This window comes from Sphaeramia orbicularis, chromosome 22, assembly GCF_902148855.1.
Source record: "Sphaeramia orbicularis chromosome 22, fSphaOr1.1, whole genome shotgun sequence".
Classification (NCBI taxonomy): domain Eukaryota; kingdom Metazoa; phylum Chordata; class Actinopteri; order Kurtiformes; family Apogonidae; genus Sphaeramia; species Sphaeramia orbicularis.
In genome coordinates, this window is record NC_043978.1 from 26,089,843 (window position 1) to 26,161,931 (window position 72,089).

Here is a 72,089-nt window from a genome sequence, read left to right on the forward strand (position 1 = left end):
CTGGTTATTTTATAGGAAGAGATTTACTGTAAATAAACAAGAATACAAACTGCATGCATATATCATATAGTTTGTTGTAAATGCTTGCAATTGCACACTAAAAGGGGATTTATGACTGATTGAGATTACCTTTAAATTATCAAAATACACTAATGTGAGTAAATTCACTCACTTTCTCTCAGATTTTATAATTTCCTCCTCTAATCCCTCCTCCTTTCAGTAGTTTTGACCACAACTCATTTGCATCTGTAATCCTCAGAAAATAAAGAAATCAAAACTCATTCATGGGATTAAAAACACAGGAGGACAAAAAAACAAAACAAAAAAAAAGATACTAAATTAATTAACATGTTAAAGCCAGGGTCGTTCACACCTCTCAGGTCTCCAGTCTCAGTCTTTTCTCCTCAGACCATAATGCAACTGAAAGCCGCCTGTTTTAGATTGTCTTGCAAAGGGCACACACTCATACGCATGGGAGCTAAGTTTCTCTCCAGAGTGGGAAGGGTTAAAGATCCTACACCTGTCCTGTCAGACACCTGTTTCACACCTCTCAGCCAATCAGAGCCGAGAGGGGAAACTTGTCTGATGGCATGAAATAAATCTGGGCCCCGGTTCAGGAGGAATCACAACACCTGACTCATCCTGTGTGTCACTACTCTTCTTCTCTGCAAAGACTGACACACATACGGAGAAAAAAACACAACGTACAAACAAGAAAATTAAAGGAACGTACTCCGACTGACTGAGACTGTGGAGACATGACCAAAGAGACTGAGTAAGTGCTGGAACAGTTGATTTTAATACCTGTTTTATTACGATTTTACCGTGAGAAACATGCTTAAATTTGTCATTCTGTAATTATTTTTCATTCACCTTAGATGATAGTTTGCGGTTACAAAAACCACCCCCTTCTTTTTTTCTATCTGCAATGAGACCCCCATGTGAAACATCCCTGCTTTAAGGCTTAAAAGAGGGGTGTTTTTCACGGGGAAACTGATACGGACGGTTTTACACACATACACAAAGTTTAGTCTGGGTTTTTTTTCGTTTTTTTTTTAACGGGTCTGTTTCGGGTTTGTGTTGTCACTAACCTAGGGGCCACGGAGCACAAAAGGAAAAGGGGAAATAAGAATCTCCTCTTGAGGTGTTGGAGAGAGACAGAAGGCAATGACAGCATGTAATGCATTGAATTACATAATGGCGAAACATTAGACACGAGCCCCCCTTTCTGTCCTCTCATCTGCACTCAGTTTGCTTTAGAGGGTAATGGAGAGTAACTAATGGATATAGATTGTGTGGCGTTGAGGTTTTTTTTTTTTTGTGAGGCCGATGAACAGGTGCATCTTAAGGTAGTTTCATGAGGTGTAATTTAGGTGTTTTTCTTTATAAACTAAAGAAAAAGTGACAAAATCTAGCGTTAAATTTGCAGTAATTGATGCTCAAATACTGCAGTGTGTTGTATTAATAATCCCTGTGTGAAACCTGCGGTCTTTCCCTCCTGTCAGCACATTTTATTAGCTGTTTATCCAGAGTAAACTGTAGCTATTTGTTCATTAGCTACTTCAGATCCAACTCCAAAGAGAGGCTTATCTCTGCGGGGTAGGTAGGATATTTACAATCCGATGTCACTGCAAGTCTCGCCAAACAAATCCTTTTAGAATCCCTGGAAAGTGATATGGAAAACCACCTCTGTGTGACGGTTGTGGGTTTCTGTTTACATAGTAGGGAACAAAAAAAAAAGTTTTGTCATTTCCTCTGAGATTTATGCAAATAACAGGCTTTATGCTGGATTTAAGAGTAGTGTTTTCTCTCTCGCAGCATTAGAAACCGCAGAGTATAATATGTGTTTGTATGTGGGTGGGAGTGGGGGTGTTTTACTGGGTGGCCTTTGGCTTTTTAAACCTTTCTTGACACTGCGGGATGTTACTCAGTTTTGTGGTTTTGCAATCGAAACCCTCCACGCTCTGGGGCAAGTATGTGCAGTTCCCCCGGGGTGGATTGACGCTCGTAGTGTCCAACCAAGTGTTAAATTCCACAACAGTTCCACTCATTTTTATCTCGGAGCCACATTTTGGACCAAATATGCCTCATCTGTTATCTGTGTCTTCGTCTCTACAGGACTCTGGGACTGGTCTGTCAGAGTGAGAATTTTAACTATAACCGTTATTCTAACTACATCATGGACTCCTGGTCTTTCCTGGAGAACCCTGTCCTGGATCCAAACCACTCCAAACCCAGACTCCTCCCAGGAGATGACCTGACAGCCATCACCATGTTGTACGAGCAGTGCAAGGTACATGATAGAAAAGGAAAAGCACGCAAATTTAACCGAATTATGATTCATTTTCACTTGTTTAATGAGTCAACGATTTGGCGCTAATGTTTATGTGTCCTTATGGTTTGGTTGAGTCTAAAATATGAGGTTTTAATCAGATCTGGGAGAATAATTCTGTAATTAAAGCTGCTTAAACTTAATCTGACAATGTTTTACTTTAAAATAATTTCACAGTAAATAAATCTCAAGCCAAATCAGCTAAATAATTTGACATTTTCCAATGCATTCAGTCATACTTTGGATTGAAAATGGTGCAAATATCAAATTAAATAACATGAATCTACATTTTGACAAACCTTATGCATTCTTAAAAATTCTCATATGACTTGTTTTAAACCTTTTTTTCATTGTATGTATTTTTACAGAACCAGAAAGATCAGAAGATGACTACATCGAACCGCGGAAGCAGCGTTTGCAAATCGACAGACAGGTAAGGCTGCAGATCGGAGCTGATTTAATATTCAGTTTCGCTTTTCTTAAGTCTTTCAGTTTGGTTGTGATTTCAGTTTAATACACATGCATGCACATTGACAGAATTTTATTTTTTTTTTTTACAACTTTATTTATCATTTTATAAGCATATTTTACAATGGACCAAAATGCATTAATTACACAGGTCATTATCTCCCCATTCCACTCCCCCACCCCCTTCCTCCTCCAGGTGGTACTCACATAAATACAAAGAACATCTGACAAACAAAGCAATAATAATACTAATAGTAACAACAGTAGTGATCAAAAACAAAGAAAAAGAAGAAGAACAAAAGAAAAGATATTCAGTTTTGCTTTTCTTAAGTCTTTCAGTTTGGTTTTAATTTCAGTTTAATATACATGCATGCACGTTGGCAGAAATGGGCTTTTATTTTATTTTATTTTATTTACATTTATTTTTTTTTTACAGCTTTATCTATCATTTTATGAGTATATTTTACAATGGACCAAAATGCATTAACTACACAGGTCATTACCACCCCCTGTCCCACCCCCCCACCCCCTCTTCCTCCAGGTTGTACTGACATAAATACAAAGAACATCTGACAAACAAAGCAACAATAATAATAATAATAATAATAATAATAATAATAATAACAATAATAATAGTAACAACAGTAGTGATCAAAAACAAAGAAGACAAAAAAAAGATATTCAGTTTCGCATTATTTTATTTTATTTTTTTTTTAAACTTTACCTATCATTTATAAGCATATTTTACAATGGACCGAAATGCATTAATTACACAGGTCATTACCCCCCCCCCCCTTCCAGGTGGTACTCACATAAATACAAAGAACATCTGACAAACAAAGCAACAATAATAATAATAATAATAATGATAATAATAATAATAGTAACAGTAGTGATCAAAAACAAAGATGAAGAAAAAAAAAGATATTCAGTTTCACTTTCAGGTTGGTTTTGATTTCATTTTAATTCATATGCATGCACATCGGCACAAATTGGCTTTTTTTTTTTTTTTTTTTTTTTACCTCTAGAAAACCTGAAAGTGTATTCTATTCAGTTTAATTTTAGTTTGCGTTGACATTGTTTATTATCCTTTTTATTTACTGCTGTAACTGAGTCTCCTATTCCTTTCCTGTTCCCTGTTATCATTCAGTCTAATTTGTCAGAAGGTGTTAATATAGAAAAAGAAAGACTGGGTTTGAGTAGGTCATAAGGAGGTGAGTGGGTAATCCTCTAGTCAAATAAACTCAGAGGGATTATTGTCTCCCCTCTCCAGCCTCTCCATCCATCTATCCTCTCCTCTGTTTTGCTTAAGGAGTTTCACAACAAGTGGACAGACGGTTGTTTTTCCTCCCTGTGTCCACACTGATCTGCCTTTTCCTGCCATTGTTGGGGCGCAGTGTTGTCCCCACAAATATTTCTAACACCCCTTGATGAAACTCAAACACAGAAGGAAAAAAAGGTGGATTATGGAGACAAATAGTACCCACCCAGGCTCAAACCCTTTCTTTCTGTGAGTTCACGGTGCAGTAGCAGTAAAGAGTATGTGCAATTACTGAATTGTTGTATGTTTGCATAAGCTAATAGTCCACAAGCTTCTGTACAGTCAGTCTTAAAGGTTGTGTGTTTTCTTGTCTGGTTAATGCCTTTGTGCACAATCCACAAGTCATGCTGATCTGTCATTAATCAGCCTTTACGTCTCTGCCAGGATTCTAACCAACACGAACGAGCTGGTTTCACTGGAATCGTCAGCCAACGTCATGAAGATCCTCTCAGAGAACATTCCCTCTGGGTACCCCCAGGAGGTTTTAGGGTCCAAGCAGAACCCCTCCCTGCCTGTCTCCATCCCCACCACCTCGGAGACCTACGCCACGTTGACCAGCGTCATGGCCGACAACTACGACAAACAGGAGCTCAACATCATCTTTGACACTCTGCTCGCTCAGAAGTGGCCTGAGACGGGGGCTTTTCCTGACCCCAGCAACGAGGTACGCACTGAAAAAACAAAATTATAACATGATACTTAAAAGGAAATAGAAGTTTGTTTGTTTTTTTGCAATTATTAGTTTGGAAGAAATCTTCAGTTGCTCATATGCCAAGATAATGTAAATTTTTTTTCCTTAACAAGATTATTTTAGGGAGTGACCCTATTATAGTTACCCAATTTTAATTATAATGCCAAACACAGTATCACTAAAAACAGAAAACACACGTTTTTACCAAATTATGCAATTTAATATCTGAATTTATATGGTCTGTATAAGACATACTGAGCTCTTGAGTGAAAAAAGTAAATAAATGTAGTTTTAAGCGACAAAACAAGCCATTCAAGTAGTTAATTTAAAAAAAAAAATTAATTAAAAAAAGGGGAGCTCAACATCATCTTTGACTCTCTGCTGGCTCAGAAGTGGCCTTAGACGGGGGCTTTTCCTGACCCTAGCAATGAGGTGCGCACTGAAAAAAACAAACTATAACACGGTACTCAAAATAAAATAGAACATTTTTTTTTTACAATTATTAGTTTGGAAAGAATCTTCAGTTGTTCAGTTGCATTTTTTCCTTAACAAGATTATTTTAGTGAGTGACCCTAACCATTTTTAATTTTAATGCCAAACACAGTATCACTAAAAATAGAAAACACACATATTTTTTTACCAAATAATGCTATTTACGCTCTGTATAAGAAATACTGAGCTCTTGAGTAAAAAAGTGAGTAAATGTAGCTTTAAAGCGACAAAACACTTCATTCAGGAAGTTAATATATCACTCAGTAGATACCACTTGATTATATTACAGCCATCATTGCTAAAAAACAAACATTTTATCAAAAGTCAGTAAATTCCTATCTAAATTTATATAGTCACTGCAAGAAATACTGAATTTCTGACTAAAAACGTAAGTAAATGTCATTTTAAAGTGACAAAGCCCTCCATTCATGTAGATAATATGGAGATTCAGTTAAAAATGTACTTTTGAAACACAAAATATGCAATGTTCAGATGCAAAAACTAACTTTCTTTAAGCAGGAAGTTTTGACCAGTGAATGCTTGTAAATGCACATCATTTTCTGAAATATGAGCTTTGTTCCCTGTTGCTTGCTGTCTATTTCCTTCTCCCTTTTGTTTTTCTTAATGCATGTCCTTGTGTTTTGTGTGGATGCAGAACCTCCCCTACAGTAACCCTTTCCCTGAGGAGCAGTCCAGCCCGGTCTACTCTGGGTCCTACACCAGATCCCCATCGGAGAGGTACAGGAGTGAGTTTCAGTTTTCGCTGGGAGCTCCTCCTGCAGCTCCTTATAAGTCCAGTGAACTGCCCATGGTTTATCTGAACAAGGGCCAGTTCTACCCCATCACCCTCCATGGAGTGGACAGCAGCGCCAGCTTCACCAGCACCAAAGTCAAGGTGGGTTTTAGTCAAACATTATCAGGACAGAAAGCAGATTTTTAAGTCTGCACCAACTCACCTCAGTGTGACAGTTTTGAAGACTTTTTCAGAATCATTTCATTAGAGTAAAGTTTAAGGTAACCTGACGTCATTAGTGAGCAAAGACTGAAGGTGGACTTTGAGGGAAGCAGTAAACAAACAAACATTAGACATGAAAAATATGTGCATATTTAAAAATACAGGCAGAGAAGATGGACATTTTATATATATATATATATATATATATATATATATATATATATATATATATATATATATATATATATATATATATATATATATATATATATACACATATATACATATATATACATATATATATATATATATATATATATATATTTTTTTTTTTTTTTTTTTTTTTTTTTTACAAGATTTCAGAAATGATAGTTATAACTTTAGGTTTTTAAGCACCAATATGTAAAATCCTTAAAAATCAAAATCTTACAAGTGTATTTTTCTCATTTCTAGCCAAAATATCTCAATCACACTTAAAATAACACATAATCACCTAAAGGGTAACTTTTCAGTGAGATATAAGAACTTATTTTTAGACAATAGTTATTTCAAGAAATCTAACCAAGATAATTTTCACTTGTTTCAATTTGATTCTGATTTGAATTGATAAAGCACTTTGTGACTCTGTCTGTGAAAAGTGCTCTATAAATAAAATTGACTTTACTTTACTTTACTTTCATTGGCTGATTTTTTTTTTTTTTTTTTTTTTTTTGCTTAATTCAAGATTTTTTTTGCTTAATTCAAGCAAAAAAAAATCTGCCAACGGAACAAGTGAAAATGATCTTGGTAAGATTTCATGAAATAAGATTTTCAAGATCTATTGTCTAAAAATAACTTCTTATATCTCACTGAAAAGTTACTCTTATGTCTTATTTTAAGTGTGATGAGATATTTTGACTAGAAATGAGAAAAATACACTTGGTAAGATTTTGATTTTTGCAGTGTGTTGGAGTTTATATTTTATTTGCTGATTTTAGCTAACTGTTGCTTAGCTTATGGCAACAAAATACAATCTGACATTTACATAAGATTTGTATGTGAATTCATGAAGTTTGTGTTGAAGTCTGTATTTTGTACTATTAACCAGCCAGACCTTGACATTATTTAAAAATTCTAAGCTAAACAATGGTTTCTTTTACCTGTATTCATGATAACAGCCTTTCTCCTGACTTCTATGTGCAGGTTTTCAGTGTGTCTTCTCAGCTTTTCAGCAACCGTTAACTTCGACATGCATATTACACATTGAAACTTTAATAATGTCTTTGCATAAGTATATAATTATTGCAGTATGAATTTTAAAAGTATTTTGTAATTACTGTCGGTAATGTTTGTTTTCTGTGCAGCCGAGCGTACGAGGCTAATAACTGGTAAATAACTGGTGCCTATTGTTCTATGTGGCATGCTTCCCTACAGGCTTTTTCATGGGCTGATGAATACATAAATTCTTTGCGTGCCACCAAACCAACCCTTCCCAAAAACTCTGTCCCTCCCTTAAAACTAGTGACTAATTCCCTGCTGACACCTGGCATCACTGGGCTGGTACCATTAAAATGACAGTGTCCTGCCCAGCATTTATTCATACGATGGTGTAAATGAGGCCAGAGTGCAGCCATCTGTCTGACATAAGCAGATTAAAAAAAAGGAGAAGAAGAATAGACAGGGTGAGTGGAAGGTGTGGTGTGATTTTAAAAACACAGGCGACAACTGACTTTTCTTTGACGAGTGAATCAGAGGATAAGAATATATGCAAACACTACAAAACAATGCGAGGAGAAAAGGCGGATTTGGAGTGATGAATGAAATATGGTGGCATTTAATGGAGAGTTCTTGGAAAAAAAATAAACCTAGATGGGTGTATAAGAAAAGTCTAATCTTTACCTTTCTTTAACCTTTTCTGTTCTTTCTCCTACCTTCTCAGACTGTGGTGATGGCTGTTTTTGAGAATGACAAGAGTCCAGAAGTGCAGCTTCGGTTTTGGAATCACTGGCATTCACGTCAGCCCACCATCAAACAGAGGGTCATTGACATCGGTATGTAAAAAATCACTGCAGTAGACACAAGAGCTCTGCAGTGTTAGGTCTTACATACAGTATCTTCCACTGTTCTTATATATATGAACTAAACAAGGTTCCATTAGTGCAGCTTTTTTTGTCTTTTTTTTTATATGAAAATGCTTAGTTTTAGCTGTTTTTATTATACATTTTCATGTTATGTTTTGTCGTTTTTTGGTAATATGTGGTTAGTAGTAGCGAAAAAAGATTAACCCCACAGTCTAGACTAATGGATTACCTCCTGAGTCCCAGAAAAGTAAAGGTTTTGGCTTTTTTACAACATGCAACAGTTTTTTTCTGATACATTTTCAAGGAATGTCCTTTGCAGTAGACTGTTTTTTTTTTTAAGTAAGGCTGTGAACCTCTTTTCCCCTATAGAGGACATTAATGCATTGTAGGGTCTCTGGAGGATAAAATAATGTGACAAAAACAAGAACATCAGTAATTTTAGTTTAAAGTACTTCTAAAAATTCCATTTATTAAAACTAAAAAAGGCATAGCATCAGAAATAACTAATAGTGGATAACCCAAAAATTGTACAGTGTAGAAAATGGTAGTCAGAGTTCTAATCATGTTGCATTATCCATGAGTTAATAAAGGGTTTTTAGTTTTATAATCAGTGCCTTTGACTTTTTTTCTGCTTGACATTCTCTCCATTGTACTTTTTTTTTTTTGGGATACCTGCTAGCGGCCATTTGCATTTCGTCCTTGATGAGCACCTGACTTTTCATTATTACTTTGTGCTCACTATTAACTTTTTTTTTAATAAGAATATACTTATTAAATTTTCATTTTTCAAAACAACACAAAACAAAACAGCTCAGCACCACAGTCAAAACAAAAAATAGAGATTTACGGTCAGCATAGAGACAGATTCCCATCACATTCATATCTATATAATATGTTATAAAAGTCTATTTAAGAGCAGATGAAAGCTCGAGACAAAATTGAGGACACATTTCCTTCAGTATAGTCCAGGACGGGTTTCCAGATGCGATTAAATATGTCAGTCTTTGAATATGTGACTATTAACTTTTTTTAACCTCTTACTATTTCAGTTATTCACACCTAATTTCCTTAAACTGCTCTTTGCATTAAAACAAATGCATTTTCTCTCTTACAGCGGACTACAAAGAAGTGTTCAGTGGCATTAGCAACATAGAGGAGGTGGCCTTCAACGCTCTCTCCTTTGTTTGGAACCCCAACGAAGAAGCCAAGGTAAACCGTCACAGATGCACATTTACGTACGTGGGATCACCATCTACGTAGAATGCATATGTTAGAATTAATTTGAGAGACCATTCCTTTGCCGAGAAAAATATCAAGAGGAAAATGGAGGAGCAAGGTGTATAGAGGAGTGGCAGGAGACGAGGGATCGCAGGAATCTCAGATATGTGTTTGGCCCCGAGGCTCCTGTCACCACAGAGCAGGCAGGTGCCACGACAGCTTATTTGAGCTACTTTGCGACCCAAAGGTGCTGGGGTGGGGCCACGAAAAAACCTACTGCAGGTATAAAAGTGCAGGAACAAAATGGTCAGGAGAAAATGGGAATAGAGGTGATTTTTTACTTGGGTGGTGATGATAAAGGATAAATGATGAAGAGTGAAAAATAGCCTGCAGAGGTCTCTTTCATGATAGGAGAGAGGTGTTGAAAAGCTACAATCATTATCTATTTTTACATCAAACTGTGGCTGAGACTCTTTATAAAAACATACTCTGAATGTCACCGGCCTCTTGATTTGTTTTCTCTGGCGCTGAATGCATCTCAGCATGTCCTCAAAACCTGTCATTAAGAATAATGACGGACTGACAATACGTATAGACTGCAAATGGTGAAAATGACGGTGTAATCAGGATACTCATGTCGACTATTTCTGCAGGTGTACATCGGCATCAACTCCCTGAGTACGGATTTTTCCTCCCAGAAAGGAGTGAAAGGCCAACCGCTGAACCTCCAGATCGACACTTACGATTTCAGCTCAGGAACCAATCAGCTCCTTCACAGAGCAGCCTGCCAGGTCAAGATTTTCTGCGATAAGGTACGGTGTCATTTAACGTCATCTACTTCTACCTAATGGAACTAAAATCCAGCATTTATGGCGTCAAAGTCATCCTTATAATCAGTGGGTTTGTGTGTGTGCTGTCTTCTACTTAGGGTGCCGAGAGGAAGATGCGTGACGAGGAAAGAAAGAGGACGAAGAGGAGGGGGAAGAATGCCACCGATGCTAACAGTGAGTGTTGAAAATAGACGTCATGTTCTGAAGATAATTACATGCTCTGATGAACATACAATGATGCAAATACAGTTGTCACAGAGTGTGCATTAACCCTTGTGGTGTACAGGTGTGTGAAACCCGTTTTTATAAGAACATAAGAACATATGATACAATGGCTTCAGCTCGCTTACTGTTGAAATGTTAAACAAAAACTAAACAAACACTGTATAACCTCCTGAGACCCAGCAATGCATTTTTGTCCTCTGTAGGGGACAAGAGTTTCACAGCTTTATAGAAAAAAACAAAACAAAACAAAAAAAACGCTATCTGCTGCAGAAGACATTCATAAAATGTTTATTAAATGCATCTGAAAAAACTGTTGCATCGTGCAGTTTCCAATAAAGGCAATTATTTAATGTAAAAAAGCCAAAACTTGTACTTTTCTGGGTCTCAGGAGGATAAACTCCTACACCTTTATATTATATTGATGATGTTGATAATAAAATTCTTTATTCAGTCATTACATAATACAACCACTGTCAACCCTACAAACATTACCAACAGGTTAGTGACTGAAAAGGCACAGGCAGAAGTATAATGCATATATTAATGCCTGTCCTACGTAACAAATTGACCCAGTGTTCAATATAGGAAAAAGAAAAAAACAAAAATACAAACAAGCAAAAACATCAACAAGTGAAATTAAACCAGGAAAACAGAAAACATAACAGACCAAATTAATGGTAATTTAATGTAGAGTCAAAAATAAATTATTTACTTACTTATTATTATTATTAATGGTAATAATAGTGGAGCTGAAAATAGCTGAACATAGTCAAAGCAGACAATATTATTCACAAGTATCTTAATATATGAATAAATACCCAGATAGATAATCAGATTATAGATTTCATTGAGCTCAACACAAAGTCTGTCTTGTAGTGCAAAGAGAGACATAGTTTTATGTCATACAGGTTTAAAAATTGTGTTTAACAATTAACTAAAACCTTTAATGTCTTATAAACAAACATGCTTTTTTTTCATGTTGTTTCTTAATCTCAAATATGTTAAAGGTTCAATGTGTAATATTTCCACATTCTTACTTATGTGAAGTTTGTGTTGGAGTCTGTGTTGTGCTAGCGTTAACCCTAACTACGCCTAAGCTAATAGTAGCTAGCATTGGACACTTACTGCTGTTGTGCTGAGTAGAATTCAGTGGACAGGCGGTAACCAAGAGAGTTGTTGGCTATATCCATTTTTAATAGTTAAAGGGTAGCTTTAACCTTATTAATCCCCGTGGAGAAAATTCAGTCTCTGCGTTTTACTAATCCTAATAGACATAGCACCTAGCATTAGCATTAGCATTTAACAGCTATCAAAGTTGCTCAGAAAGTGACTCCAGATCTTCATCTGTGCCATGTATAGTTATTTTTAATGGTGGGAGAACTAAGTAAACCTAGTTGAGTGCCGAGAACTAAAATGTTCCAGACGATTGGGAATTGAACCCAGAACCTTCCAGCTCTGAGGTGGAAGTGCTAACCATTACACCACCGTACCATTATCTTACAACTCTCTTGGTTGCATGTATTCATTGTTTATTTTCATGAATTTTGGAAACTGAGACAATCTTTACCTTATAAATGGAGTTAGCTAATGACAGTTGTAGTTATATTCAGTATGCAAATAGTTATGATAAGGTATTTAGGCAGCTGTTAGCACTGTTAGCTATAGGGGTGTTAGAAAATATCGGTTCTGCAATATATCATGATATTTCATTTCACAACACTGTATCAATATTAAAAAGTACTGTATCGATATATTTAGGTATTTATTTAAATGCAGACATGACCCGTTCATTTATCTTTTTTGGTTTTCTTTATTGTTTATATTTTATTTCTTATTATTTAACACTGTTTTATTAAATAAAGGTTATTTGAAGCATCCTAAAAGCACTGTTTATTGTCTGAGAGAGGCAGATGTTAGTTCCTTTGTTGGGATTGCACAAAAATAATCTTATCTGTTAGTTATGAACTAATAGAATATGAACATTTGAGCAGTAACAGTTTTTGTGATATAGCATTAGATCCTGTTGTGATCAAATAAAAATGTGTTTAGTATTTGTGCATGTTTCTGGTGTAATTCAATTCTTCCAGGAAATAATCATTTAAAGAAAAAAGAAACAAACAAAACAAATTGCCTTTTTAACAGTATCATGATATATCGTCATATATCGTATCATGTGATCCTAGTATTGGGATTTGTATTGCATCGCCAGATTCTTGTTAATTTCCCCCCCGTTAGCTAACGACCAACTAGCACAAAACACAAAGTTCACACAACCACACATCAAAATACATGTTCAATCTTTATTATCCTGCAAAAAAGTCAAATGGTACATGTGACCTAGTTGTCTAAATAGCTTCAGTTGAATGTTTCTGCTGGCACTTTCTGAAAAATGTGAAATATGAACACCACATAACGCAAGGTAAAGTAATATTGTGCACCTTTCTGCTTTATTTCCAGGCAAGTCTTTAGTGTCCAGCTCTATTGGCAGCGAGTGCACTTTTTTCCAAACCCTTGACGATCATGTCACCCAGCCAGTTCTGTTCATTCCAGAGACACATCTCTCCAGTTTACAGCGTTGCAATGTGGTAAGTCACCCCCCCCCCCAACAGTAGACCCGCAGGCTGTGGGACCAAGCATGAAACAGAGTCAGGATAAAAATTAAAAAAAAAAAATAGAAAAAAAAAAAAAAACCTGTGGGAAACTATGTGTTGGGAAACGGGGAGGGGATGTTGTCAGCGAAAGTGAGGTGAAACACCAACTTGAGATCAGATGAGCTAATTGGAGTCGAAACCAGGCACGAGTACAAGCCGCTACAGCTGCAGACACTGAAAATAAGCTATAGGGGCTTAAACAGAAACACCTGGTGCATCACACACACACACAGACACAAACCTGACATGTGCACCACCCTCACAGTCTCTCACTTACACATCTACTTGCACAAACACAGAAACAAGAGTTCTGTTCAGGCAGGTCAGTTTTCCCACAGTCAACAGATACGAATAAGTGTGCATCAGTTTTCCTCTAAAAACAAGTGAATAAAAATAGTCTATTCTTGCAACTAGAAAGTACATCCTTAGTCAGTGCTACACATCTTTGGCTAAAATAATCAAACATTTTCCGTCTTTCTATCTCATTATCTGTGTCTGTGTCTGGGGTTATGGGAAATGCAGTCTTATAATGATAACATTGTTTTTTTGAAGGTATTACACAGACACTGATGGAAAGAGGGTATTAAGCAATGCCTTTATCGGCGTCCCTAATCGGATTTCTGATCTGTTCTTTGTTTCTGTGTCTCTAGGCTGCTCCTCCAGATGATATCGAAAGGTAAGCGTAGGAATGGTAGCGCACACACAAACCAAGCATTAACAATCGAACACCGGTTGGCTTTGTCTAATAATACGCTCTGTTTTGTGTGTGCTTTCCTAGAAGTTCTCTGAAGAGGTTGTATCCAGACAGAGAGCAGAACACTTCTCCACCTGGAAAAGTAGCCCGGAAAGAAGACCCGCAGAGAGGTAAATGACATGATAATTATGCTCACAACAATAGAGGTAATGAGGTTTTTTGGTACTAATTCTTTGCTTTTGTTTTCTAAAAGTTCTGATGTACGTGAGAACAAGCGCAGAGGAGGTGTTTGATGCACTCATGCTGAGCACACCGACACTATCAGGCCTACGACAAGCTGTGAGTATGATGCAAACGCTTCAGACATGCTCATAAACTGTTGATTTATGCCGTGTTATGTTTTTTTTTGGTGGTTTACTAGTAGTACTTCCACCTTATCTCTCTTGTTACCGTCAAACACGTAGTCGCGTATGTCATCATATGTCATTGGTCTTTCGGCAGGAGATGGTGCTAACTGTCATCTCGTATTCCTTTCCTTCCTCAGATTTCAGAAAAGTACGGCATGCAAAAAGACACCATTGGGAAAATCTACAAAAAATGCAAGAGAGGGTGCGTATCTTTGTTTTCTCGTGTCAGTTGGATTTAAGGAGTGCAATTGCAGCGCAGATGATGTGCATACGTTCAGGGCTTAGTTGATGTTTTAATCTCGTCCTGCTTTAAGGAAATTCATGTAGACAAACCGGGCCGGTAGGTTTGTCCGCTCTGAGACAGGAATGCATTAATTGCAGTTGCAGTAAAGGAAAGATAGATGAGTGAAGGAGGATGAAAAGATTTTAAAAGTCCTGCAGATGAGTCACGAAGGATTGTTGTGCCTATTTTTGTTTTCATAACCTCATTGGAACATCAGGAAGTTTTGTAGTGTTGAAAGAGATATCAGGTCTGATAAAGTCGGCGATGAGTCTTTCAGTGACTTCTGTCTGTTGTTGATCATTGTGGAACTTTTGAGTAAATTCATACGAACTAAATTTAACCAAAGGTCGGAGGAGTTCATGCAAATATGGCTTTGAGACTGTAGATGTATTTTCAGGTTACTTTCCTGCAGTCTATTATCTGTTGCAACACAAAATAATGTTTGATATAGAAGAAAATATAAGATTTATGAACCAATATTAAGTAGCACAAAACTTACCTGAGCAACTTTATAAACATAAAAAACACTAACTTTTCTATTTTAAAACCTAAATAGTTTCTTAATACCAGGAAATAGGTGTTTGGTAGTACTATTTTTAAAGTGATTTCCAGACTCTTGAACTCATTCACTTGGCTTTGTGCTCCAGTTCAGTCAAATAACCCATAAAAAAACTTAATACTCCAACTGTACCTCATACCTCACTCAGTCAGTGTCTGTAAATCAGAACGTAATCACCTGAGACGCAAGTAAAACCTCCTGACACTGCCTGAAACGCCTTCGGGTGATTTTCCTCTTGCTAGCAGCTATCATTGCATGGGGGGGGTGCAGCTAAGCTAACAGGTTGGGTTACATTCTCCGTGCAGTTCCCTCCCTCCCTCTTTGCTCTCGTCTTCAATCAGCCCTGTCCCTGTAGGCAGATAGCATGAGCTGGTGGTTGGTTCAGTCATTATAGCCTTAAAGACTTAAAGGTTAGTGTTCAGGCAGGGAGGGGTGGGGACGAGGAAGACAGTGACCTGATTTACTACTCATATTGATGCAGGAGATAGACCGTCACTTTGTTTTTTCACCTAAGATGCTTCCTTTAAACCAAATGCTATGCTGCAGAAACAGGATGGCATGTTATTTCTGTCACACCAGAGTGAAATGACATGAAATGTAGAGCACGGCATACGTTAAAGCTTATTTGCATGCCCTAGATCGAAGATGTTATTTTCAGAGGTGGTAAAACTACACACTTTCATTTCATTTTTCATTTCATTTTCATTTATTTCGTTCATGATTGTGCATTTCATCAGCAGACATTCAATAATCATCGAGTGAACAAACATGTACACACCCATGTTCGAAAAGGAGCAGGATGAAGAAAATCTTCTATTTCCTGCCCCCTTCTAAATTATAATAATAGCCTTAATGGTTAGGGATAGACAACTGGGTGTAAAGTCAGACAAACCAAACAAAATACATCCAAAGGTAATACAAAATGAATACAAAACCAAGTGCAAAACTACATATCCAGGAAGTAAAACAAACAAAACATAAGTAAATATATACCTGATGAAATGATGCAAAACAATTATGATACCAAACCAGAATAAGTAAATAAATATGTCACTAGATACAAAAACAAACACGAAGCAAAATGTAAAAACTTATGACTGTTCATTTAACCTCCTAAGACCCAGGACATGTCAGCAAAGTACAAGCTTTTAGTTTTTTATTAAATAAGTGCCTATATTGGAAACATCATGATGCAACAGTTTTTTTCAGAAGCAGTTTTTAAAATTTTTATGGAATGTCCTTTGTAGTGGACAGATTTCTTTTTTTTGTATGAAGTTGTGAAACTCTTGTCCACAAATGTGGACAGTGGGTCTTAGGAGTATAATCTCATCGTTCTGTCTTTATACACTTTTTTCAGTTGGAATATGCTTTTACAGTCCTTCAGCTCATTATAAAAAGAATTCCACAGTTTAACACCTGTCACTGACATACACATCTGCTTCAAAGTTGTCCGTGCACACTTTCTGTTCTCAAGTGGAAGTACTAAGCCCTGATTCAACTTTTTGGCTCGAGTAAATACTAAATGTTTGTTGCTAAACTAGCTTAACCTGAGGCCATTGAATTAAAGGAGGTTTGATTATGTACGTTTTGTGCATGCTTGTGTGCTTATGTGATAGTTGAGTTGAAGTGTGCGTTGTTTATTTTTTGCTAAGTCCATTTCTAAGCTAACAGTAGTTAGCGCTGCACATTGTTGCACCTGTAGAGGACCACAAGAGATACGCGGAAGAATTCAGGACTTAGCATCAAAATGTTCTATAAACTACCTCAATTCTATAGAAATGAATATGCAGGCTTTTATCTGTAATCGAGAATTAGCTAAATTCCCTTTTTTTTAAGCTAATGTTGCTTCAGTAGGCTGCAGTCAGAAATTAATGACATTTATGTTTAAAGGGAAGTAAATGGAAACAGTTGTTGAAAATTCTATAGAAATGAGTGTGCAGGCGGTTATAGGTAATCAAGAGAATTGGCTAAATTCCCTTTTTTTTTTTTTTTTTTTTTGTTTTTTAGCTAACATTGCTTCAGCATCTAGGCTGCTGTCAGAAAGTAATGATATTTGTTAAAAGGGAAGTAAATGGAAACAGTTGTTGAAAATTCCAGTAATTGTCCAGTATTTGTTCTTTCCATTTTCTCTTGATCACCTGGTTATAACCTTTTCTCTTTGTCTTTGATTCCTTCAGAATCTTCGTCAACATGGACGACAACATCATCGAACACTACACTAACCAGTCGGCCTTCCTCATTGAGATTTCAGACTCGGTCTCCGGTCAGTTCCAGGTCACTCTGGTTGAAGTATGAGGATGGCTCAGCCCCATGTGGTCGGTCCATTGAAGGATGTACCGTACTTTCCGGACTATTGGCTGCACATGACTATAAGCCCCACCCACCCCGTCTCCAACGTCTCACCATCGATTCATTGATGCCAAGCTTACGTGCAGCAGCTCTATTTCCTTCTTCGACAGCCGGCTCAATCGTTAGCCCGGAAAACATAAATTAGCCGCATCATTTTTGAGCCGCGGGTTCACAATGTTTGGAAAAAAGTAGCGGCTTATAGACCGGAAATTACGGTAATAAACGATAGCTGCCATTGCTCTAAAAAGCACTGCCCAGTCAGAGACAATGTACGCTGGTCGCTCTCACCGATGAGAGAACTGGACTGAACTCACATCTCCAGTTTTTCAGATTTCAGTTGTCAAATCGTTTCGAGATTTTGTTAATAGTGCTTGCCCAAATTGTTTATTTGACCTTAATATTTTATCATTAGAGCAATTATAATAAAAAGCCTGTAAATATATTTGATGTAAATAGATTTGAATATGACAGTGTTTATGAATTAGCCATGTACATTTTGCTAATCCATTTTCCATACATTGCTATGTATTTCAAATTTTTTTTTTTTTACCAAGCTCTGTGGATGATTTGTACCAGAGTATTTTCAGAGGTTACTCTTCTCGCTGCTTTCAGTGTACTCATCATTTCTTCTACAAAACACGATGATGCCTTTCCTCATCTTCAACCTGGCAAAAAAAAAAAATGTTCACCACCAAAAGTATGTTCCTGTAGGTTCCTGTTAGTTTCAGAACTAAAATGCTCCGAAAACTGGGTTGCATTCAGTCACACATTTCCCTTCATAAAACCACCGGAGCTGTGGACATTTCCTGAGTGTACGGTGTAACCACAGAGAACCTGGAAATAGTTCAAACCCCCAACTCTGCGGATTTTCATAGTATGCATGTGTTCGTATGTGTTAAAGTTCTTTCTTTTTTTTTTTTTTTTTCTTTATGCATCATTTCAAAGCAAACATATATCCCTGTTATATTTCATCATTTGTACCATGGCAGTTTTGGCTGTATTTGTCATATCTTGCCCTTTTTTTGTAATAAAATAAAGGAAAATGCACAATTGCTTTTGTGAGTGGTTATGGATTTATTACGGCAGCAGTGCACTCAGGGCTTATCAGAAAAAAGATAAGAATAAGAGGTCCTTCCTGTGTGCGCTTACGTAGATGCCATTATTCCTCTGAGGTGAAGTGTATATTAGATCTAGAGGAACAGATGATCCCACTTTAAGGTCCATCTACACCTCAAATATAGCAGTGCTCTTGTGTGAATGAGAATTTTTCTTGTACGTTCACAAAAGAGTGGAATATGCAAATGCAAGCAGAAAAAATGCAAGGTTAGATGACTTCAATATACTGGAAGTGTTTATCGAAAATGTATATAACACCTGCTCAGGCTCATTGTATGTCTGCTCATATCCCAGATGTCTATTCTATTCTATTCTATTCTATTCTATTCTATTCTATTCTATTCTATTCTATTTACAAGAGAAGGCCACTTCCACAACATTGGAGTACAATATAAAATATACATCATTTAAAACAGTCATACCGTACAATTAGATAATCCAGTGTTGCATTTATATGCTGAACAACAAAAGAAACGCAAGTTTTGGTCGTTAATTTAGGCAAGAGTTCAGCTGTCCTGTTGAGTTGTCAACTGAGATACACATTACAATAAGTGAGTTGTAACCATTGGAGCGTGTGTTTGCAGGCAAACACGACCACGAGTGATGTTGAGCACATGTACAAAGTATCGGAGGTGCGGTAAGTTTTGAGTGATATGGTAGTGGGAGCAACAAATGGGAGTGGCAATTCCCTTTGTTTATCCGGGGGCTATAAAAAGAAATGGTAAGATTCAAAAGTTACTGCATTACCACGATGCCTCGCCTTAACGATAATCTGAGAGAACGCGCCATTGGTATGCTTGATGCTGGTTTAACGGCTCGCAACGAAGCCAGACGTCTGCAAGTGCACGAGTCCACCATCAGTAGGCTGAGGACACGATTCCGTGACACAGGGACCACTCGGGACAGACCAAGATCCGGAAGACCACGTGTGACCACCCATAATCAGGATCGCCATATTCGCTTGGCCCATCTCCGTGACCGTCAACTCAGTGCTCATGGACACAATTCAATGTACTGCCACTGTAAATTTCACAGCTAGATATAAGTATCTCATATGAAACCAATATTCATAATAAAACTCCCATATAAACCAATACCGAAACGTACTTGTGTTTCTTTTGTTGTTCAGTATATATGAGACACTCACTCACTCACTCTTCCACACAATATACACAATATTTACAGATGAGAACAGTTGTGTTTTGGAACCAGGTTGAACCAGGTCATACCATGAGAACCAGGTTTTGGTTCTGGTGATAAACATCTTAAGCTCTGAGTTGGATTTTATTTCTGATGGCAGTGAGTTCCACAGTTTAATACTCTAGATCACAGGTGTCAAACATGCGGCCCGGGGGCCAAAGTCGGCCCGCCAAAGGGTCCAGTCCGGCCCTTGGGATGAATTTGTGAAATGCAAAAATTACACTAAGATATTAACAATCCTTTTAGTTCAGGTTCCACATTCAGACCAATTCAATCTCAAGTGGGCAGGACCAGTAAAATACTATCATAATAATCTATAAATACTCACAACTCCAATTTTTTCTCTTTGTAAATGTAAATATTTTCATGTATTTACACTAAAACAAAGTATAATTTCACCAAAAATGTGAATAACCTGAACAAATATGAACAACCTGAAATGTCTTAAGAGAATTAAGTACAATTTTAACAATATTCTGCCTGATATTAAATGTTTTGTGTATTTGTAGATCCACTGTGATCTGTAAGTTATAATGTACATGTGTAAATGATAAACTGAAGCATAATTTTGTTAAAATTACACTTATTTTTTCAGTTTGTTCATGTGACTCACATTGTTTGAAAGGATAGTTTGTAGATGTAAAGATTTTCGCTGTTTAATTTTGCTTTTTTTCACTCTAAAACACAGAGAAAATTTTGGAGTTGACATTATTTATATATTATTATATTATAATTTTACTGATTCAGCCCACTTCAGATCAAATTTAGGTGAATGTGGCCCCTGAACTAAAATGAGTTTGACAGCCCTGCTCTAGATTTATAGAATTTTTTTTTCCTATAACCTTTTACTTTTATAGTTTTTGTGGTTGTGTCAGCTGGTTTTGGAATAAAGGACAAGTTGTTTGTCTTAGTGTCAATTCAAATAATAATTTCATTGAATGGAATCGAAGAAAAATGTTTGATCGATTAATCTATTAAAAACACAATCTCTGCAGCTTTAGTGTATATATGTCTGATTTGTTTGGTCTAATTATTAAATGTTAAAAAAGATGTAAAAATAAACATATAATATCAGTGTTTTTCAAACTTGAGGTTGGGACCCCACGTGGGCTCGCCTGGAATTCAAATGGGGTCGCCTGAAATTTCTAGTTATTGATAAAAATAAAAATAAAAACTTATTAATAAAAAATGTATGAAGAGTTGAGAGAGACAATCACAATACATAGAAGACATGACAAACTGTGAAGCTAAAACTGAAGCACTGTGGTTCTGTTTATCTGTCAAATGTTCATTGTGGTCAGTTTCAGATGCTGCAGCTCTTTCATAATTCATAGTTTTTTGAGTTCTTGTTTGTTCAGTATTAATTGTCAGCCTTGTAAAGCTGTAGCACCGTGTCTTTGGAATGACCTGGCTCTACATGTGGACAACCATGGACTCTGTAGAGAGTTTTAAAAAACACCTCAAAACACTCCTGTTCAAGCAGGCTTTTTAATTTCCCAACTGACTCAGGGCCACTACAAACTGATTGCACTTTATGTATTTATCATATTTTCACTGTTTCTGATTGTATTTTATTGCGTTTTACTGGTATTTTAATTGTATTTTACTTGTACTGTTTATTCATTTTTTGCAAGTAAAGCAATTGCGACTGTCTGTGAAAAGTGCTCTATAAACTATAACTATAAACTGGTGCACTACTGTTGATCCTGCTGCTGCTAAAATACACTGCTGTTTTTATTCTGGTTTAACATGCTGCTAATTTTTTTAATCCTGCACTGTAGTATTTATTTATGTATATTTATTCATTTTTTTTTTTTTAGATTTTTACTGTTATTTTCAGATTTTATTATTATTATCTTTAATATAGGATTCATTTTATAGGATTTTACCATGTACATTGCTGGACCTGAGAACTGATTTCGTTTCATGTATACACTACATGTAATGACAATAAAGTGAACCTTGAACCTTAAATAAAATTTACTTACTTACTTACTAAATCCAAGCTGGACTGACTGTACATATCCTGACCAAGGAAAATCAAATTCTCACTTTGTGCAGAAATCTACACCTGGCTTTTCTGCCTCCGTCCATAATAATATACATTATACAGACTAAATGTCACCTAAAATTAACATTTATTTGCAACAAAGTATAACAAACTACAGGGTGTCCCATGAGTCTCCATACATAGGAAAAATAAACGTTTCTTGACATAAACCATTTTTATTTATATAATATGCTCTATATGACTGCCATTTTGTCGGGAACACATTTCAATGCATGTCCTCCACTGCTGAAGAACTATAAAAAATAAATATAAAGAAATACATGTTAGAACCATATATGTATGGAATGTATTATGTCTTCTGTGTATGGAGACTTATGGGACACCCTGTATAGACTAAATGTCATCTAAAATTAACATTTATTTGCAACATAGTATAACAAACTATTACATGATCAAAAACAAATTCATTTTAGCAAAAAAAAAAAAAAAAAAAAAAAAAAAAAAAACTGTCTGGGGTCACCAGAAATTTGTGATCAATTACAATTTAATTATATTTTTAACTAGTTTTTTTGTTTTTTTTTTAAAGTCTACAATTCCTCAGTTGGTGATCAATAAAATCTATCTATCTATCTATCTATCTATCTATCTATCTATCTATCTATCTATCTATCTATCTATCTATCTATCTATCTATCTATCTATCTATCTATCTATCTATCTATCTATCTATCTATCTATCTATCTATCTATCTATCTATCTATCTATCTATCTATCTATCTAAAAATATTGCATTAAATTAGATAGAACTTTATTGATCCTTTACTGATCAGTACAGCAATGTATGTACAGATAGAGGAAAAAGAAGATAAAAAGGAAAATAATAATAACAACAACAATAACTATAAAAACAGTAGTAAAAGCAGGCAATTGCATATCAGAAACACAAGTAGTAAATAATAATAATCTTTTTTTTTTTTTTTTTTTTTTTTAAGTGCACAGTTCCTCAGTTGGGGATCAATAAAATCTATCTATCTATCTATCTATCTATCTATCTATCTATCTATCTATCTATCTATCTATCTATTGATCGATCGATAGGTGTGTGTGTGTGTGTGTGTGTGTGTGTGTGTGTGTGTGTGTGTAGGTGTGTGTGTGTGTGTGTATGATACAATTGTTTTCCATCAGGTCCTAAACAGGCATCAGCAGTGGTTTATAAGATGAAAGGCTCAGTGGTTTTTCCCTATTTGGTGACAGCGCTGGGTAAAGCAGTAAAGCAGCTCTGTCCTAGATATAACACAGACATCCTTCAGCAAACGTAGAAAGAGAGAGAGAGAGAGAGAGAGAGAGAGAGAGAGAGAAACTGTGAGGCAGCAGAGACAGATGGGAAGGTAAGAAGGAAACAAAGGCACAAAACACACAAGGACAGACTCACCAGGACAGAGAATTAGCAGAGGAGAGACTGATGAAGGGAGGACGGATGAGACAAAGGAGGAAGCAGGAAAAACAGTGAGAATGAAAACCTGGATGCACCACATGAGCAGAACATGTTACCCAGTGAGACAACGGCAGCGGTCTGCAGTGACATCCAACAGCCTCTGCTGAATGGTAAGTGTGTGGACGTATGCATGTGTTTACATTAGCTGCAAATGTGCCTGTGTGGAGGAAAAAAGAAGAAGAAAAAAGTGGTGTTTTCAGTTCTATTAATAGCCTTCTACTGATTTTCAATTCATGTCTTGCTTCTTCAGTGTTGTGGCTCCTCTGCAGATGTTTCCATGCCTTTCTTCCTCCCATTTTCACATAGCAAACAAGTAAAAGCATGAGCTGAAATCACCGCCGTTCATTCAGGAGGAGGAAAGGACATGGAATGATCTAAAGGGTTTTAAGGATGTTTTAAGTTTGTGTTGTATCTGGAATTATTTAATATGTGGATGTCAAACTGTAAAATGACATTATTCTGAATTAAAAATGTGAAGAAGATGTGATGTTTGTAATAGAAGTAATAAAAGGATTAATAAAGCTGTTCTGGTTTGGATGAGGAGGGTTTATGAATATCATTAATATTTCAGAAACAATCATCTATATTTTCTTTGTTAAAATATTCCAGTAGCAAAATTAGATATGGTTTTACCGTTACAATAATTTAAATTCAGTGAAATTGATTTAGTTTGCAAGTTTAAGTCAAATCAGTTCAATTTTCTTCAATTAATTATGTTTAATTGTAACTATTCCTTTTATTTCAATTAATTACATTCAGTTAGATTCAAATCAGTTCTGTTTATGCCATTGTTTATGGTTAAATTCAATTAATTGATTAAGTTTGAGTTGAATCAGTTCATTTTACTTCAGTTCATTACATTCAATTTAATTCAGTTCAATTAATTTTGGTTTGGTTTGATTCCAGTTCAATTCAGCTTAATTAAATTTAGACCAGTTTTATTCAGTTCACTTATAAAATGCACATGTGTCATGTTGTTTCCTACACATTTCTGTCAGTCCTCAGTTTATGTTATACTAAACACATTGAGAGTTGAATTATTATATAAATATTATTTTCATGTCCAGAAGTCATTCCATAAATCCAGTCACAGTTCCATATGACTTACGTAAACAGAGCCTGGACCACCTACTGGTGCAGTAATACTGCAGAAAAACCAAAACTGAAACACATTCAGGTTGAAGAAAACATTTGTCAGCTCATCTGTGGACTGGTACCGATTCAGCAACAACAGCAACAAAATGTACGTCCACGACCCTTTAGCTAACTGGAATAAGAAAAGAAACAGTTAAAAGAACTCAGAAGGCTGAGGATATTTACCTATCAATTACAATTTAATTATATTTTTGACTAGTTTATGACCAAAAAATTCCATAATTTTCCAGTTGGGGATCAATAAAATCTATCTATCTATCTATCTATCTATCTATCTATCTATCTATCTATCTATCTATCTATCTATCTATCTATCTATCTATCTATCTATCTATCTATCTATCTATCTATCTAAAAATATTGCATTAAATTAGATAGAACTTTATTGATCCTTTACTGATCAGTACAGCAATGTATGTACAGATAGAGGAAAAAGAAGATAAAAAGGAAAATAATAATAACAACAACAATAACTATAAAAACAGAAGTAAAAGCAGGCAATTGCATATCAGAAACACAAGTAGTAAATACTACTACTACTACTACTACTACTACTACTACTAATAATAATAATAATAATAATAATAATAATATTAGTCGTAATGATGATGTCAATAATCAAGAGTAATAAAGATTACAGTAACAGTACAGTTACGTGTAAAACAATTAGAAAATGTAAGCAATATAAGTAAGTAAGTAAGTAATAATAATAATAATAATAATAATAATAATAATAATAATAATTAGTTACATGTTGTCATCTCCTCAAATTTTTCAGGAAACGCCCCTAAAAAGTCACTTTTGTCAGAAAATGACTTAGACAATTATTTTAGGAAAGTGACAATACAGGGTGTCCCATAAGTCTCCATACATAGGAGACATAATACATTTGACTCTAACATGTATTTCTTTATACTTCTTCTTTATAGTTCTTCAGCAGTGGAGGACACGCATTGAAATGTGTTCCCGACAAAATGGCAGTCATATAGAGCATATAATATAAATGAAAATGGTTTATGTCAAGAAACGTTTATTTTTCCTATGTATGGAGACTTATGGGACACCCTGTATAATTACAGCACCACAACATTTTCCATATTTCATTGTAACACAACAATAGCTACGACTGTAAAGGTCTGGGGGAAAAAGATTTCACACTTCACCGTAGTGATGACATAGTGAAAAACTGGTTTCAGATAGAACTAATAGTGCACCAGTGTCGACGTCCTGTCACTCCCACTCCCACTCCCACTGCCACTGCCTGGGCTCATGTAGCCTGTGTGTGTCTGTCATGTCAGTACATTTGTCTGTCTCCTCATCTTGTCTTATCCCAGAGGACATTCATTTTCTACTCGGGTCTCCAACACTGTACAGAGACTCACTCAGCATTCAGACTCCAACCTGATATAACATCAGTGAATTGTTCCAAGGTCATACGGCACCACCACTCAGTGAGCTTCGAGAAATCACCACGACAACAGCGTTCATCCACAGCCCAACTTTAGTATGCCATTTGTGTAGACAATCAGGTCTTGTGTACAAAGGAGTCTAACTAGGTCTGGTAATAAATATATACACACACACACACACGCACACACACATGCATACACTGTCACATTGAGACTGGCCAGGTTATTGTATCCTAGCAACAGATGCAGGCATCGACCGTTCAGTCTTTTCCTGTCCAGCGCTGGAGCGGTGCAGCCGAGCCTCCTTCTGCTTTCACCGCCTGTGTTTACACAAACACTCATATTGATGATCATAATAGTCACATAAACAACCCAAGCAGAGGAAGAATACATCCAGTACCCATTTCCAATCAGACCAGACTGGGCTGATCAGCAGGAACAGAGTGGTGGAATCTGTTTAACCCTCCGGTATCCAGGTGTGCTTTTTTCACACACTTTGCACTTTGTGTTAAAAAACTTCATATTATTTTTCACAATTTAAATAAGGTTAGAATTCAAAAGTTGTTCATTTGTGCATGATCTTTAAAATTCTAGTCACCAACTAAAATTTGCACATTGTAAACAAAAGAAAATTACAAGTGTGCCTAAAACGCACTGTTTCTTCCATTATAACCACTGTTTTTGATCCGAAAGCCATTAAGGCATAAATCCTGCTTTTAACTTTACTTTAACAGCGCTGCGATGAACTGGTGACATGTCCAGGGTGTACGCCGCCTTCGCCCGTAAGTAGCTGGGATAGGCTCCAAATGACCCCCGTAACCCTAGTGAGGATAAAGCAGCTTCAGAAAATGAATGAATGAATTAAAGACCAGTTACAAAAACATATAAGACCAAAAGTAAAAATACCTGAACATATTAACATTGTCAAGAACATTTTTCTCTCAGGACAAAAACCTTTTTTTTTTTTTTTAACTCCACAGGAAGAATTTTTATTAGTCGTCCACTGCTTTCACGACATTCGAACTCACCCCGTCATATGACCTTCTCTCTCCACCGTATTCTTCCACCAATCCATCACAATAGTCCCAAAAACAGAAACAATACAGACCCAGTTAAATTATACAAATAAAATGAACAAATCATCTTTATCCTCTAGTCCAGTGGTTTCCATCCTTTTCTGGCTTCAAAATCACAAACTTCTGGCGACCCCAGACATTCAAAATGGAGACTTTTTTTTTTTCTGCTAAAATTCATTTGTTTCTGATCATGTAATAGTTTGTTATACTATGTTGTAAATAAATGTTAATTTTAGATGACATTTAGTCTATATAATGTATATTATTATGGACGGAGGCAGAAAAGCCAGGTGTAGATTACTGCACAAAGTGAGAATTTGATTTTCCTTGGTCAGGATATGTACAATCAGTCCAGTTTGGATTTACAAGGCTGACAATTAATACTGAACAAACAAGAACTCAAACTATGAATTATGAAAGAGCTGCAGCTTCAGCTTCACAGTTTGTCATGTCTTTTACTGTGATTGTTTCTCTAAACTCATCGTATATCTTTTTATTAGTAAGTTGTTGGTTTTTTTTTGTTTTTTTTTTAGCAATTACTAGTAATTTCAGGTGACCCCATTTGAATTCCCGGCGACCCCACGTGGGGTCCCAACCCCAAGGTTGAAAAACACTGCTTGAGTCCAAGTGAGTGTTTCAGCTGTAACAGAAAGAATTACCTTGAAGTGTTTTGGAGGTATTTCTGTGATAATAATGGACAGAGATATTCTGACTAAAGATGAAGTATTTGAGTTTTGAGGTGGAACCACGTCAGGGTCAGAGGCTCTTCTATGAGAAAAGTGGCTCATTTTACTGATTGAACGAGTGTTTTGTGAAAGTTGGTTTGTTCCTTGACCATCAGACCCTCTGTTATGATCTTTGCCATCGTATCCATAGACCAATATGACCTGATCCAACATGAACTAAATGATGGTTTTGTGTGACAAGGGACATGTTGAGGTCATCCTCTTTATATCATCTAAAATAACCACACATTCCTCCATTACATCTAAGACTAACTTTTATAAATATTAGGAATATTTGGCATCAGAGACCTGATATGGCTGATGATTTAAGGTTGAGCTCATTAGCTGAAGCTTAAGTGTTATGTTTTCATTAACGATGAAACAGCTGAAATAAGAATCTGGTGTCCTTAGTTAAAATACTTTTAGATGTGGTGGCAAATGGTCAAAATCTCTCCAGTTAATCCCTGTATTTAAGTGAAGTTTCAGCCAAATATTCCAATCCTATTCAATCCAACTTTATTTAGACAACACAGTTGGCTAAACTACATGAATAAAACACATAAAAGTTAAATCAAGCAGAAAAACAATTATAAAACTATAAATAAAACAATCAAAACATAAAGAACAATAAAAGCCAACATCTCAAATTGAGTTAAAAGCCAAAGAGAAGAAGTATGTTTTTAGCGAGGACTTAAAAACAGAAGTGAGTTGGTCTGCACTAAACTTTGCATGATTTCTTATTGAGATGCAACATAGATGCAACCCCCCCCCCCCCCAGAACACCTTCTAAGTCCATCCTAAAAAATAATAAAATAAAACAAAATAAAATAAAAACATATAATTAAATAATTATGTATGCATGTGTGCATGTATGTACAGGGTGGGGAAGCAAAATTTACAATGAACATTTAGTTGTTTTTTCTCAGCAGGCACTACGTCAGTTGTTTTGAAACCAAACATATATTGATGTCATAATCATACCTAACACTATTATCCACACCTTTTCAGAAACTTTTGCCCATATGAGTAATCAGGAAAGCAAACGTCAAAGAGTGTGTGATTTGCTGAATGCACTCGTCACACCAAAGGAGATTTCAAAAATAGTTGGAGTGTCCATAAAGACTGTTTATAATGTAAAGAAGAGAATGACTATGAGCAAAACTATTACGAGAAAGTCTGGAAGTGGAGGAAGCAACAAAAAATGTAGCAAAGCTTTTATTAAAGCTCTCAAATCCAAAATCCTAAAGGATCCAACCAAATCCATGAGAAAAATGGCAATTGAACTTGAGGTAGACAACAAGACCGTTAGAAATGCAGTAAAATATGATTTGAAGATTTAAATTCTCATGACTTTCAATAAACTAATTGGTCATACACTGTCTTTCAATCCCTGCCTCAAAATATTGTAAATTTTGCTTCCCCACCCTGTATATATATGTATATGTGTATAGATGGATAGATGTGTACGTATATGGGGGTATATGTATATATGTACATATTGTTGGTTTAGACAAAGGGGTCAGAGCAAATAACCTACACTTCTTCTCACTCCTTTTCTAATATGACTTTTTTTCCCTTTCTTTTCTTTTACGTGTATCATTATTTTATGCTTCCTTGAATTTTCATTTCTATATTATATTGTGCAAAGAAGTCAAATAGTAGTAATCAGGAAGCTTGTATCATATCCATGTTCGAAATAAATCAATAAAAAACAAAATCTAATAACTAAATCAAATAAATAACTAAATAAAATAAAATAAGTAAAATTAAGTAAAATTAAATTAAATTATGTTAATGGAAAATAGCTTGTTTCAGGTGCCAAAATTATGTGGGAAAATGCCAGAATCAGAGAAAACCGCCTTTCCTTCTGCAGCTCTTTCATCTCTGGTCAAATCAAAAAAGTAAATTTAACACAGACAGACCTGACATTTCACAGTATTTATCTCCTTATCTGTCTGAAAACACATGTGAGCAGATAAAACCTTGTGTCATGTGGTAGATTTCCTACAGAGTAGTGGGTAGAAGTCTTGTTTCCTCTCAGACCCTTTGACTTTCTATAAACTGAAAGGTAATTCTGTAGTTTTTTTTGCCCGGTGACATCAAACCCCAGTTCTGCAGTGGTTTCAGTGGGACTGGAGCAGGACTGTCCATGTTAGAGCAGCCTGTGACAGCTCTTCAACACTGCTCCACTTCCAAACGTCTCCGCCTTTGTCTGTTTCCATCGCTTCAACCTGACGTGTCCGTCTCTAACTCGCTCTGTCTCTTCCTCAGCTGCGATGAAGGACGTTCACGCAGACACAGAAGAGTCTGTTGAAAAGGTAAAGAATAAACGGACCTTCATTCTCAGGCTGAAATGAGCAAATGTAGTGATTCACTGTTAACTGTATTCAACATTTTATTCAACATCTATTTAATAAAACAATTTACAACTAATGCTGTTTATTTATTCTGTTTATGCTGTGTTACACATTTACTCAGAAATGTATTTACATTTAGAGAACATAAAGAGATGATTTAAAACAGAAAATTTGAATAATATGTAACTGGAGAAATATTTGACAGAAACCAATTTTAATGAGTCCAATCCAGTCCAGTCCAGTCCAATCCAATCCAGTCTACTCTAGTCTAGTCTAGTCTGGTCTAGTCTACTCCAGTCCAGTCCAGTCTAGTCTAGTCTAGTCTAGTCTAGTCCAGTCCAGTCCAATCCAGTCCAATCCAATCTAATCCAATCCAATCCAATCCAGTCCAGTCCAATCCAATCCAATCCAATCCAGTCTACTCTAGTCTAGTCTAGTCTGGTCTAGTCTACTCCAGTCCAGTCTAGTCTAGTCTAGTCTAGTCTAGTCCAGTCCAGTCCAATCCAGTCCAATCCAATCCAATCCAATCCAATCTAATCCAATCCAATCCAATCCAGTCTAATCCAATCCAGTCCAATCCAGTCCAGTCCAGTCCAGTCCAATCCAATCCAATCCAATCCAGTCTAATCCAATCCAATCCAGTCTAATCCAATCCAGTCCAATCCAATCCAATCCAGTCCAATCCAGTCCAATCCAATCCGATCCAATCCGATCCAATCCGATCCAGTCCAGTCCAATCCAGTCCAATCCGATCCAATCTGATCCAATCCGATCCAGTCCAATCCAATCCAGTCCAGTCCAGTCCAATCCAATCCAGTCCAGTCCAATCCAATCCAATCTGATCCAATCTGATCCAATCCAGTCCAGTCCAATCCAGTCCAATCCAATCCAGTCCAATCCAATCCAATCCAATCCAATCCAATCCAATCCAATCCAATCCAATCCAATCCAACTTTATTTGTGAAGCACTTTAAATAACCACAGTGGACCAAAGTGCTGTACAGAAGAACAAACAAAGAACAAAATAAAAAATAAAATACAACAATACATTAAAGGACATAAGACATTAAAAGACGAAACAGTAAAACTAAAATCAATAATGTCTTGTTCTTGTCCTTCCAGAACTGAGTCCTGACCATGACACACGTCCCAGTTTAGACCTGTACCAGTCGCTGTGGTCTGTTTTTGCAGTCAGGTACTGTTGGATTTCCTCTCAAAGGTCCGACCACCAGATGTCTTGAGTGTTTCCGTTTCCAGCTTCTCACCTCCTACAGAATCAGGGTTGCCCTACGATGATGCAAACCCCGGCCTCCATGGTCATGGGGATCGTATTCGCCCCCCTGGGCCTGGTCCTGGTCTTCACCGCCGCCATCACCCCCCAGTGGAGGGAGGGGCAGGCCCGTCTGGGGATGACCGGCCCCGCGTCGCTCCTCCGGTCTGGGACCAAGGGTCAAGGCCTGGGGGTCCGGTCGGTGGAGGCGCTGCTCCTGGTGCGTTCTGATGGATTGTGGGAAAGCTGCCTCCAGGTGGCGCACTCGGAGCTGAAGCAGTGCTGGCCCGTCGCAGGTCCGTATCAGAGGGATCCGCGGGTCCGCCTGGCTCAGGGGCTGGTGCTCACCTCTTTGTTTCTGTGCGGCACCGGCATCGTCCTGGCCTGCATCGGGGTCCGCTGTTGGACTGATTTACCTTTGAGGGGCGTGGCGGCGGCGGGCGGGCTCCTCATGGTCATGGCTGGGCTGCTCAGCCTGACCGCCCTGGGAGTCTACACCCATAACCTCAGCAGACTGGGGATGGAGGATTCCAGTTACGGGATAAATAACAACCCCCGCTTCCCCCAGCTCAGCCTGCATGCGGCCGGGTCGCTCTACTTCGGGTGGCTGGGCTCGTGTTTACAGGTGTTGGGAGGTGTGGCGCTGTTGTTCAGCTTCAAACGACCAAAATGTCCCACCTGCCCCTCCTGCCCAAACTGCCCGGCGTGTTCCTGCCCGCAAATAAACAACAAGTCAGACATAGATGTGTATGAAGTCAGCTGTTAGAAAGGAACCATAGAGAGCTGAAGTCCTGCCCCTTCACGTTCTACACCACAGGACCTAGCATTAGATATAGAAAAGCAACAAAATCTGAAACATGTTCCAGAAAATTTGAAATATCTTGTCATTTTCTGGCAGGGGCCTCAGTTCATGTTTTATTTACAAATTATTCAAAATACGTATACAAGTTGTAAATATAATTTCCAGCAAGACAGGATTTTGTAAAAAGGGTAACCCCAGAAGCGATAGTGTATGTTAGTAGAAAAGTGTTAGGGTTAGATTTATCAACTAAATCCAAACTAATTTTCTGACTAAAGGCCCCCTCTGTACGGTGGCCCAGAGGTGCAACAGCCCAAAAAATTATCCACTATAAGAAAAAAAAAGAGGACATACCAAAAAAATTATCCACTATAAGTAAAAAGAGAACAGACCAAAAAATAATCCACTATAAGAAAAAAAAGAGGACATACCAAAAAAATTATCCACTGTAAGAAAAAAAGAGAATAGACCAAAAAAAAAAATATCCACTATAAGAAAAAAAGAGGACATACCAAAAAAAATATCAACTATAAGAAAAAAAAGAGGACATACCAAAAAAATTATCCACTACAAGAAAAAAAAGAGAACAGACCAAAAAAATTATCCACTGTAAGAAAAAGAAGAGAACAGACCAAAAAAATTATCCACTGCAAGAAAGAAAAAGGCAACAGCCCAAAAAAATTTGCCGCTATAAGAAAAAACAGATAACTGCCCAAAAAATTAATGATTATTATATTATATTATATTATTTTTAGTGCACCGGCCTCCACTTCTGGTGGGTTACTTCCTTAGCATTAGCCACATTAGCTCAAGGCCTTAAAAATGTTCAGCCTATGCTTTTATTTTTCTGGTGGCCTTAATTTTAAAGCAAGAGACCTTTTTGGTAAACAGCACCCCCTAATTGAAAAGGTGGAGGATGTTTTGTTTTTTTTTTCTTATAGTGGATAATTTTTTGGGCTGTTCTCTTTTTTTTCTTATAGTGGATAATTTTTTGGGTTGTTCTCTTTTTTTTCTTATAGTGGATACTTTTTTGGGCTGTTCTCTTTTTTTTCTTATAGTGGATACTTTTTTGGACTGATTTCTTTTTTTTTCTTATAGTGGATAATTTATTTGGTCTGTTCTCTTTTTTTCTTATAGTGGATGATTTTTTGGGCTAGTGGATAATTTTTTGGGCTGTTCTCTTTTTTTTCTTATAGTGGATAATTTTTTGGTCTCTTCTTTTTTTTTTTTTATCTTATAGTGGATAATTTTTTGGGCTGTTCTCTTTTTTTTTCTTATAGTGGATATTTTTTTGGGTTGTTCTCTTTTTTTCTTATAGTGGATACTTTTTTGGGCTGTTCTCTTTTTTTTCTTATAGTGGATACTTTTTTGGACTGATTTCTTTTTTTTCTTATAGTGGATAATTTATTTGGTCTGTTCTCTTTTTTTCTTATAGTGGATGATTTTTTGGGCTAGTGGATAATTTTTTGGGCTGTTCTCTTTTTTTTCTTATAGTGGATAATTTTTTGGTCTCTTCTTTTTTTTTTTTTTATCTTATAGTGGATAATTTTTTGGGCTGTTCTCTTTTTTTTTCTTATAGTGGATATTTTTTTTGGGCTGTTGCACCTCTGGGCCACCACACTTCTGACAGAATACTACTTGTAAAAAGTAATATTATCCAAAAATAGTGTCTCATTTATTGGTTTTTGTTACCAAACAGCATTATGCTTTTTTTTTTTTTTTTTTTTTTTTTTTTTAGTTTTCTCAGCAAAATGCATTTTTAAAATAGGAGGTTTTGTTTTTATAGAAATATAAATCACAGCCAATGGAGGGAGCCTCAATTAGCCATTAGCTAAATTTATTTACAATTATTAAGAAGAAAAAAAGTGTTGCTGCTGTGACACAAATGCTACTAAATGAAGTGGAGTTTGTTCATTTGAATACAGCACCTGCAATATCTATGATGCAAATTAGTGACATTAGCCTAATTAGCAAAATAGCAAGTAAACAAATTGTCCAATCTCAGGTATGTAGATTATTTTAATGATGCTGCTATTGATCAGTTATTCCATTCAACAACCCAAACAAAACAAAAATGATCCAAAAATCAGTGTCATGAACTTAATAACACTGAGGTTTAAAGGGGCATGGCAGAAGGGTCAGGGCTTTAGCTTTCTATTACAACATGGATATTAAAAAAAACACACACAAAAAAAAGACACTGCCAACAAGTGAACGGCTGCCACTTTACAATAAGAGAAGAACCCTTCTGAAGGATTTATAAATGGTTTATAATGAGGTTATCCGTTCCCTCCAGGATGTACTGATATTATATTGCAACAATCAATATAATTCAACCAACCCCCATGAGTTCTGTTTTATCAAGTTACGGCCACTTTACTGCGAATCTGACCAACCAAGACCTCATATCATACGATGAAAGCTTGAATTTATTTGAAAAGCACAGGTCTCCATTGTCTAATGTTTTTATTAACCAAAGCAGAGACAAGATATTCACTTACACACGAAGTTGCAAATATCTGTACTGGTTTGAGGATTTCAGGGGTGAAGCTTCGTCTGATTCATTCATCCATTTTCTGAACCCTTAAAACCACAGGTGTCAAACATGAGGCCCGGGGGCCAAATCCGGCCCGCCAAAGGGTCCAGTCTGGCCCTTGGGATGAATTTGTAAAATGCAAAAATTATACTAAGATATAAACAATCCTTTTAGTTCAGGTTCCACATTCAGACCAATTCAATCTCAAGTGGGTCAGACCAGTAAAATACTTTCATAATAACATATAAATAATGACAACTCCAATTTTTTCTCTTTGTAAGTGTAAATATTTTCGTGTATTTACACTAAAACAAAGTATAATTTTGCAAAAAATGTGAATAACCTGAACAAATATGAACAACCTGAAATGTTTTAAGAGAATTAAGTACAATTTTAACAATATTCTTCCTGTTATTAAATGTTTTGTGTGTTTGTAGAGCCACTGTGATCTGTAAGTTATAATGTACATGTGTAAATGATAAACTGAGGCAGAATGTTGTTAAAATTAAACTTATTTTATCAGTTTGTTCATGTTATTTCCATTGATTGAAAGGATAGTTTGTAGATGTAAACCTTTTCATAATGTGAATTTACTTTTTTGCTCTTAAACATAGAGAAAAGTTTGGAGTTGACATTATTTATATATTATTGTGTGATTATTTAACTGGTTTGGCCCACTGCAGATCCAATTTAGCTGAATGTGGCCCCTGAACTAAAATGAGTTTGACGCCCCAGCTTTAACCCTTTCATGCATGAATTATGAGAACCTTAATGTGTCAAAACACAGTGATGTCCCGTCAGAGAGCAAAATTTAGTCGATTTCCATTCCAACGTTCATTTCAATATAAAGTAGCTACTTGTTTTGGATAATCCCTTATGGACCAACTAAAGCAAAAATGAATTTTAAAGTAAAAATGTGGGTCAAATTGTCTCTAAAATGTCCCGTCAGAGAGATTTTGAATACCGTTTTTTGACTGTAATCAAGATATTTTTCCTGAGTGTTTTTATTCCTCTTTCGGCCTGAAAAAAACAATGCGATTGAAATTTTTTTATGAACCTATTTTCATAGAGTTGCAAAAATATTCACTCAGCTGGACACCATGCACTTAATTTTTGAAGCAAAGAACCATGTATTTACTGATATACTGTGTGAAAAGTATGAAATTATTTTTTTAATGCTGCTAATCTGATGTTTTGTCACATTTTAACATACTCTAATATTAGTTATTATTCACTTTATGGAGATAATATGCAAAAATAACTTTTTGTTTAAGAAAAATGGTTAATTACAGTCGATTAATAATAACAAGCAATTGATTTACACTTAAACATGTTACTGTAGATCAGGTTTATCAAGAACAGCAAAGTTACAGTAATGGTATGAATGTCAGTGTATGGGATGATGCATAAGCATCCACTGTGTTGGCTGATATGGAAGTGAAACAATAAAATCCATGAATATACAAGAGAAGAGCTGCAGAATAACTGTCCACTGTAGTGACCACTATGCATGAAAGGGTTAATCCTCGTCACAGTTGAAGGACCATCTGATTCAGGAAAACCTCAATTTGTTTTGATGCATTTACTCACAATTTTACATTTACTTCATCTAAGAATGAATGAAATATGATGTTTTTTCATAGTGTAACCTTCAGTAACCTATCGGTTTTATACCTCAACCGCCAATGGGGAGGCAAAGGGTATTGTTTTTGGTTCAGTTTGTTTGTTTGTTAACACTAGCAGCAAAACTATTGGTTGAATTCATACCAAATTGGTAATATTTATTACCAGTGACCCAGAATAGATATCATTACATTTTGGGAAAAGTAGGTCAAAGCTGAAATTTTTTATGAATTTTTTAAAATCTTTTTTTTCCTATTTTACTTATAATAGGTGAAATTTCAAATGTCTATAAAAACATCAACTTTGTTTCAATTTACCTCAAACTTGCCACCTATATAGAGGCAGCTGATATGCTGACATCACCACACGCATAGACATGATGACATCAGCTGGATCGATGCCAAAATAAGCTACAATACGTGCGAGAGGCGGGGTTTATTGTACCCGGCTTTGCTTGTTTTTTGTTTTAGTTTTTCACATTTAAAAAATGGACCATGGAAGTTTCAGGCTTCCAAATGAATTATTGTCTACGTCAACATTTCCTGAGACGTTACAGATATTTATTGGCTTAAGTTACAAAATTTTGTTGAACTGATGCTGCACAGTGTTTGGACCTAAACAGATTCACTACAGCATCTGTAAACGTCCAAATACTTCTTAGTAATACCACTGAAAAGCTGAGAAACTCCACTTTCACATTACTTTTTAAAGCATAGGGGTAGAAGTAGTAATTATCCTGTCCAATCCAATCCAACTTTATTTATAAAGCACTTTAAAACAACTGCAGTGGATCAAAGTGCTGCACAGAAGAAAAATTAAAACCAAAATAGAAGTATAAAATACAGAATAGATTTAAAGACATAGAAACTGTACAAAAAAAAAAAAGTGCTATACAGAAGAATAAATAAAACTCAAATAAAAAGAATAAAATCCAAGAATAGATTAAAATTCATGCAATTAAAAACAATATAAATAAAATAAACAAATAAATAGAACAGATAAATAAGAACAACAAACCACTACCAAATAAAAAATGCAGAATCAAGATAATACCTTCAAACATCTCATATGGTTTCAAAAGCCAAGGAGAAAAAATGGGTTTTAAGAAGGGCTTTTAAAAACAGACAGAGAGGAGGCCTGTCTGATATGGAGAGGCAGATTTCAGAATTATACTGAATAATAAGACAGATAAGAGTGATCTTGGTGTTAAATTCATGAAGGAGATGCATAATTTCCTCATTTTAGAAGTTCTTTGCACTGACCCGAAAGCCTGACATTCATTATTTTAAATGTTTCAACGGCATTAATGTACTTTATATATCACAATAAGGCTCTTTTTTTTTTTTATAACTATTAGAACTGCAACCGATTAATCGACTCAAAATGATTAAAAAAAAAAAAAAATTCAACCACAATTCTCCTGAATCAAAGCTTTGTTTCCTTCATTTCTCTGCTGTTCAACATTGGTTCCACTGTTGTGTTTCACACGGACGCTTATTGTGACGCACAAAGAAGCTTCAATGCAGGAAAACTGCAATAGAATATCTCCCTTCGATCAATTTGAGTCGATTAATCGAATCGGGACTTTTTGCATTGACTTCAAGCACCTAGTCGATTAATCAGTTGCAGCTCTAATAACTATATATGTTATTGACTCATTGGTAAATGAGTTAACATGCAGACTGATACAGAGACAAAATAAAGTAGTTTTTTTTGTTTATTTGTAAATTGCATACTATGATTATGATTGTAAGCCAAAAATATCTTCAGTAACTTCCCTTAAAAAACAAGCAATCATAAAAATGACAGAAAATAATCCAAATACAGGCATCAACATGATATAAGAAATAAAAAAAACAACTTACACATTTGGATTCAATACAAGGAAAATATATGAGATACAATAAATGTTCAAATTTGATGTTTCAGCTTTTTAAATGATGAAACATATTGGAGGGAAAACATGCAGCAGTAACTTAATTCTACCACATGGGGCTCTGAGTGTATGTGGTAACTTTTTATTATTACTTTTTTTAATATTATAAACCATTTGTAACTCCTCTCTTATTGAAAAGAGGAACCAAAGACACGAACTGTGGTGTGCATTCATGAGCGGTCAGTGCCACTGTAACTCCAGATACTCATCATGGATGTAGTTTCCATCTGACACGGACAGAAACATCATTTCATGTCCGTAAAAATACCAAGTGATGAATGTATGTGTATGAAGAGAGTCAGAAATTCACTGGGACTGACTCGTGTTCTCGTTGCCTTCAGCTGCGACATGTAGTAAAATGAGACATAAGTCTATTTTGTGCTGCCTTTTACATTGTAGCCACGCCTTTGTACTGTTAAAAAACAAAATTACATGACGTCTATGGTGTACAAATAAAACTGTGAAATGTAGAATATTTGTGATAATTATCAGAGCAGATGATTCACTGTCATGTGACGTTGGGGCTTTGGATGACATTTACTGTGTCAGATATCATCGCAGAGGAAAAAAAAGCTCCTTTTTCTGAGATACTTATGGAAATAATAAAATACTGGTTTATTTAAATTAAATGACAATTGTAGGAGACAGATAATTACAACTACAGATCTGTCAGTTCCTTCTTGTATGTGATGTCAAAGAAAAGAAAACGTGTTTGAAGATGATGATGATGATGATGATGTACAACAGGGTGATCGTTCTTTGCGATTCTTTGTAAATTATTTATTGGTGTTAAGTTGTTATGGTGTTCATACTGTGGTGAAGTCTGCATTTAATAAAACATATCTGAAATGTGTCACTGTGTGCTGTTGTCTTAACGATATAAAACAGGGGTGTCAAACTCATTGTAGTTCAGGGGCCACATTTAGCTACATTTAACCCTCTGGTATCTGGGTGCACTTTTTTCGCACACTTTGCCCTTCGTGTTAAAAAACTTCATATTATTTTTCATAATTTAAATAAGGTTAGAATTCAAAAGTTGTTCATTTTTTCATGATCTTTAAAATTCTGGCCATCAACTAAAATTTGCACATTGTAAACAAAAGAAAATTACAAGACTAGCATCTGTCTCCCAAGTGTGCCTAAAACGCACTATTTCTTCCATTATAACCACTGTTTTTGATCTGAAAGCCATTAAAGCATAAATCTTGCTTTTACTGATATCTGAGCTTCATTTCAGAGGTGAGGGTCTAAATGAATTTATTAACGTTGTTAATGTTGCTGTTAATCATTGACATATGCCAGGCTGCAAAAATCAAATAATATGAAATCCCATTTTTATGTAGTATTTTCAAAAAACAGAACAAAACAAAACATATTTTGTGTTTTTTTGCATCAAAAAATGTAGTGACATCATGATGAAAAGCGATCATTTAAAGGGTTAAAAAATCTAAAATTAATGATTATTTGATATGTATGATAGGGCTGACCTTGATTTACAAAAATAAAATCAAATTAGAGCAGAAAAATAAATCAAAATATAATATTTAATAGTTTGATTTATAGGTGTGTCATTTTGGCACACTTGGTGACAGACGTTAGTATTTTTGAACATTTGACCCAGCACCAAAAATAATAATTTAAATTAACCAGTGTTGGAGTTAATCATTGACATATGCCAGGCTGCAAAAATCAAGTAATATGTGATCCACTTTTTATGTAGTATATTGAAAAAAATTAATTTTTTAGGTGTTTTTTGCATCCAAAAAAATGGTTTGTTTACATTCCAAACACATTATTTAAAGGGTTAAACACAGCAACAACTGATCTGCCTTGGCAGAGTTCTGTGTTCTCTGAGTGCTTTTCTAATTTTCACCTAATTTTTGTTGATATCCCCTTCCTCTTCCTCTCTTTAAACTATAAAGGTAAAGTCACATATTGTGTTCTATCATATTCTTTCACTGTGCAGTTTACTCCCAATAAAAACAGCTCTTGACCAGAAATGGAAAAAACAAACACTAAAGGATTGTATATTTTGAGATCATTGCTCTGTTTGACACAGACAGTAGAATTTATCATGTTTATGTGCGTAATTTAGATAGTTTTGCTAAATCTGACATGGCTTATTCCAGGACACTGTAACTAAAAAAAGTACAAGTTCAGATAAGGATATGTTTTTGCATAAGGCCCATTGTCTTTGAGTAAAGGACATATTATACATAGCTGAGATGTGATGGGATTAACCTTAAACAAACTGGGTGAGGTAAAACTTGTACCTCATCTCACAGGGTGCTGAATTCTCTCATTCCAGTTCTCAGGGGTTTTTGGATCCTGAATGACTTGAACCTAGCACTGTCCCCTCACAGCAAGAAGGTCCTGGGTTTGATTCCAACCAGGACCTTCTGTGTAGAGTTTACATGTTGTACCCGTGTCTACATGGGTTCTCTCTGGGTACTCTGGCTTCCTCTCACCACCCAAACACATGCACTGATAGGTTAACTGGTCAACCTAAAATTACCCATAGGTGTGAATGTGAGAGTGGTTGGTTGTTCGTCTCTGTATGTCGGCCTTGTGATGAACTGGGGACTTGTCTAGGGCAGGGGTCAGCAACCTTTACAACCTAAAGAGCCATTTTTGTCTCAGAAAAAAAGAAAGAAATCTGACTGGAGCCATGAAGAAAATACTTAAATCCATCTACATTTTATCCTGCGGTGGTTACGCTGTTGTAGCCTATTTGTGATTAGTTTGCTATTAACTTTGTATTTCCATTACAATAATGCAACGTCTGGTGTATTTATGAAATTATACAACTACAAGAAAGAAAACAAGCAAGATTTGTACCATTTTTTTAATGATGGATACTATTTCCAAAACATAATTATGGCGTGTAATGGAGAAAAAGAGCAACTTTCATGTATAGTGTAGTGGCTTACCTACAAACTACAAACACATACAAATTAAGCATCTTGTATTGGCAAGAAAACAATCCATTTTGGTTTTTATGCTGTCAAAAAATTATTTTTGTAAAGCCTGCACAATTTTGCAGATGGACAAAGTTAGAATAGACTTAGGCCAGAGGTGATTTCTCATAAACTGCAAGGGAAGCCCGGCTTCCCCTAAAATTACGAAAATTAAATGGTTAAATATGTTCGGTTGTGTTGACATTTCATTGACTACAAATGTGATGACTACAAAGATGAGTTCGTTCAGAATCAGCTTTATCACAAATCAACGGACGCGATGTTGTTCACTTCTCATACATTCCCGTGTTGCTGTTTTCTCATTCGATCTCTGCTCAGTGCATTTGCCCGTAGACGCTCAGCGTTCATGCACTTCAATGGGACTGAGTGGAACTGTTTTTTTCATTGCCTCAAAACTGGACAGTTGGATTGGATAAATGCCATGATGTTGTCCCGCCCCCAGACGCCGGGCGTCTCTGGGGGTGAATGGAGCTGTGGGCGGAGCTCGACCAGGCTGGACGCCAGAATCCCACGTGCTGACTGGATGATCAGTCAAAAGGCTGAATCCCGTTTGATTGACAACTATTTTGAAATCTACTCCTTCACTGACACAGTTCAGTTTAATACCGTCACACATTCTGCTGTGAAAGAGAGAGAGAAACCACTACGAAATTACTTGTTCATTTCTTGCACTGTAAATAAAACACACTCATTGGACTTCCTTGTTTCAATTTCACATAATTTCAGCGTTTTCTTGTTTCAGTTCCATAATTTAATCATTTCTTGTTCGAGTTTAATATCGTTTTGTAGATAGTTAAATCAATCAAACTGTCGGCTAGGTCGGAGTGAAAGGAGCATCTCTAGTTTATAAAGGCTGAAGTCTTACACCCACAACACAATGGGCCAAGGCAATCTGAGCAGCCCAGCTCTACTGGACATTCAGAGGACACTGGTCCAGTCCCTGGAAAAGACGCCTACTTGGTACGATAAGGTCACTGACCATTTTCTTAAAAAGGAACGGAGGGCCAAATGTATGTTTAAATAACATGACAATTTTTTTTTTTTTTTTTTGATGTAAGCCGACAATGAGCTTCCCCTGTCTGAAAGATGAGCAGCCGGCACTGATTTAGGCCTACAACGATGTTAAAAAGTACTGACTCTTTCAGTTCATTTCAAAATGTTCCTTGTGTTTTTGACCAGAGGAGCCATAGAGAGATGCTAAAGAGCCATATGTGGCCCCGGAGCCACAGGTTGCCCACCCCTGGTCTAGGGTGTACCCACCTTCACCCATAGGTAGCTGGGATAGGCTCCAGCACCCCTGTGACAAGAGTGAGGATAAATTAGGTTCAGAAGATGAATGAATAAATGAATGACTTGAACCAAATGACCAGTTTTTAGTTAATGTTTTAATTAATGCACTAAAATACCAAAGCACTGAGATAGTGGAGGAGAGTATCAGTCATTTTGGGTCATACATGCTTTGACCACAACCATAAATACTATAAAATATATGATAAAAAGTGTATTATTCTTCAACAAAAATCAACTGTGGCTTCTGCTCCAGTCAGACCCTGTATCAGGTCGTGCTGATCAGGTGTGAGTGGATGCACCTGTGGAACCCACCACAGCTGAGGGGGATTGTCCTGAGTGGGTGTGGATATAAAGAGGCTGAAACTCACTGCTGTTTGGTTGTGACCTCTGAGCAGTCAACATCTCCATTTTGACCTTCCATATTGCCCCAAAAAGACAAGACCCCCCCCCCCCCCCCCCCCCCCCCCCCGCCCCTTCTCACCATGGTGCCCAAGTGTTCCTAGGAGCTATGTTGTTGGGGACGTTTAGCTCCTGCTAGGGTCTCCCACGGCAAACTGGTCCTAGGTGACAGGCCAGATGACTCCATACAGATGATTGTTCAAGGATCAGGGTTACCGTGGCCCCACCCTAGAGCCAGGCCTGGGGGAGGCACTCCTGGTGGCTGGGTCTTTACCCATGTGGTCCGGTCAGCCACAGCCTGAATGAGCACCCATCCTGCACCCATCCTCCTCTGGGCCCCCCACCTGCAGAAGGAATCGTATGTGTCCGGTGCATTGTGACTTGGGTGTCAGCCGGGTACGCAGGCCCTGGTGATCTGATCCTGGGCTGCCTAAACTGGTTACCAGGGATATGGAAGACCAGCAGTGCATTCTGATATATTTTGCCCACCCCACTTTTTTTTTTCACCCGCCACCACTACTGATGGGTCCGGCAACACTGATGTGTCGAGCTCATAGACCAAACCCTGTGTCGTTGCACATATCACTTCAAGAAAGTCACGTGACCGATACAGGAAGTGTTTGGAACTGATACTGAGGCGCCGAACTGCGTTCATAAGGAAGCACATCTGTCAACGGGATGCATCTGCCAAAAGAATCTCTGATCTTTTGCGGTTCATCATCAAATTCATCAAGAATTCTGGAGCAGCCTCCAGCCAAAAGAAAGGTTTCCACCATGTGGGACCATTTGGATCTCATATTGGAAAATAAGGTATTTGTTTTAATTTCCTTGTTTCATCCCGTTCCTCTCAGAGTTTCCACTTGATCTATCTGAATTCAAATTCATTTCAAAGTGACTCTTAGTTTACTATTCATATTATTTTCTGCAGGTTAAATGTCGCATTTGTTGGACAGAACGTTCCTATTTAAACAAAAGCACCTCCTCAGTGCAGAGGCATTCTAGGGCCAGGCATGAGAATGAGGTGCAGATCCACCAGGACAAACTCAGCTGTACAGCCATTCTACAACTGACTCAGTTGCTTTATTGATAATTAATTCCTATTAATTTATTCTTTACGTAATTTTTAACCATCAAGCTCAAAATGCTGGAAAAACTTATTTCTTTTTTGAATAAAAATTTGTAAAAAAAAAAAAAAAATCCCAGTCCACAAGCATCCTCATTCACAACATTTTCACTTAAATTTTAACATTATGATACTTGTTCCCATTATTTATTGACTGCATCTAAAAATATCAAAGATGTTTTAAATTTAAATGAAGATATAAAATAATACAATATAAAAATACAATGACCTAAATTGTATTATTGTACAGTATATACTAGGTCATCAAATCAGTGTCAGTTGAGTCTGTCAGCTAGGTTGCCTGTAGGGATTTTGAAGGTCCAGCAGGTGTCAATATTCAGTGACACAGTACAGACCTGATCAAAATCTTAAGACCAGTTGAAAAATAGCTAGAATTTACCTTTTGCACATTTGGATCTTCATGAGGTTTTAAGTAGAGCTACAATACACTAAAACAAGAAGGGGGAGTGAGACAAAAAGCAGTCTGAAAAAGTAATTTATTGAAAACAAGTAAACTGAAATAGGCTGTTTATCAGCTGATCAAAAGTTTAAGACCGCAGGCTATAAAAGCCAAAATCTGCTCAAAATTCTCATTTTCTGTCGGGCATTCACACGGTCATGCCCTCCTGATGGCTAAAGCTAAGAAGCTTTCTCTTCTTGAACGTGGTTGGATCGTCGAGCTGCATAAGCAAGGCCTCTCGCAGCGTGCCATTGCTGCTGAGGTTGGACGCAGTAAGACTGTCATTCTAAATTTTTTGACAGATCCTGAGCATTATGGAACCAAAAAGTCAAGTGGTAGACCCAAAAAAATTACACCTGCGCTGAGCCGGAGGATCCGATTGACTGTCCGTCAAGACACAGGGCGGTCCTCGACCCAAAAATCAAGGCCCTTACCGCTGCCGACTGCAGCGCAATAACCATCAGACGGCATCTGCGGGAAAAGGGTTTCAAAAACGAATTCAAAGACCTCGTCTTCTACAACGCCACAAAACTGCCCGTTTAGACTTTGCCAGGGAGCATCAAACATGGGACACTGAAAGGTGGAAAAAAGTTTTATTCTCTGATGAGAAAAAATTGAACCTTGACGGTCCAGATGGCTTCCAACGTTACTGGCATGACAAGGAGATCCCACCTGAGATGTTTTCTACCCGGCACAGTGGAGGGGGGTCCATCATGATCTGGGGTGCTTTTTCATTCAGTGGAACACTGGAGCTTCAGGTGGTGCAGGGTCGTCAAACGGCGGCTGGTTACGTGCAGATGTTGCAGCGGGCATCCCTCATGACTGAGGGCCCTGGTCTGTGTGGTAACAGCTGGGTTTAAAAACAGGACAACGCTGCAGTTCACAACGCTCGCTTGACGAAGGACTTCTTCTGGGAGAATAACATCACACTTTCGGACCATCCCGCATGTTCCCCTGATTTAAATCCCATAGAGAACATTTGGGGATGGATGGCAAGGGAAGTTTATAAAAATGGCCATCAGTTCCACACAGTTGATGCCCTTCGTGAAGCCATCTTCACCACTTGGAGCAATGTTCCCACCAGCCTCCTGGAAACACTCGCATCAAGCATGCCCAAACGAATTTTTGAAGTGATTAACAAGAACGGTGGAGCTACTCATTACTGAGTCCTACTGAGAAAATTTTTTGTTCTGGTTTGGAGAGTTTTTTGTAATTTTTTGAGCGATGGTCTTAAACTTTTGATCAGCTGATAAACAGCCTATTTCAGTTTACTTGTTGTTTTCAATAAATTACTTTTTCAAAGTGCTTTTTGTCTCACTCCCCCTTCTTGCTTTTGTATATTGTAGCTCTACTTAAAACCTCATTAAGATCCAAATGTGCAAAAGGTAAATTCTAGCTATTTTTCAACTGGTCTTAAGATTTTGGTCAGGTCTGTATCAATACTGTTTGGCAATGTGTCGAAACACTTCATGACTCCTCATCTACCCATCACTAGCCACCACCCCACCTCTTCGAAGGACAACTTCATTTTTAATTACAGCTTGTGTTTAAGTAACAATCTCAAACTTTGTATTCACATGTTCGTCCATTCCTTGCTTGTATACATATACACAGAGGGAGGGGTTATAGAGACAAAAGTGTACAGGGACAAAACAGACGTAAGACAGTGGGACAAGCCAGCGAAGTATTTGCTGTTAATTTCATCTCCCCTTCATTTTTAGTTTTTTGAGTCTAAAGCCTTTTTTGTTTATGTCATGAGGTTTTCCATCCAAACCACCTTTTTAGAACTCTTTTTGGCCGCTATGTTTTTTGTTTCCCCCAAGACTTTCCTAATAAATTTTTCTTTGACATGATTGTGTGTTGCAGTGACGCATGTCTTGAGGCCTGAGGAGTCAGTTTGCTTTGTCTATTCTTAGATTTATAGTCAGCTGTCATTAACTCTGGTCCATTCATACATAGTAGATGATAATGAACACGAATGCCACCAACTAAAACCTAAAAGAACTGAACCTGTTCTGAGCTACTGTATAAACACGGTGGACTCTGTGGAGGTAACCCACTCATTCTGAGGTTAATGAAAACAGTGCTTCTATTTTCAGATGATTATACACTAATGGAAACAGGATTAGAATTATTGCATTCCATTTGTGCAGGTTGACCTCTACATCTTATAGACTAAACCTATTGCACTGCCGAAGCGGGAGGGGTGTCATTTTTTTGCTAAACCCACTTTTATTAGTCTTCAGTACCTTTTTATTTGTGTATTTGGACCTTAATAGTTCATGAAGTTTGAATTTGAACCCTCCAGGTGCTGCAAAACTATCTTTATATTTATTTCAGCAAATATCAAGTGGATTTCTACAACCTGTTTTAATTCCTGCTTAATTTGTTGAGTTTTATAACTAGTTACATCATGACATTTGCACATATAAGGCCAAGACTTCCTACAACTCAAAATGCTTTTCTAGTTATAATAATTTTCCTTTTTTTTTTTTTTTTTTTTTTTTACCAACAAGGGCAATAATTTTCTTTTGTCTCTGGGTTGAAAAGATACGACTTTGGCCATTTGCACTTGAAGTTCAATAAATGTTAAGAGTACTTAAGTGTATTTTAATTTCATTCATACAGCATAGTGCATAAAAATCTTAATTATCTGAGTGTTTCAATTGTATTTATGGTTAATGTGCTTAATAATAATAATAATAATAATAATAATAATAATAATAATAATAATAATAATAATAATAATAATAATAATAATCGTCCTCAGAAATCAGCTGTAGATATCGGCCGTCAGCTGACCAAATTTTTAAAAATCGGCCTTAGAAAAACCCATATCGGTCGACCTCTATCCTCAGCTGCCTGATCTCAACAGAACTGAAACTTACAGGAGAATTTTAGACCAACATCTCTAATAAAACCCCAAATAAGACCAACATTTACAAGAAAAGAGTTCATTCTGCCGGTAGATTTCACATTCATACTTAAAGAATTAACGTCAAGGAGCAGTGAGATGTTCCGGAGGTTCGTGACGGAACATCTCACTCAGACTCCTCACATGTACCTGTAAGTGCATTCAGCTCTTTCAGGTTGTGAACCTATAATTCAAATAATCTGAAAAGAACTGTCAAAATACAACAGGAGTTCCAAAGGTCAGTGCCACAGCTGACAGCTCTGAAAGCCCCATACAGAGCAGGTAGACAGTTGAGCTGAAGGTCTTCTCCTTTGAAAGAGCCATCGTACAAAGGACGTGATGAATAGAAAAGTCGTGATTGGCTATACACACAGACACAGAAGAAACACAGGAAACATGGGTTTTATTATCTGTCAGAGTAATTTACATACAAATTGAGAAGTTTGAAATGAAAAATATCCAACAGCACAGAGGCAGATGCAATAGCTGCTTTGCACTTTGTCATTTTCAGTCAGTTTTGACCGAAAAAGCAAAATCAGGTTGCGCTTATTATCACGATGCTCCTTTTTTATTTAATTAACTCAATGAATATTACAGTGAAAAGGAGCTCTGACATGGCAGCACTTCAGGGCTCTACACTTGTTTTGCTGAGAAGAGACGTTATCTACAAAAGTCTGAGGACGTTGTGTGACTGGGTTCATATGCACAGATCTAGACCGTACCAGGGTGCTCGCTCTTTTTCCAAATAAAAATTCCAGACTTTTTCAAAACTGCTAGTTTTACCCCCCAAAAGACCTTAACTTTATGTACTTTTATACTTGCGTGTCTACTTTTTTGGTTGTACCTGTTGTTTGTAGTAGAATAGTTCATTTTATTAAGTGTATGAATGAACGTATAATTCGCAGTAAATTATGTTCTAGTGACAAACATTTCAAAAACATATGAAAATCACAAAAGTGCGTGGATAATCACACAAACAAGTTTTGCTAGAATCATTCCAGTACCGACCAGTTAGCCAAATAATATCAAGTTTTTCTTATAAGCTTTCCTCATGTATTTCTTGTTTATGTGCATGCACTAAAATTTAACTGAGAGAAACTTTTTCCATACTTTCTTAAGACTTTCACACAAAATTCCAGACTTTTCAAGGTCTGGAAAACAGCATATCAAAATTCCATACTTAAGACTTTCATGACCTGCACAAGCACCCTGTGTATGTTTATGAAAATAAAACGCATCAAAACCTGAACAAAGGAGAAACCAGTGTCATACAATGAATCTTCTGTGCAAAACAATTCAGCTGTTTACCTTTATGAAGGTAATGTCATAAACAAATACTGTGCAGACAGTATTTATAGCAAATGTATGTACATATCGTATACAACCAGTTTCATTATTATATTACAAAATCTTGTATAAGTCTAAAAAAAAAAAGCCATGTTCAATATTTTAGTTTTAAAAGAACAAGATGGCCTCGATATCTGAAGAATACATCATGAAGAGACACTTGGCAAATTGTTGTTGCTATGGAAAACCATTTATGACAAAAATTTAACCCATAAAGACCCAGTGCTACTTTTATGGCAGTTCCCAGATGAATTTTTCTCTCTTTCACCTTTCTTAAGTGATTGACCACCATTATCCTCTGTATTTTACATTTTTCAGTGTATATCATGTATTTTTACCACCATAAGTTTTACTCTCTTTCTATATATCATAATTATTCTTTTATATATTGTTTATTTCTTTGTATTTTATGCATTGTCTGTTTTATCTTGTTGTATAGTGTCCTTGGGTGTCTTGAAAGGCGCTTATAAATAAAATTCATTAGTATTATTATTATTATTAGTAGTAGTAGTAGTATTTAATTCACTGATCACATAGATGTTCATTAAAGCTCAGAGAAAATACAAAGGTTATTATATCAATACAGAGAAAAATAAAAAAGTGACTTTTTCAACAAAAGATATAATTAATTGTACATAAAAACAAGTGTGTCCATCCACTGTCATTGATCCAACTCATGGCTTTTACTGGTGAATCACTGTTGTAGAAAATGACTGTTTCCACGGTAACTATGAAGCCTCTGAATGTCCAAATGGGTCATATCTGATGACCATGAAAAGATGACAAACTGTATTTTACACCAATTATTTACATGTATTGATAGGATTAGTGGATCAACAGGTATTAAACGGTTTAGATCACTGCATGATTTTGGGTCTTTATGGGTTAAAGTCAAAATAATAACATCTGAAAATGACAGGAAACATTATCCATATAACAAAGTTTTCATTTAGTATTACAAAATATGATCATATGACCAATCAGAGTGTGTTTTACATGTAAACTAGTACAACAGTTAGGAGAAAACAAGGCCACTTTGGTTTACAGCAGAAGGACTATTAAATGACCACATCACATGGTGGTTTTTCTCACTGGTATTCATCTACTGTCGTTGGTGGATATTTGGGTCTTTATGGGTTAAGATTAGGGATGCATCGATACCACTTTTTTCCAGACTGAGTACAAGTACTTACATTTGAGTACTTGCTGATACTGAGTACCGATATGAGTACTTGGTAATCCCATTCCAGTTCTTAGTTCCTTTTGTAAATGTGCTTTATTGTCGTCATTAGCCTGACTGGAACAAAGTGCTGCTACTGACATTTAATGTGTTGGAATGAGCGTTTGTCAATCAATCCACCAGGGGGCGCTGCTCTTAATTAACCATACTGGACAAATACAATGAAGAAAAGTAAAGTTTTTTTGAGAAGAAGAAGAAAGTCAGTAATAACAAACATGGAGACGACAGAGGTAACACTAATGTGGATACTAATGTTGATACTGATGAGGGTAGTTGTCATAAATGTGTCAGTAGTTTTTCTCTAACTTACAGTCGCTCTTTGAACAGATCCTCTACAGTACCTCCACGATTCCCGCTGGTATTCTCCATCTGGGTACACATCCGCCAGCACCTGGAAAATGGACGGAATGTACGCAGAGGATGGACAAAACGCTCCATCTGTATCCGTCTGTGTCTTTAACGTTACTTGCAGTCAGCGTTACTTTTGTCACGGTTATTTATTTTGAAAAATCTCCACACTGTTGACATTACTCCTCCGCCGTGTACCTGCTGGACTTAACTGCGAATGTCACGCTGCCATAAGTGGTATCGGTGCAGTTGTATTGGAGTACTTTTACTAGTAAGAATACAAGTACACACTCTGAGTATCGGACCTGATACCTGATACTGGTATCGGTACGTCCCTAGTTAAAGCTATACCTACTGATGTGGCATTTCTCACAGCACTTAGTAAAAGTCTGAACATGAACAACCCGCCTCCCTCCAAAGCCCCGCCCACTTCCCCCTGCCTGAGCTCTGACGCTCCCCTTCTCTCACCTGATGTGCGCGGTGGAAGTGGAGGTGGAGGTCTGGTCCGCTTTGGTGTGTCTGCAGACCCCTCCTTCAGTAATCAGACTCATCATCCACCTGCTGTGGCCCCTGTTTTAACAGTAGACCCTGTATTTAAGGGTGTGGTCTGTGCAGTTTTGGGTCAGTGTTTTCACTGCACCACGGAGATGAGGTGCCCAGGCGAAGGGCGTGCGCACTGTGAACGCGCGGCCCCTGCAAATTTTCTGTGGATATTTGAGGTTTCATAGTCCATACATTTATCATTCGACATAATCCTACACTGTGTGACACCAAGTACATGTACGTGTATGAGTCCTGCGGTCATAAAAGCTGACCTCTGTGGAGTCGAGTCCACCAGACTTCCGAACTTTTATCTCCATCCTTCATTCATCAGGCTCCTGTTTGTTCCCTTTAGTTGTTGTGTACCTTCCACATGTGCATTTGAGTTCTATCCACACACATCCTTAGACAGTAGACTGTGGTCACTGGAGAAGCAGCGCGAGTGAAGCGTCAGATTCAGAGGTACACATATCGGATGTGGAGAGCGATAATGGATCGGATGCTGGACGGCCGTAATGGATGATTGACAGGAGGCTCAGCCAGGTTCGACCAATTATTTCATCCAGACCGAATAAAATGATCGGTAAGAATTTTATCACAAAAATGAGCAATATATAAGAATTAAACATTTTTGAGTTTCAATACCTGGTGGATTTCTTTTACATTTTAGTTTGATACACACTTATTAGGAGCATTTTAAGATGACAAAAGAAAAGTGTAAAAATGCCACATCATACGGTATAGCTTTAAGATACATTATTTTGAGAAGGTCTTGTTTTGAGTCATTAAACTGTTTTCAGTGTTCCTTGTAATTGTGTAAGATGTTTTTTTTTCTAACACAGTGCCAGAAATGGGCTTCCATAGCTTCATCTGTTGTAAAACTTTTTTTTTTTTATTTTTTATCAGCATGGCTAGATTTATATTCTATGAAAACGGATGCATTTCATTGACACATTTGATTCAAACATTAGTGGTAACTCCTGACAGTCGGCAGAGGCGAAGGGAAAATGCACTTCTCTCTCTTCATCGTCTTTGTTCTGGTGTCACTGTTCAAGTCTTAGATGTAGAAGTAGTTCTCTGCTCCTTGTCCGTTCTCTGTCATTTCACTCACTTGCTGGTTTATTGAATCCGTCAGCGACCCCAGTGAGATTTCTAACACCGGGCTGGTCTCTGTGGAGCGTGGGTCAGGCTGCATCTCCAGGAGAACATCAGAGGGTTCGGCGTCCACTAGCTGCTCCCCGTCACTGAGGCTCAGTCTGTACGCTCCTTCTGTCTCTGCGCCCGCTGTTTCCTTAGCTACAGTTTCCAAGGCAACCTCCTCAGTGGGCGTGTCCTGCGTCTTGCCGTCGTCCCCTTCATTGGAGACCCTGAGCGCGGCGAGCCTCTCGATTTCTTGAAGCAGTTCCTCGTTGTGCTCCTTCCACTCTCTGTACTTGGCGGCCGTCACGTCGGACTCGTCCAAGAGCTTGTTGATCTGCTGCAGCTCGGCTTCTTTGGCCTGAAAAGCAAAAAAAAGGCATCGGTTTCATGTCTATTCATGTCAAATCCTAGTTTAAAATTAATTTATTCAGACAGACCTACTCTATCCCATAATTCCGTAACTCCAATTCTGCCATTTTAGTAGTAGTAGTAGTAGTAGTAGTAGTAGTAGTAGTAGTAGTAGTAGTAGTAGTAGTTTATTCGGTCGTTAATTACTTTAAACAACAAACAAACAATATATGCATTTTTCCATATGCAATGTGACTGAAAGGGTTTAGGCTGAAGTACAGACTTATTTTGCCTAACCCTATTTACAATTAACACAATGTTTCCACATGAAAAAAGAACTTTTTTAATTTTTTTTTTTTTTTTATATGTAATTACTGCTACATATACAACAGAAGAGAATATGTATTTAATTTAATTCAGGTAAATCATTTCCTTATCTCAATTACCAACACTGATCCTTGTCTTTTAAACAAGCTCTATATATTTGAATAATAGTTATTTGTACATCTTTTTAAAAGTTGTAATTGTATATACATGTGTGTTTTTATATATGCATGTGTGTAATTTAAGTTTGCTTTTCTTTTAACAACTCTGTACAGTGACCTTGAGTGTCCTGAAAGGCGCCTATGAATAAAATGTATTATTATTATTAATTATTTTAATTATTATTTTATAGATGTTTTTCCTAATTGAATTGGGTTCGGCTTTAAGATGCTTTTAAGGAACATTGTTGTTATACTTCAATTCAACTCAAAAAAAAAAAAAAAAAAGACACACAGGGCTTTACGGAATTAGTTGGATATGAAAAACAGTGAAATAAACAGTAGAAGAAGGAAATGGATTAATGTCCTGGTCATCCCCTGTCCTTAGACCCTCCTTCTCATCATGGACGGACAGGCTATAGATGCACCAGGACATCTGGTACCTTTTTAAAATAATGGTGATGTTTTATATGTATGTTCTTATTAGTTTTAAGTTTGTTTTAGTACTGAATTTCATTGTGTTTATGTATATTAATGTTTTTCCTGGTTAAATAATAATAATAATAATAATAATAATAATAATAATAATAATAATAATAATAATAATAATAATAATAGTAGTAGTAGTAGTAGTAGTAGTAGTAGTAGTAGTAGTAGTAGTAGTAGTAGTAGTAGTAGTAGTAGTAGTGGTAGTGGTAGTAGTGGTAGTAGTAGTAGTTGTTGTTGTTGTTGTTGTTATTTCACACCTGACAATGAACTTCAGAAAAACCATAAAAACTGACCTTAAGAGTGCTCTGCAGGGCCCGCAGAGCGTGGGCTTTCTCATTAATAACCGGGTTTTTGTTGCGTCGAATGAAAGATTTCCTGAAGTGGTCGTGTGTGAACGGCTGCTCGTGGCCAATCAGAGACACTCCACCTTCTTTTATATTGTTTAACATCATCCCCATCTCATCTACAGGACCACCTTTACACAGACACACAGAGGAAACATGAAACCGAATTAAAGATTAAGAGATGAGGTGATAAAATGAGGCGAATCAAACAATTACATCCACATTAAGTCATGAAAAGTAGTAGTAGTAGTAGTATATTCGGTCATTAATTACTTTAAACAACAAACAAAAACAACATATCCATTCTTCCATATGCAATTAACACAATGTTTCCACATGAAAACAAATTTTCAGTGTAATCATTGCTAAATCTACAACAGAAGACAACAAATATTCAATTTAATTCAGGTAAATCATGTCCTTATCTCAACTACTAGTATTAATCCTAGTCTTTTAAACAAATATTTTCTTTAGTCAATCCTGAGCTCTATATTTTTGAATAACAGTTAATTTGTACTTTTTTTTTTTTTTAAGTTTTAATTGTTTTAGACTGTTTGAATTGATCTTCCAGGCCATTCCACAGATTAACCCCTCTAATGGAAATGCATCTACTTTTTTCTTTTGTTCTTGCCATAGCTTTTAAAAAAAAATGCCGGTTCCTCTGAGGCTGTACTGACTTTTCATCTCCTGGATGTAAGGAGGGAGAAGATTATGTGCCTCATACATCACTACCACTGTATTAAGGTCAACAAGATCATGCATTTTCAGTAAATTAAGCTCTGTAAAAATAGAATTGGTTGGTGCATAAAAATCTGCATTAGTAATAATTCTTATTGCCTTTTTTTAAGTAACAAAGTACGATGAATATTTGAATAGTAATTGTTTCCCCATATTTCTGCACCATAATTTAGGTATGGAAGAATGATAGAATTACATAGTATAAGAAGTGAATATTTATCAAGTATATTTCTAATTTTACCAATTACGGCAGTGTTTTTCAACCTTGGGGTCGGGACCCCACGTGGGGTTGTCTGGAATTCAAATAGGGTCGCATGAAATTTCTAGCAATTGAAGAGAAAAAAAACAAAAAAAAAGTACTAATAAAAAATTGTTGACAGAGACAATCCCAATCCATAAAAGACATGCCAAACTGTGAAACTGAAACTGAAGCACTGTGGTTCTGTTTATCTGTCAAATGTTCATTGTGGTCGGTTTCAGATGCTGCAGCTCTTTCATAATTCATAGTTTGAGTTCTTGTTTTTTCAGTATTAATTCTCAGCCTTGTAAATCCAAGCTGGACTGACTGTACATATCCTGACCAAGGAAAATCAAATTCTCACTTTGTGCAGTAATCTACACCTGGCTTTTCTGCCTCCGTCCAGAATAATATACATTATATAGACCAGGGGTGTCAAACTCATTTCAGTTCTAGGGCCACATTAAGTCAAATTTAATCTGCAGTGGGCCAGACCAGTGAAATAATTACATAATAATATATAAATAATGTCAACTCCAAATTTTCTTATGTTTTAGAGCGAAAAAAGTAAAATTATGCAATGAAAATGTTTTCATCTACCAACTATCCTTTAAAACAATGTGAATAACATGAACAAACTGAAGTTTCTTATGAAAACGAAGTGCAATTTTCACAATATTATGTCTCTTTACAACTTACAGATCACAGTGGATCTACAAATACACAAAACATTTAATAACAGGCAGAATATTGGTAAACTATCACTTTAGACATTTCAAAATGTTTGTATATGTTCAGGTTATTCGTGTTTTTTTGTGAAATGATAGTTTTAGTGTAAATACAGTAAAATGACATGAAAATGTTTACACTTACAAAGAGAAAAATGTGGAGTTGAGTATTTATAGGTTTTTATGATTGTATTTTACTGATCCGACCCACTTCAGATTAAATTGGTCTGTATGTGGAACCTGAACTAAAATGATAAATATCTTCAGTGTAATTTTTGCATTTCATAAATTCATCCCAGGGGCCAGACTGGACCCTTTGGTGGGCCGGATTTGGCCCCCGGCCCACATGTTTGACACCTCTGATACAGACTAAATGTCGTCTAAAATTATCATTTATTTGCAACATAGTATAGCAAACTATTACATGATCAAAAACAAATTAATTTTAGCAAAAAGAAAAAAGTCTCTGTTTTGAATGTCTGGGGTTGTCAGAATTTTGTGATGTTAAAATGGAGCCAAAAAAGGTTGAGAACCACTGAATTACGGCTATGTTTTTCGCTAATTTTGTCTTTAACATGTTTATATGCGACTTCCAATCAAGTTAACATAATTCACAAAACTGTCCTAAACTCACATTATTAAAACATCTATCAGTGAGACTCAGATTAAAGAAATCATTCATTGACAGGAGGAGGAGGATGAGGAGGATGGAGATCTTCATACCTGTGCCTTTGCTGCCCCCTGTTGTTGGACTCGATAACGGCACCTTTGTCTTCCCCTTCGTTCGAGGCAAAGTGTGCGACTGCACTTTCTGAAGCAGAGAATAAACAAAAATCTGTAGAACCCTTTACATATACACCTGTTTTTTTAATTTTTTTTTTAACTGGATTGTACTGACCTTCCTTCTACCCAGTGACGGCGATGTTTCTCCCTCTGATTCGGTCTCGCTGTAACATTCTGTTCATGAAGAAACACAGCTGTTGTTACCACTATATGATCATTTACTGAATGGATGTGATAAAAGGAGTGGAGCTCTATTAACTTGTGATGCTGACGCTTTGATTCGTCAGATAAAAATCGCACTGAATGGACCGCACGTAACCATAGTAACAGCAATTATCCTTTCATCCCCTGTTAACAAGGTCTCTGGAAAAATAGATGACAGTGGTTTATAATTTGTCATTTAATGATGTCAGATGTCGACCTTTCACATGAATAATTGATAAAGACAGGAAACAGGGTTATTATAGTGAAATTGTCACTATTTTCGTAAAGTTTTCACTTCAGTAGTTTTACGAGTGTATTGATCAAGGTTATAATAGCTGTGGATTTTTTATTACAGTTTAGTTCTATTCAAATCACATCTCAGTCAGTTTAAGTCTAGGCTTAGGACATATCTGATTCAACAAATTTAAATATTTTTCATCCACACACTCTCCCACCCTTACACACACTTACACACACTTTTTTCTTTTAGTCGTTGCTTATATTTTTGTTGTACTTTGTATATCATTGTTTTACTTTTTACTTATGCTAATGCTGTAATGAGGTGAGATTAATTTTTTTTTTGTTCATTTGCTTGTCCTAATGTTTTGATTTGTTGTTGTGCAAAATAAATAATTAATTCAGTTAATGAAACTGTTTTTTCAGTTCTAGTTTTCGTCATTTTGTTTTTGTTAACTATTATAACCTTGGCATCAATGGGTTTTATCTGTACATGTATATTAACAGATCAGGTAGTTAATTTTCATATATTATTAGGAGAATTTTAATTTCTTGAGGCTGAAAAGTCCTGGATAGAAGAATCCATGACATAAAGTAGGATTTATTCAAGGTTTCATATTGTAAAAGCCATTTTATTTCAGCTCATTGTGAAACCATTAACTCCAGCTCTGTAATTACAACCTGGAGCTGAACAGGAAGCAAAAGCCTTTAATTATAACAAATGAAATTTAATCTGATTTTATGATAAGTCTATTTTCTTTTCATTTGTTTTATTCAAGGCTTTTGAAAGACTCTTTTATTTCAGATGATAATAACACTGGGTTACAAAAAAATATTTTTTGCAAGTTGTCTAGGTTTTTTCAACTGAATTAGGACCATTTTGCACCGCTAAATCCAAAAATGACATCTGTTTTTCTCAATCAGGTCAGGTGTTTTTGACTTGATTCCTGTTAGGTCCAATGGTGTATTCACCGCAGATGTAGCAGAATACGTCAGGCTTATTTTTGCAACATCTTCTAGTCGAAGCCATTTCATTCACCTGTAATATTAAAAAAACCATTAATCATAAATTGGCAAAAGTAAAATCTTCAGAACTCGTTTATTGCAAGAAATATGAAAGAATTTTGTATTATATGATGTGAAAATGCCCATAAATGTAAGCAAAAATGTTAAAAAGCCAATATGTAGCATAGCTCAGAAAGTTGACCTGATTGAGCAAAATTAATGTGATTTTTGGATTCAGCACACCAAAATTATCCTAAATCAGCTCAAAAAACTTAAACAATAAATTTGTTGTTGACCAGTGTAATGCTTTAACTCCTCTATTCAATGCAGGATTTTTACTTCTACGTTACCATGTTACTATTTTTATTTAGGTTTACTTATTTTATTCAGTTAATGATACATTTTATACAATGCACAACCCTTCCTAAAGTTGGGGTCTTGTAATAATACTGTAATATACTTTTAAGTTAGGGTCTGGAGTTTACATAAGTAATGAAGGGAAGGTATTTCCATTTTCTGGTGAGTTAATCTCAGAATAATACACACTAATGGACATAGTACCAAAGCAGTTAAGCCACAGTTGACATAAAAGTCACTTATATCTTCACTCATCTGACAGAAAACATGACAAACAGCTGTAACTGTAACAGACAGATGATGCTGCTGCTTTGTCACACATCGTATTTTACCGATGTTTATTTATAGTGAAGGCTATGAGTCGAGGACGTCTCGTTTCATTAAATGCTCGTTCCCTCGATTCCTCTGCTTGAGTGACATGAAACAAATTGGAAAAAAAGAAGAGGACGAAGACACAGTGAGATGCACTCACATATGGTGCGTTCAAGTGCACTTCATAAACTCAGAAACTTTGACTTGAACGGCCGTGAGTGAAACAAAAACGGCTATTTCTGTCTTTTAACAACTTGTTGCTAAAATCACAAATGTCCCATTCATTTCTACAAAGACAGCTTATTGAAGTGTTCATCAAATCCCTTACAGTAGTTGTGTGATAACTGTTGAGCCGTTTTACTGCAGCATTTTGAAGAAATACCCAGTTTTAACCCATAAGGACTTAGTGTTACTTTGTGGCAGTTTCCAAAGGAATGTTTCTCTATATTTAACCTTCCTTAAGTGATTTATCACCATTTATTGTAATATTATCTTATGTATTTTGTGTGTTTTTGGTGAAAATCAGGTATTTTCTTACATTTAATTTACTGATCATGTAGATGTTCATAAAAGCTCAGATTAAAAGTTGAGGGTTATTAAATCAGAAACAGACAAAACTGAAGAAAAAGTGACTTTTTTTTTTAGCAAATATATCACTATATATCACTAACATATACCAAGTGTCTCCACTATTATTATAGAAAAAGCAACTTTTTCAGTAAAATCTATCATTAAACTGAATGCAAAAACAAGTGTGTCCATTCACTGTCATTGATCCAACTCCATGAGTTTTACTGGTGAATCAATGTTGTAGAAGATGATGGTGTTTCCATGGTAACTACGGAGCCTCTAAACGCCCAAATGGGTCATATCTGATGACCATGAAAAGATGACAAACTGCATTTTACACCAATTATTTACATGGATTGATGAGATTAATGGCTAAATAGGTATTACATATTTTAAATCAGTCACTGGTGGATATTTAGGTCTTTATGGGTTAAGATACAACAATATTATTTTGAAACATTAAATTGTTGCTTTTACAGTGTTCCTTGTAATTGTGAGACGTTTTTTTTCAAACGGTGGCAGAAATGGGCTTCCATAGCTTTAACTGTTGTAAAACTTACATCCTTTATTTATTTACTTTTACCAGCATGTCTGGATTCATACTTTCTATGAAAATTAATGCATTTCATTGACACACTAGATTACAGAGGTAACTCCTGAAAGCATTTTACACCAATTATTTGCATGGATTGATAAGATTAATGGATAAACAGGTATTACATGTTTTAAATCCGTCGATAGTTTTGGTCACCAGTGGATGTTTGGGTCTTTATGGGTTAAGATACAACAATATTATTTTGAAACATTAAATTGTTGTTTTTACTCAGTGTTCCTCAAAATTGTGAGATGTTTTTTTCAAACGGTGGCAGAAATGGGCTTCCATAGCTTTATCTGTTGTAAAACTTACATCTTCTATTTTTTATTATTTTTACCAGCATGTCTAGATTTATACTTTCTATGCAAACTAATGCATTTCATTGACACACTTCATTACAGAGGTAACTCCTGAAAGCATTTTACACCAATTATTTACATGTATTGATAAGATTAATGGATCGGCAGGTATTAAACACTGTAAATCAGTCGATAGTTTTGGTCACCGGTGGATGTTTGGGTCTTTATGGGTTAAGATACTACAACATTATTTTGAAAAAATAAATTGTTTTTACAGTGTTCCTTGTAATTGTGTGAGATGTTTTTTTCAAATGGTGGCAGAAATGGGCTTCCATAGATTTTTCTGTTGTAAAACTTACATCTTTTTTTTTTTTTTACCAGCATGTCTATATTTATACTTTCTATGAGGTAACGCCTGAACGCATTTTACACCAGTTATTTACATGGATTGATAGGATTAATGGATCAACAGGTACTGAGCTGTTTACACCAGTAGATGGTTTTGGTTGACAGTGGATGTTTGGGTCTTTATGGGTTTATACACTTTGGGTGGTATTAAATTTTAATCTCCCAGGTCTGTTGATCTCTGAAATGACAGCCTAATTTCAGACTGTGGTCCTCATTCTTTTTGCAAGTTCACTATGGACCTTTTTCCACCAAAAAGAACCTGGTGCTAGTTCGGTGCTAGAACCAGTGCTTAACTGATTCCAACCCGGTGCCTCCAAAGAACCGGTTTGCTTTTCCATCGGCCAAGAGCCAAGCACAGCCAAGTCAGAGCCACATCATGACGTCATCGTCAAACCTGGTCACATGACTGGGTCTGGAGCGGGACATGCTCACCCAGAAGCAAGCGCTGCTCTTGTGTTTACAAGCTTGTCTTGCAATCCACAGGCGAAAAACACAAATATTCACTCTGTGGCATTTGTGATAAACATAAATATGTGGGTTTCTGTATTGCATATATAGAAACATAATCAGTGCGTTTACATGACAACTTTTATTCCTGGTTTAATCTGAATAAACGTTAGATCCTATTTCAGATGCCCATGTAAACACCTTATTCCAGATGAAAAAGAATAGTTCAGATTAAATTTGAATCCGAATAAAGTCACTGGTTTAATCCACTTTTAATTCTGAACTAAATTATTCCTCTGACATGTGAACCCTTTATTCCATTTGGACTTTATTCCTTCCATTCTGCACATGCTTGTTGTCTTGTCCTGTCACGATGACGCACACATTCTGCGTTGGCGGAAGAATATGCAGTGCAGTCTAGTCTTACCAAACCGTTCCAGTGGGCTATTCTGATGGGATCTACCAGCCTGGAAAACCCTGAAGGAATAGTTCACCATTTGTTTTTTATTAATTCATTTGTCATGCACTAATGAGTTCGATAAGTGGGCAAACAGTTTGCACTACAGTGCACCGCTTGCCTTGTTCTCGCAGCCCTTCCGTTACCTTAGCTTAGCCTAGCTTAGCATAATCACTTCATTCCTATGGTCAGACGTAGCCAGGCTTTCATTTCATTTTTTATTTCACCTTTATTTAACCAGGAAAACCTCATTGAGAATCTCTTTTTCAAGAGTGTCCTGGCCAAGACGGGACAGACTTCCATACATAAAACGAATACACAAAAAGCACATAGACAGGTCAAACCTTCCAAAGTCAACTCTGCAAAAAGTGCTCATGAAATGTAGACAAAAGTGCATCAGGAAAAACATCTGCAGCCAGACATCTCCCTCTCTAAGTCATACAACATCCTCCTAAAAGTGTCCAACGAAACCAGATCCTTCAGTTTCAGGTCTTTTTGTAGTTCATTCCAGGTGAATGGGGCCGCATACCTGAAGGCCTTTTTCCCTGTTCAGTTCTAACTTTAGGAACAGACAACAAGAACAGATCCTGAGAACGCAGATTATAAGCGTCTGTGGTTCTCCGACTGATGTAGGTCTGAAGGTAGGATGGGAGCAGACCTAGGATAGACTTGTAAATTAAAATACGCCAATGATTCAGATGTTATAGGTGATTCGTAGTATTTTATGAGTGATTTGGTGAAATTCAGTTCTCCCTAATCATTCCTTTAGTCCGCTGGGGTCAATATGATCACAAATTGAGGCTCAAATCATGGCGATGTGACTTACTGCAGGAATAAAATCTTGGGAAATAAAAACTAATGCAAAGCTAAAACAGTAAAGCAAAGCTAATTTAGCGCATGCATCCCTTCCAACAAAAAGATTTTCCAACTTCCGTCAACACAACAGTCCCAAGATTGTATGAGTGCAGTAAGTCGCGGATCTAAAGAAATAATTACGGAGAATCGGCTTTCACAAAATCGCTTACAAAAGACAACAAATCACCTTTAAAAAAACTGGCTACGTGTGACCATGGAAATGCAGTGGCTATGCTAAGCTAAGCTAACAGAAGGGCTGCGAGAACAAGGCAACGTGAGCACTGCAGCGCAAACCCTTTTACTCACTTATCTACCTCATTAATACCTCATGTAAACCTTTATTCGGGTTTAACATTTCCATGTAAACAGAAGAGAAAATACTTTAGTTCCGAATTAATTTCTTCTGAAAAAATAAATCGGATTTAAAAAACATCATGTAACCGTACCCGATGTAAGGATAGTCTGTAAACAGGTCATTAGTGAGGTGACAAACACAACATTACATTAAGCAGATTTAATTGTAGCTCAATGTCCTTTTATGATAAAAAAAAAATTCATATGCACTTCATAAGAGTAAGTTTCTGGGAAGACACTGCATTTATCTTTGGGTCTGAGGCTAAAAAAACACCTGTTATATAAGACTAAGGTGTCAAGAGTTTGAAGAACAATATTTCCTCACCTTCTTCACTATTTGCAGTGTTGAGCTTCTTGTGATTCTGAATGGCTGTAATCAGACAATTTATCCACCTGGAGAAAACAGAGGACGCACAATGACAACACAGACACAAAAGCTGATATATATTTATATTTTTTTTTGCAGTAATGTTAAGGATTAAGACAAGCGATCTCCATTTCCAACAAGTATAAACCCAGAGTGTTGAGACTGTAGAGGGCAGTGTAGACCAACAGTGTCCTCACAATACAATGAATGAACACACACAAATAAGCCCTGAATGAATCCTGCTCCACATTTATCTACCATCGTTTGGGTCTGTTACACATCTGCTGAGATGAAGGTGGAAAGGCTGTTGGATTCATTTGACTTACTTGCTCATGTCACTGACATTATCAGCAGCGAAGAAGAAGTTCTGGAACCGAGGGTGGTACATTTTAAAGACGCTGGTAGACAGAAGAATAGAAAGGAAGTGGCTCAAACATGATGGAAATCTGGTCAAAATACATTCAAAGGGAAATGGTAGCAGTTCACAAACATGATTAACAAACTCATGTATTTAGCTTTAGAAAACAGACTATGCTGCTACAGTCTGACATATTTACAGCTGCAAGTGTTGTAGATGTTCATTAATATGCACTGTCCCTAAAAAATAAATAAACAAATAAATCTAATAAACATAACAAAAACATGTTTTAACCCATTATAACAGGCCGCCTTGGTGTCTTCATGTTTTCTTCGCAATAAAAGTGTCAGAAAATGTCGTTTTTTTGCCAATTTTTTTGCACCTTTCTTTTCAGGAAGACAGCTTTCAATATCTGGCTGCTAATTATCATCATTGTATAAAAGAAATGCTTAAAGTGTGTTTTAGGGAAAAAGACAAAAAAAAATACTTGAAGTTTTTATTTATTATATTTATTATCAGAAACATACTGTATGTAAGTGTCAGAAAATGCCAATGTTTTTGCATCTTTGTTTTCAGGAAGAACTTAACTTTCAATATCTGGCCATTAATTATCATTGTTATAAATAAAAATTGCTTAAACAGTGTGTTTTAGCAAAAAAGAAAAAAAAACAGACTTGAAATTTTTTAGCATATTTTTTATTATTAGAAACAACTGTAAATGACCATACCAAAACTTTTTGAGCTTGCATAAATAAACTTGCAACTATTTTACATCTGCTCAATCATGCTTTTTGGTTTTGAACATTCAGTATCCATATTATGGCTTCATATTTTTTGTTATTTACAGGTGTTTTTTAGCCTGTGTGGAAGTCTGACACAGTTCCTTTCTACTTGTAACTGAGTCCCACATTTTTGCCATAAAGTGTAATATAGTGTCGGAAAGCTCACGATCTCAGTTTTCTGATGTCATTTGAATTTTGTGAATAGCACAAACAGTTCAGGAGTTACACTAATTCAAATGCTGTAAAGTGCAAATGTAGCGCCGGAGAGATTGCAGTTGTTAAAGGGTTAAACAACCCCTGCATGTCTTATAAGTACAAAAATATATCCTGCAAAAAGCCAAAAATAACAAAAATAAAATGCAACTACAACCTCTCTGTGTGTTCTCATGGTTTTCCCACAAATTTTTAGACTAATTTATCCTCCACAGCAGCAAGGGGCGTTGTGAGCCAAAACATAACGTAGGTGACATATAAAAACAGAGACAATAAAACCTTCATAACAAAGAATATGCAAGGCCATGTTGAACAAACATCACAGCTCAAGATTCCCATTTATTTCTATTATATTCTATTATTTATATTTTTATTATAATTTTATTTATTTATATCTGTCTTTCTTTTGCACTGGTGTGCTGCTGTAAACTGTTGAATTTCCCCATGGTGGGATCACTAAAGTCTTAACTTAACTTAGATTCAGCGAGGCTATCAACACTTTGAACAGTTTTATGAAGAGTAGTTTACAAAAATGAATTTACAAAACTACCTGATTTAGGTTTGGGAAGCTCATTTTCAGCCTGAAAACAATCATAAAAGCAGTGCATTATGGGAAGATGTGATTTTGACACAAACTGGTATAACATCAGTACGTCTAACCTGACACAAAGCACCACCTGCTGTAGTGGGTTTTATAGATTTTTTTTTTTTTTTTAATTTTTATACCTTTTAACACATACACATTGGATTTTTTCCCCTCATATATCATGTATTCTTCTTTGCAATTAGTTTGTAAAACATGTTTTGTATCTCCAAACTGGTGTGTTTGAGTCACAGGGCATTTGTAAAACCTGTTTTGTCATTTAATTAGTTCCAGAGTGTTTTTCTTGTAACTTTTTCATTTTAAATCCCAGTTGTTTTGCTGTTTGAAGGCAGACCCCCCTGTGCCCATGAACAATGAAGCCTCTGTCTCAAAATGTGTCTTAAAAAATGAAACTGCAGTGCATTTTAACACACCACAAAAGCTTGCATATTTTTAGATCCATCCATAATTTCATCCTTACTATTTCCTCTTATGTTCTCCGGCGCTCTCTATGTTGTAGCTGGCGATATTGACAAACCCCTCAGCCTTCTCATCCTGCAGGAAACAGCAGTTACACAAATATTAGACTGTGCTCAAAGGTGGTTATAGAAAACATGCACATTTAATGCCTTCAAGCACCAAAAACTAATTCTGCAGTAGGTTGATTAGTAATACATTAGCATGAATGTGTGTTACAGTGTGCTTCCTCTTTATCCAAATAAAAGTTCCAGACTTTTTCAAAACTGCTATTTTTCCCCAAGACCTTGACTTCATGTTACATAAAAGGATTAGAGCCACTGGGAAAAAAAAATTTAAGGTCCAATATATGTATATATATTTTTTATTATTCTGAGAAAAGTCAGAATTCTGAGAAAAAAGTCATGACTTTTTTCTCAGAAATTTGACTTTTTTCTAAATAATAAAATAAAGGTCATATATATATATATATATATATATATATATATATATATATATATATATATATATATATATATATATGTATATGTATATGTGTATATGTGTATATATATATATGTGTATATGTGTATATATATATATATGTATATGTGTATATATATATATATGTGTATATGTGTATGTGTATATGTGTATATATATGTGTGTGTGTGTGTGTATATATATATATATATATATATGTATTCTGAGAAAATAGTCAAAATTCTGAGATTAAAGTCAGAATTCTGACTTTTTTCTCAGAATAATAATACAAAATATATATAGGACCTTAGTTTTTTCCAGTGGCTCTAATCCTCTCCCATATTATGTACTTTTATACTTGTATGCCTACTTTTCTGGTTGACTTGTGTACTGTAGTAGAAAAGTCCATTTTAATAAATCTATGAATGAATGAATGCATAATTCGCAGTAAATTATGTTTTACTGACAGAAACATTGTCAAAACATATGAAAATCACAGAAGTGCATGGATATCACACAAACAAGTTTCACTAGAATCATTCCAGTACCAACCGGTTAATGAAATCATCAAGTTTTTTAAATGCTTTCCTCATCTATTTCTTATTCTTAAGATTATGTACCTTTGAGCACACTCTAAAATTCAACTATCAGCTAAACTTTTTTTTTTTTTTTTAATTAAGACTTTCAAACCGGACTTTTCAAGGTCTGGAAAACAGCGTTTCTAAACTCCATACTTTTCAGACTTTCCAGACCTGCACAAACGCCCTGCTTTAACAGTGTTTTTGTGTCCCACCTGTTGGCTGGTATACCAGTACAGTGCAGGCCCTTTGAGGATAAACCAGAAGCGCTGCCACTTCTGGGTGATGAAGACGCTGCTTTCTTTCCTCTTTTTCCACAGCCAGCCGTCGCAGTCGGGGCGACCCAACTCCCTGCACGACACCCGACGCCGACTCAGAGCCGTCGTCATCCCTGAAGAGACGAGAAAACAAAATGAAAAATAAAAAACTGGAGCAAAACTTTTCCAACATTTTTTCCCCCTTTGATGAAAACATGATCTGTTCTCATGTAACACTGCTCAACAACAAATTTATTAAGTTTTTGAGCTGATTTAGGATAATTTTGGTGTGCTGAATCCAAAAATCACATTAATTTTGCTCAATCAGGTCAACTTTCTGAACTATGCTACATATTGGCTTTTTAACATTTTTGCTTACATTTATGGGCATTTTCACATCATATGATACAAAATTCTTTCATATTTCTTGCAATAAACGAGTTCTGAAGATTTTACTTTTGCCAATTTATGATTAATGTTTTTTTTTAATGGTGAATGAAATGGCTTCAACTAGAAGATCTTGCAAAAATAAGCCTGACGTATTCTGCTACATCTGCAGTGAATACACCATTGTACCTAACAGGAATCCTGTTAGAAAATGATTTTTTTTCTCTTAAAACCTATTTTGGGTGAGAACTATATAAAAAATCAACCGATAAAGTTACAAAAATGTAATCAATTTTGTGAGAAGATCAATTTTTTCTAAATCAAATTAGCAAAAAAACCTGACCTGATTGTGAAAAACAAATGTCATTTTTGGATTTAGCGGTGCAAAATGGTCCTAATTCAGTAGAAAAAATGTAGACAACTTGCAAAAAAAATTTTTTTGTAACCCAGTGTAATTAATCTACACAAAGATAATAGCAAAAAAAAAGACCAATTGCTGTGTTTTATCTCATTCATGCTGTGTGTTCTGTCAGTGTTATTAGTTATCAGTGCTAAGGCTGAATGACCTTTGGTGTCAGAGATGGCAACTTGGATTTACTTTTTACTAGTTTAAGTTAATTTACTAGTTTATTGAAGTTTGAAGTTTAAAAAAGCTAAAAAAAAAAAAAAAGACATCTACAAATGTTCTTATAAATCAAGTTATGAGATTGTTATGAATATGAAGGCTGCTTTTAATAGTGTAAAACTTAACTTGTACTAAAATGACATCGCCGTTGACATTATTTCTCATATTTTCTCCTTGAGTTGGGTTGATTCTCCATTTCAGCTGTCTTTTGTGGTTTCAGAAGCTGCTGGTTTAGGGTCTGGTTCAGTTGTGTGTTTTGTGGGATGCACAAACAAATGTATATTGTAAAATGTAGTTAGTGTGCTTATTTTTGGTGTATTATCATTCCATAACCCTGCAAAACAGACTATGGTGGGCCAACACAAGCTCTATCAATAACCCTTAAAGACCTAGTGCTACTTTGGTGGCATATCCAAAACGTTTTTTATTCCTTATATTTCGATTTCTTAATTGACTGACCACCATTTGTTATAACATTATCCCCTGAATTTTGTGGTTTTTCAGTAAAAATCTGGTATTTTACCTATATTTCATTTAGTGATCATGCTGATTTTCATAAAAGCTCTGATTAAAGTTGAGGAATACTAAAGAAAAAGTGACACTTTAAGCAAAAACATCATTAACTGAACATAAAACCAGTGTTTCCATCCACTGTCATTAATCCAACTCCATGGGTTTTACTGGTGAATAAATGTAGAAGTTCACTATGGAGCCTCTGAACATCCAAATGGGTCATATCTGATGACCATGAAAAGATGACAAACTGTATTTTACACTAATTATTTACATGTATTGATAGGATTAGTAGTTCAGACGTAATTAAACATTTTAGATCAGTAGATGCTTTTGGTCACCAGTGGATGTTTGGGTCTTTATGGGTTTAATGGATGTAGATAAGGACGTGTTTGTTTGCTTTTTATTTATAGATTTTGGTCCAGATCTTAGTCCAGAACTTACTACTGATCACTAATCATGCTGAATTTAGCTTGATTTGATAAATATGACTTTGATTAATATACACTCACAGTCAATGAAAACTTTGAGATCGTATTTTTCGACCTAATTTTTATTTTGAAACCCTAAACTGGAATTTTTTCATATGAATCATTTGTTTAGGATATTGGCATACAGAAACAAAAATCTAAAGTTTCAAGAATAATTTCAAAACAAAAAACTTAACAAAAGAAAATGGCACCTGCCAAACACAAAGTCACAACAGTCAATACCGGGTATGGCCTCTGTTTGCTTTGATGCAGGTGGTGATCTGTTGGTGCATGCTTCGGACGAGGCGTCGTGTGGTGGCGTTCAACCAGGTTTGTGATTGTGGGTTGGGAACAGCCCATACATAGGCCTGGCTATATCACTGGAGCTCAAAGCGACCTCCACCATACCCAGTGCCCGGAGACGTTGTTCTCGTGATAGACGTGGCATGATGCCGTTCACTGGACTAACAATGGTGGCCTTTTTTGGGCCTTTATATAGGCCTTCAAAACCAGTCCTCAAATTGTGCAGATGCTCAATGTGTATTTGGTCCACTTTTGCAAAGAGACCAACCCATGTGCAATGAACCGTGACATGACAACTCATCATTATCTCAACTACCCGAGCACTAAGTCATCAATAAATCCACAATGAATAATTACAACCCCCCCTACAAGTAGAAATATGCAGACATTTCTACCTCAAAGTTTCTATTGACTGTCAGTATAGTTTGAACTACATATGACACTGGAGGATTAAGTTTACCTTTGGTGGAGCTCTTCTTTGTGTCTGTATTCCCCTGAAAAAGGAAGAGAAAGTAGTTTTAATTTAACCACAAGTACAACTTTTATCACATGATTTTTTTTTTTTTTTTTTTTTTTTTTGTAGAGCATGTTTTCTTTCTCACCGTGTGTCCGACCATTTCAGGACAGGAGCTGATACTTGCTGTTTCTTGGTTGACGCTCTGTGAAGAACCTCTGAATGATCCTGATGGTGAACGGTCTCTGGGAGAGAGTTGTGAACCTCCGAAACTCTCAAAATGACCTGAGGAAACACACAGTTCAACAGTCCTGCATAATTCACACCCAGGCAGTTAGTCTATATTACACCTTTAACAACCATGATATTCACATAGTGTCATGGATTTCTTAATTTCCATAATTTAATATTTGCATAACGTGTATTTGTGGTTTGGTGATTTTTTTATGTATATTATGTTTCACCCTGACATTTTACTTAAAACTAAACCACTTTAAGATAAGGGCAGAGCTTTGGAGTGGCACCAGGAGGCAATACATGCATTATTTCATCATCTCATTTTGGTTAATTTGTGGCCTGGAGATACAACTCCTTTTCACATTTTTCTAAATTTGTTCCCATATTTTGATTAATTCACAGCCACAAGGTGAGTGAATATAGAAAGAGCTCAAAGCAGAATGTGAGCTGCATTTTTAAAGATTCTGGAAGTTATTTATCCCTCCGGTATCCCGTCCAAGCACCAAGTGTGCGTTTTTCGCTCACTTGTGGAATAATGTAAAAAAAAAAAAAATTCCTACAGTTTGTTTTTAATTCTTTCACGCTTTTTTATATTTCATCAACTTGAGTCGTAAATAAAAATGCCAAATACTCAATAATTGTTACATTTTTTAACCCTTTAAATGCTGTATCTCTAATGTAAACAAACCATTTTTTTGGATGCAAAAAACACAAAAAAAATATTTTTTTTCAATATGCTACATAAAAAGTGGATCACATAATTTGTTCTTTGCAACCTGGCATATGTCAATGATTAACTCCAACATCGGTTAATTTGCATTATTATTTTTGGCGGTAGGTCAAATGTTCAAAAATACTAGCATCTGTCACCAAGTGTGCAAAAATTGCACACCTATAAATCAAATTATTAAATATTATATACTGATTTATTTTTCTGCGTCAAGGTCAGCCCTAATCATACATATCAAGTAATCATTCATTTTAGATTTTTTTTTTTTTAACCCTTTAAATGATCTCTTTTCATCATGTCACTACATTTTTTGATGCAAAAAAACACAAAATACGTTTTGTTTTTTTTTTCAAAATACTACATAAAAATGGGATTACATGTTATTTGATTTTTGCAGTCTGGCATATGTCAATGATTAACAGCAACATTAACAACGTTAATAAATTCATTTAGACCCTCACCTCTGAAATGAAGCTCAGATATCAGTAAAAGCAAGATTTATGCCTTAATGGCTTTCAGATCAAAAACAGTGGTTATAATGGAAGAAATAGTGCGTTTTAGGCACACTTGGGAGACAGATGCTAGTCTTGTAATTTTCTTTTGTTTACAATGTGCAAATTTTAGTTGGTAGCCAGAATTTTAAAGATCATGCACAAATGAACAACTTTTGAATTCTAACCTTATTTAAATTATGAAAAATAATATGAAGTCTTTTAACACAAAGTGCAAAGTGTGCGAAAAAAGTGCACCCGGATACCAGAGGGTTAACTATTCATTATTAATGGCTTTTTTTTAATGTTAATTTTACTTCCTTGATTTATTTTGTCCAGAACTGGGTCTTTATAAAGGAATATAGTCTATTTTAGGAGTACACACAGTTGCGGTACTCAGAGAACCACCTCCAGATCTTCATGAACATCATGGTCAGGAGAACCGACAGAACAATTAACCTTGACAGATGAATTAACCTATATATGCATTTTTTTAAATTGTGGCTGAAACTAGAGAACCTGAAGAAACAGGCAAACTACACACATTATAGAAAACATTATCCTATTATGTAAGGCGCAGGTGTCAAACATGCGGCCCGGGGGCCAAATCCGGCCCGCCAAAGGGTCCAATCCGGCCCGTGGGATGAATTTGTGAAATGCAAAAATTACACTGAAGATATTAACAATCAATGGTGTCAAAATCATTTTAATTCAGGTTCCACGTACAGACACATACAGTCCAATTAGATTTCAAGTGGGTCAGAACCAGTAAAATATTATCATAATAACCTATAAATAATGACAACCCCAAATTTTCTTTGTTTTTTTTTTGGTATAAAAAAGTAAAATTACATGAAAATGTTTACATTGCCAAACTATACTTTTACAAAAAACATGAATAACCTGAACAAATACGAACAAACGGAAATGTCTTAAGAAAAGTAAATGCAATTTTACCAGTATTCTGCCTGTTACTAAATGTTTTGTGCGATTGTAATGCACATGTGTAAATGATAAACTGATAAACTGAGGCAGAATGTTGTTAAAATGTTAAAAGTGCATTTGTTTTTCTTATGACAGTTCAAGTTGCTCATGTTTTTCAGATTTTTAAGGAAACTTTGTAGATGTAAACCGGATCATAATTTAATTTTACTTTTTTCACTGTTATTATTTTACTGGTCTGGCCCACTTGAGATCAAATTGGGCTGAATGTGGAACTGAACTAAAATGAGTTTGACAGCCCTGATGTAAGGGTTGATGTCTATACTGAGGCTCTGTTTTTGTGTTTCATTGAACTAGTGAGACTAGACTTTTCTATAGAACTGTTTTATAAAAAATATCCTTCCTAAAAGCAGTCGTGTTGATCTTGATAATCCTACCCCAGTCCCAATACTTACGGACCTGACCGTTTGTACATTATTTGTCAGTATCCAACATTTAGTTTTACAGTGACCTGAGCAGCTTGGAAATGCCAGCAAACAACCCTGTAACATTAGTAATGCTCAGAATTTGAAAAATGCATTGTTATT

The 72,089-nt window shown here is 36.1% G+C and overlaps 3 protein-coding genes across 7 annotated transcripts in view; 2 read left to right on the forward strand and 1 right to left on the reverse strand.

Moving 5' to 3' along the window:
- Positions 1–621: 621 nt before the first annotated feature.
- On the forward strand, positions 622–18,590 carry grhl3 (grainyhead-like transcription factor 3). 3 transcript variants are annotated; one of them, XM_030127686.1, is made up of 16 exons: positions 622–775; positions 2,119–2,293; positions 2,701–2,765; positions 4,506–4,785; positions 5,960–6,199; positions 8,178–8,289; positions 9,434–9,528; positions 10,191–10,349; positions 10,466–10,541; positions 13,050–13,177; positions 13,894–13,919; positions 14,022–14,107; positions 14,191–14,276; positions 14,482–14,546; positions 17,364–17,522; positions 17,754–18,590. In XM_030127686.1, exons 1-15 carry the CDS (start codon positions 759–761, stop codon positions 17,479–17,481), a joined length of 1,728 nt encoding a protein of 575 aa, XP_029983546.1. In that variant the 5' UTR covers positions 622–758; the 3' UTR covers positions 17,482–17,522; positions 17,754–18,590. The 3 variants fall into 3 exon arrangements, with proteins under 3 accessions (XP_029983546.1, XP_029983548.1, XP_029983545.1); XM_030127688.1 differs by having other exon boundaries at positions 17,364–17,519; positions 17,751–18,590; XM_030127685.1 differs by having other exon boundaries at positions 17,364–18,590.
- Positions 18,591–23,233: 4,643 nt separating this feature from the next.
- On the forward strand, positions 23,234–32,227 carry cldn23l (claudin 23-like). Of its 2 annotated transcripts, XM_030127205.1 has the most exons (3): positions 23,234–23,468; positions 29,995–30,041; positions 31,203–32,227. In XM_030127205.1, exon 3 carries the CDS (start codon positions 31,373–31,375, stop codon positions 32,114–32,116), a length of 744 nt encoding a protein of 247 aa, XP_029983065.1. In that variant the 5' UTR covers positions 23,234–23,468; positions 29,995–30,041; positions 31,203–31,372; the 3' UTR covers positions 32,117–32,227. The 2 variants fall into 2 exon arrangements, with proteins under 2 accessions (XP_029983065.1, XP_029983066.1); XM_030127206.1 differs by lacking the exon at positions 29,995–30,041.
- A 19,532-nt stretch (positions 32,228–51,759) lies between these two features.
- cnksr1 (connector enhancer of kinase suppressor of Ras 1) overlaps positions 51,760–72,089 on the reverse strand; it is a 99,622-nt gene continuing 79,292 nt past the window's right edge. For both annotated transcript variants that reach the window (XM_030127075.1, XM_030127074.1), the window contains exons 12-21: positions 69,251–69,387; positions 69,109–69,142; positions 66,309–66,484; positions 65,058–65,131; positions 62,967–63,038; positions 62,599–62,666; positions 56,289–56,347; positions 56,114–56,201; positions 53,636–53,817; positions 51,760–52,381 (exon numbers count right to left, since the gene is read on the reverse strand). In XM_030127075.1, the coding sequence (XP_029982935.1) occupies positions 51,941–52,381; positions 53,636–53,817; positions 56,114–56,201; positions 56,289–56,347; positions 62,599–62,666; positions 62,967–63,038; positions 65,058–65,131; positions 66,309–66,484; positions 69,109–69,142; positions 69,251–69,387 (1,331 nt within the window). In that variant the 3' untranslated portion in view covers positions 51,760–51,940. The remainder of the gene's footprint in view (positions 52,382–53,635; positions 53,818–56,113; positions 56,202–56,288; positions 56,348–62,598; positions 62,667–62,966; positions 63,039–65,057; positions 65,132–66,308; positions 66,485–69,108; positions 69,143–69,250; positions 69,388–72,089) is intronic.

Bases quoted from the DNA above. Each gene is read 5' to 3' on its own strand.
- cldn23l (XM_030127205.1), top strand. From the start codon at position 31,373: ATGATGCAAACCCCGGCCTCCATGGTCATGGGGATCGTATTCGCCCCC.
- grhl3 (XM_030127685.1), top strand. The intron at 8,290-9,433 runs GTATGTAAAAAA...TCTCTCTTACAG, and splicing joins ACAGAGGGTCATTGACATCG to CGGACTACAAAGAAGTGTTC. The intron at 10,350-10,465 runs GTACGGTGTCAT...TCTTCTACTTAG, and splicing joins TCAAGATTTTCTGCGATAAG to GGTGCCGAGAGGAAGATGCG.